Source organism: Sceloporus occidentalis, unplaced genomic scaffold, assembly GCF_023333645.1.
Source record: "Sceloporus occidentalis isolate IW3139 unplaced genomic scaffold, rSceOcc1.0.p SCAF_104, whole genome shotgun sequence".
In the NCBI taxonomy this organism is placed as follows: domain Eukaryota; kingdom Metazoa; phylum Chordata; class Lepidosauria; order Squamata; family Phrynosomatidae; genus Sceloporus; species Sceloporus occidentalis.
The window spans coordinates 3328673-3397805 of record NW_028317084.1 but is presented as its reverse complement, the minus strand read 5'-3'; the positions used below and the strand labels follow the sequence as shown (position 1 = coordinate 3397805).

At 42.2% G+C, this 69133-nt stretch overlaps 1 protein-coding gene across 2 annotated transcripts; it reads right to left on the bottom strand.

The window, feature by feature from the left end:
- Window positions 1-18008: 18008 nt before the first annotated feature.
- On the bottom strand, window positions 18009-48498 carry MCOLN2 (mucolipin TRP cation channel 2). 2 transcript variants are annotated; one of them, XM_089497524.1, is made up of 14 exons: window positions 48166-48498; window positions 40413-40575; window positions 35985-36158; window positions 34236-34389; window positions 33144-33231; window positions 32952-33048; window positions 30642-30741; window positions 28906-29018; window positions 27065-27214; window positions 25534-25635; window positions 25327-25449; window positions 22311-22517; window positions 20651-20766; window positions 18009-19528 (listed from the first exon to the last, which is right to left on the bottom strand). In XM_089497524.1, the coding sequence occupies exons 1-14, from the start codon at window positions 48414-48416 to the stop codon at window positions 19492-19494; spliced, it is 1875 nt and encodes a 624-aa protein (XP_089353650.1). In that variant the 5' UTR covers window positions 48417-48498; the 3' UTR covers window positions 18009-19491. The 2 variants fall into 2 exon arrangements, 1 of the variants encoding a protein (XP_089353650.1); XR_016277921.1 differs by lacking the exons at window positions 18009-19528; window positions 20651-20766 and adding an exon at window positions 23094-23225 and having other exon boundaries at window positions 22434-22517.
- Between the last annotated feature and the right edge of the window lie 20635 nt (window positions 48499-69133).

The following is a 69133-nucleotide window of genomic DNA, read 5'->3' as shown; positions in this document are numbered from 1 at the left end:
GTTTCCATCCTTCGCCTGCTTTGCACCCAAGCCAGATGCATTTCAACACCAGTCTTCACCAGTGGCAAGTTTGTCCTCAAATTCTCCAAATTCACCATTAACAGAAAATAGAACCGGATTATTTCTGCAGTGTGGATATTGCAACTAGACACATAGTTAAATCTGTAAACCACGAGTGCAGATTGGAAGATAAGAAATTAACAGGGCTAACTACCTGGATTTAATGTGTATTTATAACTCTGCATTTACTTTCTACATGCCTAAATATTTCTTCCTAATGTTTAGGTGGAATCTCTTGCCATTTGAATCTATTGGTTCATGTTTTAGTCTCTGGAGCAGCAAGAAACAAGCACCATCCATGATAGCCTTTTCATAGAATCATAGAATCATAGAGTTGGAAGAGACTGCAAGGGCCATCCAGTCCAACCCCCTGCCATGCAGGAAATCCAAATCAAAGCATCCCCAACAGATGGCCATCCAGCCTCTGTTTAAAGACCTCCAAGGAAGGAGACTCCACTACACTCCGAGGGAGTGTGTTCCACTGTCAAACAGCCCTTACTGTCAGGAAGTTCCTCCTAATGTTGAAGTGGAATCTCTTTTCCTGTAGCTTGCATCCATTGTTCCGGGTCCTGTTCTCTGGAGCAGCAGAAAACAAGCTTGCTCCCTCCTCAATATGACATCCTTTCACATATTTAAACAGGGCTATCATATCACCTCTTAACCTTCTCTTCTCCAGGCTAAACATCCCCAGCTCTCTGAGTCGTTCCTCATAGGGCAAGGTTTCCAGACCTTTCACCATTTTAGTCGCCCTCCTTTGGACACGCTCCAGTTTCTCAATGTCCTTTTTGAATTGTGGCGCCCAGAACTGGACACAATATTCCATGTGGGGCCTCCTGACCAGAGCAGAATATAGTGGCACTATTACTTCCCTTGATCTAGACACTATACTTCTATTGATGCAGCCTAAAATTGCATTGGCCTTAATCTATGCTGTAACCTGCCTTGAGGAGAGGCAGGTAAGGAATAAAATCATCATCATCATCATCATCATCATCATCATCATCATCATCATCATCATCATCATCAACATCATCATCTTCCTAACTATAATTATTCTAAGTATCATCTCTACAAAGTAATGAAGCTTAGAATCCCCCCCCCCCCGCACTGTTGAATCATGTTCAACTTGTGGTCTACTTGAACTCCCAGATCCCTTTCACATGTAGTCTCGTTTAGCCTGGTGTCCCCCATCCTATATCTGTGCATTTCATTTTTTCTACTTAAGAGCAGTACCTTACATTTCTCCGTGTTGAATTTCATTTTCTTAGCTTTGGCCCAGCTTTCTAGTCTATTCAGATCATTTTGAATGTTGATCCTGTCCTCTGGAGTATTAGCTATTCCTCCTAATTTGGTGTCATCTGCAAATTTGATAAGTATGCTCCCAATTCTGTCATCCAGGTCATTGATAAAGATGTTGAATAGCACTGGGCCCAGGACAGAGCCCTGTGGGACCCCACTGGTCACTTCTCTCCAGGATGAAAAAGAGCCATTGTTGAGCACCCTTTGGGTTCGGCCAGTCAACCAATTACTGATCCATTTAACAGTTACTTTGTCTAGCCCACATTTTACAAGCTTGTTTCCAAGAATGTCATGGGAAACCTTGTCAAAGGCCTTACTGAAATCAAGATATACTATATCCACAGCATTCCCTTCATCTACCAAGCTGGTAATTTTATCAAAGAAAGAGATCAGATTTGTCTGGCATGACTTGTTTCTCTGAAACCCGTGTTAACTTTTTGTGATTATGGCATTGCCTTCTAGATGTTCACAGACTCTCTGTTTAATTATCTGCTCCAGAATCTTTCCTGGGATTGATGTCAGACTAACTGGACGATAATTGTTGGGATCCTCTTTTTTCCCCTTTTTGAAGATGGGGACAACGTTTGCCCTCCGCCAGTCTGCTGGGATTTCTCCTGTTTTCCAGGAGTTTTCAAATATGATTGCCAATGGCTCCAATATTACATTTGCCAGTTCCTTTAGTACCCTTGGATGTAGTTCATCTGGTCCTGGAGACTTAAATTCATTTAGATTAATAAGGTGATCCTCTACTATCTCTTTACTTATTCTGTGCTGAAATTCCCCTATTCTGTCCTCTGCTCCATTATCCTCAGGTTGAGCACCCTTTGCCTTTTCTGAGAAGATTGAGGCAAAGAAGGTGTTGAGTAATTCTGCCTTTTCTCTGTCTTCTGTTAGCATTTTGCCATCTTCTCCACGCAGTGACCCTACCGTTTCCTTCTTCTTCCTTTTGCTGCGGACATATCCAAAAAGCCCTTTTTATTGTTCTTAACCTCTCTAGCAAGCCTGAGTTCATTCTGCGCTTTAGCTTTTCTGACTTTACCCCTACACATGCCTGCTATTTCTTTGAATTCCTTTTTTGTGATTTCACCCTTTTTCCATTTCTTATACATGTTCCGTTTCAAACTTAGCTCGGTTGAAAGTTCCTTAGTCATCCATCCTGGTTTCTTAAGACACCTCGCATTTTTCTTTCTCACTGGAACTGTTTGAAATTGTGCCTTCAGTATCTCTCTTTTGAGAAAGTCCCATCCGGCCTGAACTCCCTTCCCTTTTAGTATTTCTGATCACGGGATCACCCTCAATACTTCTCTAAGTTTACTGAAATCCGCTCTCCTAAAGTCTAGAATGTGTGTTTGACTATGCCTGGCTTCTCCTTTCCATTGTATAACAAACTCCAGGAGAACATGGTCGCTTCCACTTAAGGATCCCACCACTTGCACCCCATTAACCAAGTCATCCTTGTTGGTTAGGATCAGATCCAAAATAGCTGACCCCCTTGTTGCCTCTTCCACCTTTTAGACCATGAAATAGTCTTCCAGGCAAGTGAGGAATTTGCTAGACCTTGTGGATTTGGCTGAGTTTGACTTCCAGCAAATATCAGGGTAGTTGAAGTCGCCCATCACTACTACATCTCTCTTTTCTGACTGTGTGGTCATCTGTTCTAGAAAGATATCATCCAATTCCTCAGTCTGACTTGGGGGTCTGTAGTAGACTCCCACCGTAACATCCTTGTTGTTTCCCTCCCCTTTGATTCTTATCCAGATGCTCTCCACCTGGCTTCCATGATTGATGTCCTGGATCTCTTCACTGGTGTAAATATCTCTGACATATAGTGCTATTCCTCCTCCTTTCCTGTTTGGCCTATTTCTCTTAATAAGGTTATACCCCTCTATTTCCACATTCCAATCATGAGACTCATCCCACCAGGTTTCAGTGATGCCTATTATATCATATTTGCTTTGCTGTACTAGGAGTTCAAGTTCATCTTGCTTATTTCCCATACTCTGTGCATTAGTGTAGAGGCATCGCAGACCACGGGTCCCATTTACTTGTTGCTTGTGCAAGTTTATTTGCCTCTCACTGTTGTGTCCTCCTTTCTCCTCCTCCTCTCTGTAGCAGGAACTGCTCTGCAGAGGCTCTGGGAGAAGAAATAAAGAGCTAGCCTGCTAGCTCCGCCCCTAGTGACTCACAGGTGTGACTCACTGAAGATGTGACTACAAGCACACCCTTCCTAGAGTTTAAAAAACAATTAAACAGTCACCACTTACAATGGCTGCCCAGCTACCTTTCTCCTCCTCCTCTCTGTAGCAGGAACAGATATTTTAATGGCGATCGTGAGCTCAGGAACTCTGAGCAAGACAAATGCTTAAAAGGGTACTTTACTAGCAAAAACCACTTGACTGAATCTGCATTTAAATTATTCCTTTCATTTGTTCACTGCTGAAATTAAAGAGAAAAGAAACCTTTCAACATGTGCATTGTGTCCTCAAGCAGTCCAGTGCCCAACACTTTTTTGCTGTCCTTTTCCCCTCTGAGAAACAAATTTAGCCTGAGCTCTGGGGCCAAGTCCCGTCTAGGAAAAAAACCCAACTCTAGAAGGATCCATCCTGCCCTCCTATTTGCAGCATGGGCAGGCTGCCAAATAGAATTTCTTGAAGAGGAACAGCAAACATGGTTTTACTCAATGGACTTCACAGTCATGCTCAAAATGGAAGACTTTATGGAATTTTTCCTGGACAGGTTGAAATGTGGGACATGTCCTGAAAAAGGAGGACATCTGGCCACCCTGACTGGATAGAGTTGCACTCCCCATGAAATCTCAGACTGCTCCCACCCTCTGAAACTCCCTTCCACAGGAGGCTAGACTGCTTTCCTTTTCCTGGTAGCAAAGATGTTTTTTTTTTTTATTCAAGCAGGCTTTTAATATGTAATTATCGTCAAAGAGGCTTTTATGTGAGGTGTGTGTTCTATTTATGTTTTAAAACTTTTGTACTATTTAATTTAATTTAGTACTGTTTTAATAATATGATTTCAATTGTTTTAATATTTATTGTTACGTTTTTAACCAGTTTTATCTGTGATCTGCCTTGGGTCCCAGTCTGGGAGAAAGGCAGCATATAAGATAGATAGATGATAGATAAAAGGTCCTTTTCACATGTACTGCTTGCAAACCCGATATCACTCATTCTATAGTTGTGCATTTCGTTTTCCCTGCCTAAACATAGTATCTTATGAACAAAAACCCATCAGTGATAACTTTATTGGCCAACCGAAATGCACAATATACTTGTTGCAAGCTTTTGAAGCTCCATGGGCTTCTTTATCAGGCAAGATGTTACAAACCAACCAGGAGGAGAAAAAAACAATTGGAGATGTTAGTTAGATGCCTGCATATTGTTTCCAGTGTTGCCAATCACCCTTTAAGGGAATCCCCTGATTGGCTCTCCGGAATGCCTCCAAATTCCCCAGAATCAGGCAGGACCTCTGGATCAGGGGCAGGACTTCCGGGTCAGGGTTGCCACAAGGCACCACAGAAAGGCAAAAGGGAGGGGGACTTCCGGGATGGGAGGTATGTCAGCCATTTTTGGGGAAGGGAAAGGTATTTTTGGCCATTTTTAGGGGGAAGGGTTGATTCCCCGGAAATCCCCCCCCCCAAAAAAATTTGTACCCGGAAAATAAACGGAAAGGCTTTTTATTATCTGGAAACCGGGGAATTCCCCGGAAATTGACAACACTGGTTGTTTCAGTCCTTAGTAGAGATGTTATGATGGGGAGGATATCTTTTGCAAGTAGGCTCCCCCTCCTTCCGGCCATGAGGCAATAGGGAGATTTTCAAAGTCCAGAAAATTTTAAGTCCATTTGCATCTCAACAGGGACTCCTCTTTTGCAGTCCAATATGTCTCCATTCCAGTGGGGTCACAGGCCTCTCTGTAGGCAGAGAACAACTTATAGGCGTGGTAGAGATGTGCCTTTTGCGCCGTGCTGGCAGCCTAGTAGAGTTAAGGGACCACGCAGCAACCACATGGTCCCTAACCCTACTACACCACGGCGCCATAACAATGACGGCACCCCGTGTATACGGGTACCACCATTGTTACGTGACGGACGCATAGTGTCCGGATGTCACACCATCATTGTGACATCACGAGTGCGCCATTGGCGCACTCAAGCATCAGAACCGTGGCGCAAAAAGGTCCCGCTTTTCGCAGGTTCTTTTTGCTCTGCAGGGAAGCCGTGTGGTTTGGAGGCTGCGTCTTCCCTGCAGGACAAAACTTTTGGGACAGTCTGTACCGCGCCATAGTCATCCCTGTTGATATTCATCAACATGAAAGTATGCTAGCATTGGGGCCACTCTCCAATTTGTAAAGATCATTTCAAATTCTGGCCCTGTCTTCTGAAGTATTAACTACCCTAACCTACATTTGGTGTCATCTGCAAATCTGATAAGACTGCTTTCTATTCCATCATCTAAGTCATTTGTAAAGATATTGAATAGCACTGGGCCCAGGAAAGAACCCAGAGGCACCCCACTAGTCGTATCTCTCCAAGATAAAGATCAACCATTGGTGAGCATCCTGTGGGTTTGGTTGGTCAACCAATTACAAATCCACCTATAAGTGGTACTGTCTAGCCCCCAGTTCACCAGCTTGCCAGGGGACCAGGTACTAAATGATCTGAGAGCCATCTACCTGGTACTCAAAAGAGCTTTTGCTGTTTGGAAAGGATCATTACTGGGCTTGTCACTAGCATGATGCTCTCTGCCCTGCTTTAGAGTTTTGTTTTGTTTTGTTCCTGTATTCCTATAGAAACACTTCAGCTTTTAAGATGGCAGCTATGAAAATTAATTGTGTAGGGCTGGTGGTTGTCTCAATCAGCAGATTTTGAGTGTCAGGAGGAAAAAATACAACATCCAAAATCCACAGAACCACGATATCTTTATTGGACCAACACAGTAATACTTTTTGTTGTTCTGTGAATGTTGGATGTTGTTGTTGCATGGCCAACACAGCTACCCTTGAATATATGTCCTAGAAAAGGAAAGCAAATTGTTGGTTGTTTAGTGTTTTTAATTGTCCTTTTATAGTCAAATATAGGGAGAGATGCATGAAGAATCATCTACCTCATGTGCAGAAGCACTTTGCCTGGCTTTGGATCTCAGGCACCTTGATTTGAATGACATGCATAGGGCATTTGCTGTCACAGACAGGATGTCATGGATCTGAAATAAGGAAAGACTGGATGGCAGATGTTTAAAAAATACATGTGTTAACTTTAAAGCAACTTTTCTTATGTCTTGACAGAACTAGAGGTGGGATCTAATAATTTTCATTCCTGTCCTGCTTTTTGGTGTCTTTTCCTCATACTACCCATGCAATTAGCACTCTCTTTCTTTCTTGGCAATTCTGTTATACTTCCCACTCTTAAGCCATTTCTCTTTTCTAATTTCTTCTCCATTTCTTTCCTCTTGCAGACAAATAGGGTCCTGAGGTAAATAACACCATTATTTCCATAGAGGCTCAATAAAAAGGGGGAAATGAGCATTCCTTCTCAGAACACTTGGTAAGAAATTATATTGATGTCTTCTTCCTCCATTATGCACAGTATTCAGCATCAACTTATTAGGTGTCTTTCACTGGTTCTCGTCACAGACAGATATAATAGTTGCCAATAGTGCCAGACATCATCTAGATATTTTTTTTACCATCACAAAACTAAAGAGCTGACACTGTGACTTTTTTCTAGCATGCCTCTCTGTTTTCTTTTCTTTGCTAAGAGCCTAACGGCTTTTTCAGTAAAGCCTCCATTTCCAGCTCACACAGAATCTGGCTGGAGCATTAATCCTGCCAATAAGTAGCAAATACAATCAGATAGAGTGGAGGCTTTGCCATTCCTTCTCCAAAATTCATTTAGCAAGCACTGGAAGAAATGGTCACAATATCAAGCAGTTGGACTAAGATAATGGGTTTTAAAATAAGTATTTTGTTAGACCATCTGTAACAGGGCCCCAAATGGTCTCTTAATTATACTGTAGGGGCATGTCCTACCTCAGGTGTTTGTACAAACCCACTACCCAGTTGTCTAAAGGGTAAGAAAATAACTTCAGAAATGAGCATTGGCATTCTGTCCCCACCTCCGGTATGTGTGGCCAGCCAGTGGGTGAACACAGGGAAAAACCTCTTCCAAATTCAACTTTTCCAAGATTTTTTTTTGGAGGGGGGGGGAGGTTCAGGCTATGTGGCCATGTTCTAGAAGAGTTTATTCCTGATGTTTCGCCAGCATCTGTGGCTGGTATTCTCTGAAGTTGCCAACCACAGATGCTGGCGAAATGTCAGGAATAAACTCTTCTAGAACATGGCCATAAAGCCCGAAAAACCCACAAAAAACTATGGATGCCGGCCATGGAAGCCTTTGACTTCACATTTCCAGGATTGTTTTTATTTCACAGAGGTATCGCACCATAAACTTTTCCTGTATTTCTCTTGGGTCACTGTGCTACCAATCTCTTTCCAGCTCCCCCCCCCAAATGCTATTTGTTTCATAACTGCAGTCGATGGGTATGGATGTAAGAGCCCTGGTGGCGCAGTGGTTAAATGCCTGTACTGCAGCCACTCACTCAAAACCATAAGGTTGTGAGTTCAAGACCAGCAAAAGGGCTCAAGCTCAACTCAGGCTTGCATCCTTCCGAGGAGGTCGCTAAAATGAGTACCCAGACTGTTGGGGGCAAATTAGCTTACAGTTGTAAACTGCTTAGACACTGCTTAGGTGGTATGAAGTGGTATATAAATGAAGCTTGTTTGTTTGTTTATGTGTGTTTCTCTCCACTTTAGCTCTATGCCCCCCTTGTGCCCAATTAAAAATGCATTTGGCTTTGATTGACTGAACCCAGGAGACAGATTCCAATCCTGGCGTTTAGACAATCCATTGGAGACTGACAGTCCAGTTCCTCTCCTAGCTGACAGTAGCCTGGCTATAATATACCGGGGCAGACTGACCACGAGACAAACACTGCAGGCAGCAGTTCAGAGAGACAGCCATGGTAAGCCCTGATAATTCTTTCCAACACCTTTGGCCACTCTTCTCTGTTAGAGGGCTGAGCTAGATGAGCTCAGTGGCCTTTCCTGCACCGTCTCTAATTTAGCCAGCTGCTCTTGGTGAAGGACAACTGTCAACTGACTGCACTACTCATGAGTGACTATGCTACACAATATGCAATTAAACAAACATGGCTATTGTCCTCATATCTGGTTCATTCCAAAGAGCAGCAATTTGTGTAAGCCAAATCTATGACTAAGTCCATTAGTGCTGGGACTTGAAAACATAACATCACAGACAGGCTCTAACAGCGATCTTGTCCTATATTTGTTATTTTGTTGTTCTTGTTAGCTGTCCTCAAGTTGACCTCGATTCATGGCAACCCTGTGGATATCTCCAAGACCTCCATCCTATACCTCTCTGCTCAGGTCTTGCAGGCTCAGGCCCATGGCCTCCCTAATTGAGTCTAGCCATCTGGCTTGCAGTCTCCCTATCTTTCTGCTGCCTTCCACTTTTCTTAGCATCATTGTCTTTTCTAATGCGTCTTTCCTTCTCGTCGTGTGTCCAAAGTACAAGAACCTCAATTTAGTTATCCAGGTTTTCAGAGAGTGTTCAGGCTTCCTCTGTTCTAGGAGCCATTTCTTTGTTTTTTTTTATCATCCACAGTATCCTCAGCACTCTTCTCCAGCACCACATCTCAAATAAGTTGATTTTTTGTCTATCTGCTTTCTTTACTATCTGCTTTTCTCATGTCCATACACAGTAATGGGGGATACAATGGCCTGGATGATCCTAACTTTAGCATTCAGTGGGCCCATACAGACATGCCAAAATAAAGCTGCTCCGGGTCACTTTGGAGGCATGTTGTTGAAATCACACACACACACATCTTAAGAGGCCAGAAATTGCGCCAAAGCTGAGCTCCAGTCCTTAGGACCTCTATCCATAGTTCTTCTGGTTCTCAGTCCACTAAGCGTAATAGTGCAAATCTATTTCTCACAGTTTCTGTTGGGATCTTCTTCAGATTATATTTTGGTATAGTGGTTGTTTGGGTGTTCTTTTTCAGCTTAATTTTTATTTTGATATTAGTATATTAGTAGTTCATGATCAGTGCCACATTCTGTACCTGGTGTTTTTACCACAAGAATGGAGTTTCTCTACCTTCTGTTAGCTATTATGTAATCTATTTGGGTTTTGTTTTGTTTGTTATTAGACCTGTTTGTTATATGTTACCATACTTGTTTAAAAGGTTATCCCCCCTCCTCCTGAGTAGGAGAGGATACTCCTTGAGATCATCTAGCTGCTACCACCTATTTTTAATTCCCCTTAACCAGTAACTCACTGAGAAGTTACTAAGGAAGTCGACTTGTGCTTTTCCATCTCTGATTGCACAGAATCTTTCCTTTCTCGCTTCCCTCTGAAAGGTGAAAATCCTTTATGTATATGCACAAACACACACTGAGCAAAAAGCACATGAAAGCGTGTGGGAAGAAAGGAGGTCTTTGAAGGCAAACTTTATTCTAAGCAAGCCATCTACATAGTACAGTCAGCCCTTCTTATACACTGATTTTTAATACACGGATTCAAGCATCTACGGTTTGAAAATATTCAAAAAAAGTATAAATTTCAAACATCAAAGCTTGATTTTCCATTTTTATAAGGGACACCATTTTGCTATGTCATTATACTTAATGGGACTTGAGCATACATGGATTTTGTTATACATGGGGGATCTTGGAACCAAACCCCAGTGTATAACAAGGGTCCACTGTAAAAGTGTATCTCAACATGAAGGCATCTTCCTTCAGACAGTTACTAAAAAGTTAGAAAGCTACACACAGCTTAGGTAATATTCAGCTAAGGTTTAAAAGAAACATTGGCCCGGAACAGATGGGCCTTTCCAACGCCCTCATCACGTGCTAGAATTGCCTGGGGGGCGGAGCGCCCATACGCCCCGCAATACTTGCACGTGACAAGGGCGTAACAATGGTGGTGCCCTGTATACATGGGTGCTACCATTGTTGTAAGGGCCACACAGCATCCACACGGTGCTGCACAGCACTTACGTAACTTATTACGATAATGACGCGGCTTTAGGAAAACCCTTAACAAGATCTCTCACACTTTATTTTTAACGCTGCAAAACTGTTTACTCCAGTTTATGTACAGTTTCTTTTGCGGGTTCTTTTTTCCCTGGCAGGAAACCACATGGTTTAGCGGCTGTGGCTTCCCTTTGGCAGAAAAAAGACAGCAGCCAGCCTAGACCAGGAGAGAAGGTATGTACCAGGCCATAATTTCTCTAACATGATTATCTGGACATTTCCTACTGTACTCACGTCTTGAGTATGACTGTCCACAGGGAAGGCTGGGAGTCTAGATCCAGTTAGTCCATCCTAGGGCCTGATACTGTACGCAGTTTGTATGTATGATATTGAAGCTAAGCCTCTGCAATATGTACATTGGCTTGGCCAATCACCAGCCATTTCTCCCTCATCAGCATACTGCTCATTCCTCTGTCTCGCTTGAGTTGTTTTATATCTGAGAGCTGGAAGCTGTATAGCAAAGGTTATGTACAACAGATCTGGAGAACTTTGACGCCCTTCAGATACTTTGGACCTAAATGCCTAGAAGTCGCCACCATCATGGCCAAGTACAAGGGATTGTGGACAATGTAGTCTAAAACATAATAAAGTGTACCAAATAACCCAAGTTGACTTCCCAGTTTGTGATCTACTTGATTTTGCCAAACATATAAGACTGGTTATTAACAGAAACTATGCATGAATGCGTTTGTTTGCTTGCTTGCTTTTGTTTTTGATAAACACAGCAATTTTCCTGATAGGACCAGAGTAAAACACAATACTGCTTGATACTGCTGAGACTATCTGAAATTTTGACACTGACAAAAGCAGGGTAATCAGAGTAGCCAGGTGGCCTTGGGTATCTTGATGTCCTGGCAGTAAACATACTGCTACGCCTTAGGAGTAAGATAGCTCAGAGTAGTTTGAAACACAAAATTATTACAAGGTCAAATTCGTTCCAGCTACTCCCCATATGGCTGACATTCAGAAGAAGGCAGCAAACATGTAGTGGTGGGAAGAGACAGTACTCTCATTAATGTTGCTGAAATAAGGTGTAAATATGTCTTTTTTCTCTACAGCAGAGGTGAGAATCATTGGGTCCTACAAAAGTTATAGGATTGTTAACTCACAAGCATTCTTCAACTGTGGCTATGCTGGATAGCACTTCTGGCTGCCTTGAATCCCATTCCAGGGCAAAGGCAGGTTATACAATAAATAAATAGAGTAATAAATTTTGGCAGTAACAGTCCAACAACATCCGGATAACTGCATGATTCCCTTCTCACTCTATCCCGTTAACAAATTGTTTTTAGTAACAATTCCAGACATATACCAAAGGGGAATATTGAAGATATGAACATTCAGAATGTGCATTAAACTTCAAATCACTGTCCCACAAAAACTTTTTTTGGATGTACATAACAATACAAAACATTTCCAATTAATAACATGGAGAGTCTGAGAAGAAAGATCCATTGCCAAGGTTTGTTCAGCATTCCATATATAATAAAATATAAATTTTATAAAATTGCCCTGAGAGTTTAGTAATATTTGAAGAAAAAAAGAGACAAGCCACATGTAGGCCACTTAAACCATAGAGCAAGGGCTGGAAATGTTGCTTTCCAGATGGTGCTGGGCTTCAACTCCACTCATCACTGGCTACATTGCTAAGGGCTGCTAGGAGCGGCAGTCCTTCAACAACTGGAAGGCTTCATTTTACTCACCCCTGCTAGAGGGTCTCAGTAAAAAGGGGCTGGCAGCTTCACAGCCTAAAAATCTTGTACAATTTGTCAATGTTCATAATCAGAGCTGTCATTCTTTTCTACTACTACTAATACTACTACTACTAATAATAATATCAACCCATTTGTAACAAGCAGGGGAATAAGCAGCATGGTTTTCTCCTTCATCATCCTTGAGCTTATCAAATGTGCTTTCAATCACCACCATTTCAGCCACCAATAACAACAACAACAACAACACATGTGGAAACCACTTGTATTTCAGCAGAATCTGTATCTTGGGAGAAGCACTCTTCCCTATGGCAGATAGCTTTTTCAATATCTGTAAATCCATTCACTATACTTTACCGCACCAATAATGGACCTTCAGTTCTCTAGGTACTGGGAATTCAGTTCCCATCAGCTGCATGGTCAGTGATCAAGAATGGTGAGAATGGGAGTTTTTCCCCTCTAGTAAGTGAGGTTCCTGCTCTTGGTTTAGAGAACTTCCCATGTTATTATGAGACAGACAGACAAAAAACATTAATTATACTGAAATGACAGGGAACTTTTATATGGCCTAAATTTTTTTGCTCAACTCTGAGACCACAGCTTTCTTAGTTGCTTAAATTTATAGTATTCATAATTTCTACATTATGCTTGATAAAGGAGACAAAAATTATGAAAAACAAGGCCTAGGTAGAAGATAAAGTAATGGCAATTGGGGGAAAAACACCATATAGTTTCTACACTAGCAGGGTAACAAACCTGTTTTAGAAAGCACTGTTTCTTCAAGTATTGGCAGAGTAGTCAAGTATTTAAAAGCATTAATATAATATGCTACAGTTCCCAGTGTGGGTCTTTGTATTCTCAATGTGGCACCGTTATACAAAGGAGGAGGCAGGTGCTCATTGTTCCTGCTCAAGGCTCTTGCCTGCCAGCCATGACCTCTAGTGTAATACTCCATTCTGCTTCCCCTTCTACTGGGATTTTAATCCCATACTGTCAGCCATGCACTCAGATTTCCATGCCCATTAAGCATGCTCAGACTTCACTGAATGGTTTCAGAGTCACATCCATCTGCTGCCCCCCACTGCCTTATTTTTCTTTAAACTTCTGCAAACTCTAGAGTTTGAACTGATCACAACCTCCTTCTTTGCACGTGAATGGTGCCATTTTATCTACATAAAATCCATACTCAGAGAACATTATCACTGTGTTGGGCTGAAATTGTAAGTTCCATCAGCACCAGCCAGCAGAACCAATGACGAAGGATTATGGGAGCAGAAGTCTAGCAAGATCTGAAGTATCATAGTTTCTCACCACTAGTTTAGGGGGGTTCCCTCTTACTATATATAGAACAGTAAGGTGCTAACTAATCAATTGACCTTCCTAATTTCTATAATTAGCATTTATTGGGTGAAGAGTCTGTAGACCAAGGTTTGAATCCGAGCTTGGCCATGAAACCCACTGAGTGACCTTGGGCAAGCCACATGCTCTCAGACAATGGAAACCTCCTCTGAACAAATCTTGCCAAGAACACCCCATGATAGGATCGCCTTAGGGTCACCCAAAGCTGGAAACTACTTAAAGACACATAACACAGAGAGAGAGAATGAAATGGATGATTCTTTGGAAATCCTGCATTAATCAAAATATAACAATGCTGAGTGGACACTGCAGAAGCCAATAAATACTGTAGTCTGTAGCTATAACTTGACATGGTGTGGCAGTTTTTCAGAAGCAGTTATGGGGCTGCAGTTTTGCAGGCTATCATTCCTCTGCTAAAAAAACAGGGAAGGGAGGGCGCACAATTTTTGGTTCTCTGTTTCTTATCTTTGTCCAACCATTTCTCATCAAGTGAAGTGGCTGCTTCTCAGTAATGTGTCCACTGTATCAGGGAAAGGTAGGTCAAGAAATGGTTATGAAAGCTGTCATTGTTACATCCCCTCTTGACATCTTGAGGAACTGTCTGCCTCACCTTCTGCAGTTCAATGGAGTTTCATTTTTACTGACAATATGGACAGGAACACTCTTCATCCAAGGCTTTGGTAAAGCATGGATGCACACTTGAATATCCTGTTTCTACTGGTACCAGTTCATCCATAAAATGTTTTTTTCTTTGTTGCTTTGCCACGAAGCAGATTTTGTCCCTTATAGTTAGTTATTTCCTGTTCACACAGATGACAGTGACTTTCTGAACAGCCCACAGCCAATTCGGATCCTCAGAGGTGGCTATGATTTCCCTGTTGTAACCAAAGTACTGAGAGCCTGTATGGGTTGGCGGTTTGAGAGCTGGACCACCCACTCTGGAGACCAGGGTTTGATTCCTGCTTGAGCATGAAATCCACTAGATGATTTTAGGCAGGGTACATGTTTGCAGGCTCAGCGGAAAAGCAATGGCAAATCTCCTCTGATCAAATCTTGCCAAGAAACCCCCATGATAGATTCACCTTAGGGTTGCCAAAAGTCAGAAATGACTTGAAGGCACACAACACACATAGATTGCCAGAGTATTTAAATGCACCCAGGAATAGGAACTGACATATCAAGAGCCAATACAGCAATAATATGATTCAATAAAAGAACTGGAAGCATCAAAATAAGGGCAATCAGCTCAGAAGAAGAAATTTTTTTGAAAAAGAGGTGAGGAAACCCTAATTGAAAGGATCGGCTAAAAAATACACAAATTTTTTAACATTTTACAAAGTAAAGGCCAACACTGCAATTACAATTTAACTCAAAACAAAATCACAAATCAGATCTCAAGAAGGATGGGAAGAGAAAACATTGAAGATTACAACAATTTGGCAATATCATCTGGATTATCTGTAAAATGGGATGAATGAGTGTGATCCATTGTGGATGACATGGCTTTTCTGGAAACAATCCAATACAGTAAATCAAAGCCAGTACTACAGTTGGCCACAATTTTTACAGATATGAAAGATAAATAATCAGCTATATCTTGCATGATTCTTAAGTCTGAAGATTTAGGCAGTAAACGTCTTATGGTTAAAGTCTTGCACTTGAATATGGTCTTTCCTCTGTCATTAGGCTAACACAGATCATGTATCATTTCCTTTCTGCAGTTAATCCAGTAAAAAGCTTTCAGCAAAAATTGGGAGAAAAAACCAAGATAAAATCTGAGGGCAAGTGGTAAAACTGACTCCAGGATCTATTGCTATACCCTGAATTCTATGGCAAGTTACTCATTTATATGAAAGTAAAGCTGGCTTTAATTACCAGAACCACAACGTCACCAGGTGACAACAGTAGGCTGGCCTATGAATTTACTGCCTGTCTTGATGAAAAGCCATTTATTCTTATGTACCAAGGGAGAACAACACAGAAGCACAATCACTCGCTGGTATAAGAATTTCATGCACACTTAGTTAAAATGTTTGGGTATAGGCCATTAAAAAAAAAAAGACACATCTGGGTTATGCATCCCCAACCAGAGCCACTTAAGTGTCCATATCTAGAACAAGATCACAAGCAGAACTGCCATCCAAGAATATCCTCACATGTCCTGCTACTTCTGTTTTATAATCCCACACCTTTCTGAATGTGCTAGCAGCATAAGTCAGTCCAAGAGTATGCACACTTGTCTGCTTGCAATGAAAACTATCAAAGGAAAATATGTATCTATGAACCAGGATCCATGCACTAAACCTGCAATAGACGACAGCTACAGTACTTATATAGACTTGACGGTGTAATTCTTCCATTGTTCACTGAGGGAATAGGTCTGTGGACCCAACCATAACTCTTCTGAACAAGAGTAGGGAACATGGGGCTATTGGACTTCAACTCTCATTAGTCTGAACCATCATGGATCATGGGAGCATGTTCTCCATCCACTGCTCTAGAATAAGATCTTGCTTATAATTTGAGAGGCTGCTCTTCCTTTTCTAGAGGTGGTACAGATATATTCATCCAAATACAGAGCCCCTAGGTATTGGACCAATTTATTTTAATAGATTAGGCAGTAGTTAAGGTATCATTCCAGGTTTTAAGAACTGTACATTTAAATCTTCACAACACATTCACTGTAAGATGCATCCATTATCAGCCTTAAAGCCACAGTCCTACACACCTGGACGTATGTCCCAATAAACTCAGTAACATCCCTTCAAGTAAACAAAACAGAGGGACACCAGAAAGTAGTCACACATTTCAAGTCTTCTATTGGAGATACGAGAATAAAAATTCAGTTACATCTAACAGGCTAGTCCCTATGTTGCTCTCTTTATAGTGATACCAAACATCCCAAATTAAGCCACAGCAAACTGCAGTTAACTTTATACAGAATGAGAACTTGGTTTTTTCAAGAAGCCAAATAATGCCCAAAATATCTGATTTTACATTTGTGTGGTGCTGAAAATGCATAAGGTTCCTTTATTAATGGGAAGTTCATTAGGTTATGAAGCTTAATCAACTTAAAAATACAAAAATCAAGCATTTTTTTTCCACTCCACGTTTTAACATAGAAAAAAAATCAGTTTCCAAGGCACTTGGTGCTCACTTTTGCTTCAAACCTTAACTTTCATAAGTTTTGTGGCGAAAAGACCAATAGCTTATGGCCTTGTTTCCCACCTAGGTGGTTTTTTCTCTCTCCAGTTTTTAACCCACTTGCTTGCCATTTGCATTGTTGAAATGAACTAGTGAATCCAGTTACTTCAGGGGAAATTGTCTGTGGTGTGCAGAGCTATTTCACCTTCTCACTTTGGAAGATTCATTGTCTATTATGCCCCATTACAGCTAATGCTCTCTTTTTTCTGAGTGCTCAGTCATTTCCACCACATCAATTAGAATTAACTACTTACACTCCTATGGCCTTTTAAAATGATTCATAGCTGAATTACAACTCATTTCAGTAACTGGATGCCAACAGGGAGAAAACCTCTTCAGTGACAGAAATGATAGTATCTCCTTCCTACATTAGGAACAGCATACTAAAGTCCTTCTAGCTTCTAAAGGGCATTTTAATGTTGACAGTAAGTTTTTTAAAACGACTATCAGGGAGAAATACTATATTTGCTACCTAAAATCCCACTTACTTTTCCTTCCTCACACCCCCACACACCAATTTCATGATACAGAATTGCATGGACTAAGTTTTCAACAGTCTGTGAACAGGCACGATCCTGTAACACGCTCTACGAAATATTTACACTAGAGTACAGGATAAACATTTATAAGGTACCAAACCAAATCACCACCCAAACACAGAAAACGGACACTTTCCCATCTACTCCTTTATTGGACAGTAAATGTCAGACTAGAAGACGAGCTACAGATAAGCGACAGATATACATTCCAAAATCTAAAGCAGAATAAAAGAATTAATGGTTACTGGAAGAACTATGCATTGTGGTTTTTGAATACACTAAGAATTTCTGGCAGAGGGCTCTGGCTGCTTTACAAGGCTGCGGTGCCTAGAATTCCTTGGCTAGGGGAGGCAGGCAGTAGGTATATCACAAGAGATCTCACTGAGCTTGGGGAAAGGAACAGTACAAGTTCATGAGACCTGCCTGAAAAGCCCAGCTAGAAAACAATCCTCCTGATTTCTTTTTCTTCCATTCACTGAGCCTCTTCCCAGATACAAAGCTTTCAACATCCCAATCCCTCCTCCCTGATGATGTAGAATGTTTAGAACACAAAGGGAAGAAATCAAAGCACGGGAGACAGCTACTGCCCAGGACTAACTTGTTCCAACAGTTTCTGAGGGAGTTTTGCCCCACTGCACACCAATGACTTGGGATTTGCAGGCAAGTTTTCTCTCCTAGACATGTTGAACTGTCCTCCAGGCATAAGTGACTTATCTGCAGTATAGAAACCAAGAAGTGATACCACTTTAACTGCCATGGCACAATGCTATGGAATTCTGGGATTTGTAGTTCTGAGAGATATTCAGTCTTCTCTGTTAGAGAACTTTGGTGCCCCCACCAAACTACAAATCTCAAATTCCATAGCATTGAGCCATGGCAGTTAAAGTGATGTCAAACTGCATTATTTCTGCCATGCAGATGCAGCCTAGAAGGGTTCAAATTGGCTCAAAAATGAGATGAACTACTCCCACATTATTGTTATTTTTCAAGAAGTGATATACAGCATGGCTCAGCAGTGGTTGGTGGCTTCCACGTCTGTGGCATGGTTGAGAATCCACTTCAAGTTTGTGTCTTTAACTTTATGCAAGCCAACCACAGCATTTCTACATTTCTACAAAACAGGTCTAGCACCTTGGATAGCTCCTTTAAAATTTAGACTAAAACCTAGCGTAGATTCACAATCCTACTGTCAGAGAAACTACCAACTGCCACAACTGTGGATGGTTAGGTTGTTCCATATAGTGGGACTGTTATTTATTTATTTAAAATGAATGAAATGTGTACTACATTGCCATATTGCAAAGAGCAAGTCAGATACTCTGTCCTTCCCAAGATAAAATCATGTGAATTTACCAGAATATGTTGCAGTTGATATAGTGACATTTGCCAGTCCTATTCATGATTATTGAAGAGTAAAGCCCATCTACAGTCTAAGTGCCATGGAATTATAAGGTATGCATAGGACTTCAGCCTTCACTGGGATTAAGGGGATAACAGGAGCAAACCTGTGTTCAAGTCACACAAAGAAAACCTCCCAAGCCCGTTGAAATCTAGTTTGTTTTTAGAAAAACATGCATATACAACCAAGTGAATCTTAAATATCTGGACAGCTTTAAGTCACCTTAGTAAACCAAAAAGTAAACTATAAGAAAAAGAAGAAAAGCAAAAGTTATGTATAGTGCTAGATTTGCATACATTTAACAAATAAGTCATGTTTGAAGGGAATACCTTGAAACCAAATGCAAACTTAAAACAAAAAGCTACAGTTACCACCAATTGCATTATTTTGTGTTTAAGAAGTGCATTTCGTTTCATTTTTTTATTTAAATATTTAAATATAAAAATATCTAGAGAGCAGGTTACAACTGAGTAGTGACCAAGAGATACTTAACACTTTGGCATTCATTTAAAGTGCCTCTTGAGATCAGGTCTTGCAACAAGGTCATCAGCTGTTCATTCAAGGCCTGCTCAATGTAGTTTGTGAGCCTCCCGCTGTGGATGGCAGGAAGGCATTGCTGCTTCTCTTTCCTCGACATAAGTTAAGGTCACTAGTTCATAGAAAAGACATGTGCACATGCCATGCTCCACTGCAATTCAAGAGGGTCCGCTTTCAAGAGTAGCTTTGCCCAACTGGTTTTTTTTCTTGACCATTTTTTTTGCAATAATGTAAGCCAGCACCACCTGTCTTCAGTTAATAAGTATCATGTCGTCATCACTTTTCTGTCTGCAGAAGAGAGAACAACAATGCATTTTCACAGCAGCAATACAATATAAATATGCTGGTAAGTGGTATAAAGATTAGCTAAATATTTAAACTTGCAATACCTTTTGTCCAAGCCTCCCCATAACACTCATGTAGATTACAGTCAGAGCTCCTGCTCTGTTATCCTCAGTCCCCCACAATACCCTTATATCACTGTTATTCTGTTCCCTAATTTGCATGACAACTGTCCCATTCCTCTAAAGGTAATTCAAGGAAAAAACCTCATGTCATATTCCATTGTGCTTCCAGAATATATTTATACTGGAATATATACTGAATGATGATTTTTGATGTGCTTGCCAGCAAGAGATAATTAAAGTTATAACATGAAAACTCAGGTGGTTTAAAGTACACAAGTTTTCTTAGTGCCTTTCCCCTAGTTGCCAGAAACACACACACACACACACACAGGTTTTACAGATAAACACACAATGCTTTCCAACTCCACCTGTTCTCAAAACTGTCAGGAAGTCAGGGCCAATTGGGTTTCTCCACTTTCACATCTCCCTCAGAAGCCTGAAAGAAGCTCAGTTTGCATGTCAATGTAATTTCTCCTATAGGCCTGTTTTCATTCTCCAAAAGGATATTTTAGAAACAGGGAGTGTTGTGTTTTTTTTTTGGGGGGGGGGTAGAATAGAGGAGTTGGAGGAGAGCTAAATTGTTGCCCATAACCTTTAGTTTGCCCATCTTTGATATGGATTGATATAAAAATGTAAGCAGCTTAACAATATAATCATATTCTTGAAGTCTAACGAAGATGGGGGAGAAATTACCATTATTATTTGCTTTTATTGTCTGAAAACATATATCAAGAACCTCACCCAATTTCTAGCAGTGAAAGCAATCTGTTCCACAGAATACTTAGATCAATTGGCTTTACTAGCACACTTGTCACACATACAAAAACTTACAACTCCTCCTCTGTTTATAGAAATCGTTTCATATTGATAAATAAAAAAGCAGGCATATGCTTGAAGTCTCATACAGATTTGTGATTCTGCCCTATTAGAGATCCCATAAAGAGCCAACATCAAAAAGGTATACAGGAAAATTGCAGAACTGATGAAAGGAGAGCACACCAACCTCCTACAGCAACAGAAGCTCATAGATGTCTGTGGTCTTGTGCTGTATTCTTCACTGCTGCATTGTTTTAGAAATTCATGAAGATCTGTAGATGGAGCACCCATTTGTTGGTATTTCTAAAAGAGAGAGTTGTGGAATAATCCATTTAGGAAGCTGTTAGGCTCAGATTAAGCCACTAATGTTCTCCTAAACCCTTCTATCTCAGAAGGACAAAAAAGATAAATAAAGACATCCTACTGCCAGAGGTTTCTAAGCTTAAAATATATTGAAATAAAGTTGGGATCATGTTTTACCCTATACCAGCTGCAGAGAGATAAAAAAAAATCTTTTTTATTCTTATGCATCTTTTATTTTACTCTGACACAAATAGTTGGAATGGTATGTTAATACAGAATGTCCTCCACTTGCTTGACAAATATCACAGGAGCTAGTTTGTACATTCCGGGAGTTGTACTACTACAGTAGGCTACTTCAGCTATAAGCATGGCTTTCCGGTATTTCTACTAAAACCAATGATGTCAGGGAAGGGACCAGCATCTCCCAGCTTTAGATGAACAAAAAAGGTCTGCCATTGTCCCCACTCTACCCTACTCTAACCTTAGAGCAGACTGTGATGCTCCCAGATCATCATATTATCACCAGCTCAGCTATGGATGGCTGCAAGCTGTCATTATACTCATTATATTCTGAAAAAGAGACTTTCAAAAATACCTTTCAGATGTTAGCATGCTACAACAAACGAAAGAGTTCACATATAAATTCTACACAGGAGAAAAGTATCAGAGATCAAACAGCTTGTTGAAATTCAGCAAGCATGAGCCCTGCTGGGAAAAATAAATAGAGGGGTGTAGCAGCCACTGTTTAAAAGCAAAAACACACACTAAAACAAAACATAGGTTGCATCCACACAGCAGATATAATCTAGTTTGACAGCACTATGGAATCCTGGGATTTATAGTTTGTTGTGGCACCAGAGCTCTATGACAGAGAAAGGTAAATACCTCACATAACTACAAATCCCATAATTCCATAGCATTGAGACATGGTAGTTCAAGTGGCATCAAACTGGATTATTTCTACAGTGTGGATCCATCCCTGGAATAAGTTACAGAGAGTGAAACTCCTAATTACCACCTATAGAAAGAGGGCAAGTCTAAACTAGTAATATCCTGACTAATGAAATCAAACAAATTAAATGGAAGCAAGTTTTCAAGCCTTTACCAATCTGAGCCATTTTAACCTTCCTCCACCTAAAGCATTTTTATAATTTAAACCACAGTGGGATTTGTGCAGCCATCCAGATGTTACTGAACTGCAACTTCCATCATCTAGCACAGTGTTTCTCAGGCAATCTGATGTGGAAGACCAGCAATTCCCACCTTCCCAATATTCAAGGGACTGGCATAATGCTAGCATTACTAGCATTGTACTTTTTTGCCCATTGGGTACAGTTGTTTCTTTCTTATCTGGAAACATTATCAGGATCTGGTAGCTAATGGCTCAGGGACAACCACCACTCTGAGTACCACCGACCTAGAGGGCTTGATAATTCTCATTCCTGATCTAAAATAACTCCTACCCACCATCATGGGTTTTCTTAAGGATTAACAATTGGTTCAGCACTCTTAATGAAGACAAGCACTTAACACAATGGCTTTACCTTAATGGTGTCGTAAGCATCTGTAATAAGAGCAATAAAAAGGCTAAGGATCATATATATGAAGAGGCTAATGAAGGAGTACAGGTAGAGTCGACTGAAGAGCCAAACTAAAGTACTTTTCTGCTGGATTTGAGCAAATGTCGCAAACATGTCATCACCATTGACGAGAGAAAACAGACACTCCGCTACTGTGTTAAGATCTTCAAACTAGAAAGCAATGAAAAACAATTCTCATCAGCACCAATAGCTACAGCTCTTGAAATAAACTAAAAGGCACGTATTATCCCACCCCACCCATTTATAAAAAAAAATCCAAGCTGGCTAACAATAAATCAACAAGACCCATGGAAAACACAGGTATACAGTTGTTGTGTGCTTTTAAGTCATTTCTGACTTATGGCAACCCTAAAGTGAGCCTATTATGGAGTTTTCTTGGCATTATTTGTTGAGAAGGCTTTGCTCTTGCCTTCCTGAGGCTATGAGTATGTCTTACCCTATGTTATCTAGTAGATTTCCATGGCTGAGCAAGATTTGAACCCTGGTCACCAGAGTCATAGTTAAAACCACCACACTATTCTGGCTCCTAAACTGTATAGTATCAGGATTAAACATTACACCAATCACATTTTCAGAACCAGAGTTTAGGGTAGAGGAAGGAAATGGTCTATAACTCCTAAAATCCCTTAGCCAGTATGGCCCTTGCAGAAAAGCAGAATGCAGTGCATTCTAGGTGAGCACATGGAAGTGGAATATATATGATGGTAACGTAGCATGATACTATACTTTTGTTATTATAGCCTGGATGCAGAGGAAGAGAGCTCTATATCAAAAACAAAGTTATGGATATTCTCCTTCTGAAAGATTTCTTTATTCATCAGTCTTCCATCTCTCCCTCATGAAGGAGACTCAAGGCAACTTAATGGTAAAATGGAAGAAGTGCAGTTAAAAAATTAAAATTCATAAAAGCATTTTTAAAAACTTAATACAGTGTACACTTCACATTCGCTGGGGTTAGGAGGACCCTTGTGAAAGTGGGAAAACTGCAAACAAACAAACAAAAAACATTGGGTTTTTTAACACAAGAGAACACTTCTCTAGGAATCTCTAGGTCCTCCAAGGCAATTCTGTGGAGGACCTAGAGAAATTGCATTGGAGGACCTACAAATGCCTAGAGAAGTGTTCTCTCTAGGAATCCTCCAGCAAGATTTTGGTAGAAGTTGACAACAGAGTCACACTGGAGGACATTGAGATTCCTAGAGAGAACATACTAATCAAACGAATAATCAAAGCTGCGAAAGTCAAAGCCATGAATGTGGAGAAACAAGTGTACACAACTTTAAAACACAGCAAGAAAGAAAATACAGCACCCCCTCCCTTGTAGGTGAAAGCCAATTCCACAGTGAGTGAAGTCAATAACCAAAAGCCCACCTGAATTAAAAAGTCTTTGCCTGCCAGCAGAGAGATAACAAGGAGGGAACCAGTCTAGCCTTCTTTGGAAGAGATAATCAGAGCCCATGAGCAGCCACAGAGAAAGCCCTTCATTCAGGGATGGGCAACTGTGTGAGGGCAGGGGCCAAGTTTTTAAAAAAAACAAAACCTTGTGAGCTACACACACACACACACACACACACACACAGCACACAATATCTCCCCCCTCCTTTTTTGTTTTACTTTCAAAACATCACCATTTTGTAGGCAAAACAGAGGGGCAAGAAGCTACTTGAGAGGGAGTGTAGGTTCTGAGGAATTATGGTGGGATGAAATTGTTTTTTGTTTTGTTTTTACATGTTTGCATGCATTAGGGAGAGCTCCAGCTGTGGTTTTCCATTTCTACCTGAAGACTGGACCTTTAAAAATGGTGTGACAGAATTCAAGCCACTTTGAAAGACTGGTGGGGGACTTCAGGGGCCACAAAAGTAGGGTGCAAGGGCCACATGCAGCCCACAGGCCACACTTTACCTGCCCTTGTCTTTACTGGTCATGATACACGGCGAAATTTTGGAAGCAGCTTGTTACAGCAAGAAGAAGCTTCAATCATAAACCTTGACAATGCATTCAGGTGTACATGATTACACATATATACACACACCATGCAGACACAGTGCACACACAATGAGAAGAGAGAGAGAAATTATTTAGGTTCCTGTTTATTCCTAGAGCATTTTGATGTACGTGCCACTTTCAAAACTTCACCTCTCATTGTTCAGGGCCAGCTTGTTGCGTTCGATACAATATTAGGATATGACACTGTTTTACACAGAAGTATGTACAGTGGACCCTTGTTATACGCTGGGGTTTGGTTCCAAGATCCACCATGTATAACAAAATCCGTGTATGCTCAAGTCCCATTAACTATAATGACATAGCAAAATGGTGTCCCTAATAAAAAATGGAACATCAAGGTAAATTTATACTTTTTTGGAACATTTTCAAACCGTGTATGCTTGAATCCGTGTATAAAAAATCCGTGTATAAGAAGGGCCGACTGTACCTATTCTGTCAGCCGTTTCAGGAATGTCATATTAAGACCATGATATGAGGTATTTTGAACAAAAGAAGAGGGTGAGAACTGAAAGCTCAAGGTTGACAGTAAGCTATCAGGATCTTTGATGCCTTATTTCATGTAGAGAGGTTGTATCCAAGTCGCACTGATGTGGTGCAATGCTGCCCTCTTGTGAAAAACTAAGGAATGGACTAACACCAAGAAACAAATGAACCTTTCACTGTGTCTTGCGCCAGTATCTTGATTGCTTTTGGTCAGGTCAGTAAAAGGAGTTGCTTTACAAAGCTAAGCATCACAGTTTATTCTTCTCCAGATATACACACTAGAATCAAAATGCAATATCCTGAGTTCATGAAAGTATTTTGAAAATAGAAAAGACCAGGTGATGTACGATAGATTATATACTTACCTATTTGTCTAATTCAAAATTACTGTTTACATGCTACAACCCTTTTTGTCTTATATTCTAGCTACATAAAAAATTAGGTTTTAAAAACCCAACTGCCTGCTTACCTTTTCATGATATGGTCCTAGAACAATCCAGCCACAGAAAGTATAGCCAAGATATATCATTCCAGCACAACAACAGAACCTAAGAACTTTGGGCAAGGAGGCTTGCATTGTTAATATCAGCACCTAAGAACAGAAGAGAAGATGTTGTCAGATATTCACATTAAAATAAAATTAAAAAGATTATGAATATTTCACTTTGGTGCTTACATTGTAAGTCTGGAAGTAACCCAAGTACCGAATGACTCCAACCCAAACAAGTAGAGTAGATGTACCAAGCAAAATACTGCAAACATCATAGCTTGTAAGATTCTGAAAAGAGAAGAGCAAAAATAAAAAACAAATTAATTCATTGCTTCATTTTTCTCCCATAGCTCGGATCCAAGACATTAAAAGAAAACAACTGCCAACAAATACAAGGTAAGTTATACATATTAAAATACAAATTGAACTGGTCATGCTATTAAAGAATAAGTTGAAACAATTTAACACTCCTCAATAATAAATTAAAGTCTTATTCTAATGAGATAATGTAGAAGTTTATCACATGGAGGCACGCGGAGGCAAATCCTGTGCAGAAACGGGATTTTAAAATCCGCTAAACACCCAAAAATGCAGATTGTTGTTCAGATGCATTGGCAAAAAGAGAAATAACATGAAAATAACCCAAACGGAAAGCAGAGAAAAACCCCTCCTTTCTACTTTAGAAATTTCCCAAAAGTAAAAAGGAGCAGGTTTTGTCAGCTTTCCATTTGGGTTATTTTCATGTTATGTTTCTTTCACGCAAACGTTGTCTGAAAAACAACCCCCATTTACAGGTTTTCTCTACTTTCTGTGCAGGTTAACCCCAAATGTCATGTTTACTTTAAATCTAGTTTCTGTAAAGGATTCATCCCATGTGAAAAACTGCCTAAGAGGAATTTGATAGTATTCAAAGATGCTGAGAGGTCCATCAAAATCAAGAGGAACATAATTATATTATTAATTGCTGGTGTAGGTTATCCATCAAGGCAACCAATGATATCTCTGTCCCACAGCCAGGCCTAAAGCCAAAGTGAAACTGATCTATATCAGTGTGGGCAACTGCTAGGGGTTGGGAAGCCGCCATCCCTTAGTGTCATACACACACACACACACACGGCCAATACAGCCCCATTTCATAGGGGGTGTTCTTACTATTCTGCTACATTTTCAAATGTTTTCAGCTCCCTTCACCTCTTCTTTGGCCTGTAGAGATCTCCACCACCAGCACCAGCACCCCAAGAAAAAACCCCAGAATGTAACAGGGAGTGCTGAAAACAGGCTGATACAGAACATGAAAAATGTGAGGAAGGGACAAAATGCCCCCAAATATGGCAGGTTCAGCAGCCTGTTCTAGTGCTATGGAGGAGCGACTTGCCCTCTAGGGGCAAAATAATTTGTTCAGCCCTTCTTCTCCCACTACCCTCACATGATTTCATGAAGGAAATGAAGAACCTTCGGAGACAAACATGGATTGGGCCCCACATGCAGCCTGCTTTTTGCCCAGTCTTTACCTACATAATCTATATCCCCAGAGCTGAGCAGCTACCAAATATCCCAGGATCTTCTCCAACAATAGATTGTTAGAGACTGGCCAGTATTAAGGAAGGCACACAGGTTTTGAGTTAATGGATTTTTTTAAATGACCTCAAAGGAGTCATGAGAGTTTAGGATTTTCAAAGCCTCCATGTCAAAACAGAGCCAAAAAGTTGTGACTCACCTTGGCTTTTATTTCCATTTTCATTATAGAGCCAATGATAGTCATCATATCACTAATAATCACCAGGACATACCATCCATTTATGAATTCTAGGCGATCTGCACTGCATACATGGCGTTTATATTTCTCCAAGAAGAAATTCACAAATCTCTGTTTTCAGCATCAGAATAAAGAGGATGATTAGGAAGCTTCTCTGGTTCATTGCTACACAGGACTAAAGTCAGCATCAGATGGGCATCTCTGGTACTGCACTGGAGTGTGCATATACCACACATAAGCAACCAGAGGATTGCAATTAAAGATGGGAAAGAATTTGGCCTGAAATTGACTTTTTAAACAATGCCTCTAAAATTTTTGGTCAGCGATACTATTAAGGAAACTACATACTATCTTTAGCCTGTTATCAAGAGAAGAATCAGTGTTGTTGCTTTTTCAAATTGCATATAGGTAGATATATACAACTAAAATGTGTTCAATTCATTAAAAAACTGTTTCACAAACAGCACTTTAGTTGATGAGGGAAACTGTGTTAAAACGTGTGTTGGGGGGAGGAAATCTGTACTAGAGGCTGACATCCAACATAAGGCCAGTAAAGCGTGTTACTGGAGGGATTGTTTTTCCTCAGTTGTTCAAGCAGTGGTGAGCATATTCTCATAGTTACTAGGCATGCAACAGTTTGTTCAACCAGACTCACTGTATAACTGAGAATATGTTGGTCCCCCAACTTTTATACAACCTAGATGTAAGGGCCTGTGAGAGGACTTTTAGCAGAATGATGTTATTGAATACTGCAAATACAGAAACAAATTTCTATGCAAGAAGAAAAAAAAACTAATCCTGAAACCCAAAACAGAACAAGAACAAGGAGGTACAACTGTGATTTAGAGAAACCCAAAGAAATCAAGAATGGGAGCTTTTCCTGTCCCTAGTTACAACAGAGGGCTACCTTTTGCATTTGCCAGCACTTCAGTCAATTAACACCCTTGCAAGAAAAGTAATTGAATTTGGCACATTTGAGAGGGTAAGAATAAGTGGTCCTCTGGATGCTACTGAACAGCAGTTCCCAGCATTCCTTATAATTGGGTATGCTGACTAAAGCTGATGGGAGCTGGAATCCAGTATCTGGAAGGCAACAGAATTCCCACCCTGCGTTAGGCACCAAGTAACATCCAGTGGAGAACACGTGTCTTATAAATGTAAATGAGTGTTTGCTAACAGCTTCAATAAGTGATGGTGGGGAAGAAAGTACTCTTTCCTCAGTTTCCTCTGTTCTTTAGGTGAAGGGTGATCTGTTGATCTTAACATCCTAGATGGTGTTGTTAAATTATTGGTAGTATTCTATCAAAAACCAAGCAACATTCTAACACATTCTGTAACTGATGTCAGGACCAACTGATGCTTATGGTCAATTAAACTAGCAGAAAGTCATAGATAAACAAGGCACACACCTGACTTGGGTTTGCAATTCAGCAGTACCCTTTAAAGAGCTGAGCCAATTTCTTGTAATTGCTTATTGCAAAATAAATAAATAAATAAATAAATAAATAAATAAATAACAAGAATATTTACAGCCTTCAGAAACAGATCCAAAGATACTAGCAGTGCAGCCAACATGATTTAAGTCTTAACAGTAAACTCTTCAGGAGAACCCAGAGAAGTTACTTTACTGAATTACAACTTTCAGAATCCCTCAGCCATTATGGTCAAGCTACAGGTTAAATAAAATACAAACAATTCTTTCTTGAATATTTCTGCAGACTCATCAGACTCCACATATACCATCTATTTCAGGAAACTGAAAACCAAATGTATATCTATCAGAAAGACAAAGACATACTTACCTTTTGTAGTTTTAGAGCAAGAATAATAGACCGTGTACAAAGAATAAGGGAAGCGATGCAGCTCACAATGACGAACCCATCAAAAACCAAGGTGTATTGTGTATTTTTTTGAACTAATATAGGAAAACATGCAAGTTGAAGAATAAATATTTTGTTAATGCAGGCATCTTCAAGCAAATTGCAATAGGAAAGAGAGAGAAAATACACAAAAGGCCAAATCACAAAAGAACAAGCCCCACTCATTTTAATAGGTCTCACAACAGTAGAAGCTAGTGAAGGCATAAAATGCCGGAGAGGGTGGAATACAACACATTTATACAAAGGCTGTCTCTTTCAAAAGCCAGTTCTCTAACCAGCATAACTAGAAGCTGGATGTGAAGAGGTATGCAAAACAAAGTAAGTAGCATCTCATATGAAAACCAGGAATTTTGCCCACTCTTTGAACTGCTATTATAGAGCAGGTTTTACAAACACAAGTCATCTACTTCCATCTCATAGGTTCTTCATTTCAGAACATTAGTATAAAGTAAAGTGCAGAGTTTTTTTTTAAGGTACTCTGCAGGACACACTGGCTTTAAAACCTTGGCATATTTTGTCAAGCTGACATTGCAGTACAATGCTTCAATTAGCTAGGTGACAGATTTCTTAAAGCAGCATGTATATAAGAGATATCAGTAACTAAAAGGTTAAGATAACCCATGATAAAAAGTATTTTCCCAAAGCAGAGCTTAACAAAAGTTGCAGAAACAAACAGTAATAATTTCATGTGGTGCTTACAGTTTTGACATCTTTTGCTCTAGCCTTTTATCTCAGAGATTTGGGTTGAATAAGACTTAATAGCTTCAAATTTTACAGATTTTTAAAAAGATTTTATTATTTTATTTTACAGATTTTTAAATCTTCTTTTAATTTTTAAAAATATTCCCAATGTTATCATAAAAAGCATAAAATTTTAAAAGTGAAGATCAGTTCTCCAGTTGGCCTGTGTCTTTATAAAGCACATCTATCACCTTCCCTTACATTGATTTGCAATTTTTCCGCAGGCAAATATTTCTCTAGCTCACGCACAACTTTTTTCTAGGTATTCAAATAGTTTCTTCCATTTCCACTGTCCAAACGTGAGTATGGTAGTTTATACAGTGAAAACAACAATGCATTTGTTGTCATGTACATTCAAGTAAACCCTGACTTACAGCAAGGATATTACAAGGTTTTCATGGAAAGATTTATTCAGAGGAGGTTTTGTCATTGCCTTCCTCTGAGGCTAAAATTCTTCAGTGGGTTTCCATAACCGAGTGAGGGTTTAAATCCTGGTCTCCCAGAATCCTAATCTAACACTCAGACTACTATAGCACGCTTGCTCTCCAACAATACATGTAGAGAGAAAATATTAGTAAGTTTGGGTTACTCACAACACACAAATACAAAGTACAAAAAATATTGTAGAAAAGAAATCCTGAGAAGATAAAATGTAGAACACCCAGGGAGAAGAAAGTATGCCTTCATAATGGGGAGAAAATAAAGCATTTCTGAAGACAGCATGATTCATCATCTTATAACATGAGCATTTCACACTTCAACATTTTGCTACAGGTCCCCTTTGAATCTTTTGTTTAGGTACGAAAGCCAATGTATATGAAGGCAAAACACCTTCAGACATGAAGAACCCATAGATACGATTCTCAACTTTGAACATACATATAGTTCTACCACATATTAACATACACAATACTTACTTGAGCCAGAGATATTCCAGTCTTTACATTCTTCAATGTCAGCATCAGTATCAAAAAATATTTTCATTTTACCACTATGGGCTCTATTGTTAAAAGTAATCTGTTGACATAAAAGGTGTATTTTTAATCACTTGCATAAAACAATAAAAATTTTGTAGATTTAAAACAGTGTTTCTCTGACTATCTAATATAGGGATCACCAGTTCCTCTTCTCTTCCCCAGTGTTTCAGGGACAAGCATCACATTTGTGCTTGTTGCCTACAACAATTTCTTTCTTTCCTGGAAATTCACTTTGGACCAGTAGATTATGGTACTAGTGGCTTGTGGACTGGAGTTAGTCCACTGTCCACTACTGTGAGTAGCACTGCTTTAGATCACACATAGTAATCTATACATGCTAAAACAAAAAGAAAAAATAGATAGCACATATAGTTCAAATAGTTAAACAGGCTTTTAAAATATATGGCTTTAAGCATGCACTTACTGTAAGATTTTATTTTTAAAAAAAACACACAGAGAATCCCCCAGAATCTTTAAAAAGTTACTTTTTTGTACTATAGGTCAGGCTGGGGGATTCTAGGACCTGCAGTCCAAAAAGGTACATTACTTCATATAAACTGTTAGCCTAAACTTAGCACCAGGGTCATCAAACCTCTTAAAATAACCCCATGCTGAGGAACTACCACTTGAAAGCTTCCATATTAGAAAGGCAGATGAAGTAAATAGTGGGCAGATACCATGGCAAGCACCCTTGATCCTGCCAATCCATCTGACTTGGGTACTAATATGTATCGCCCTTGCCAACAATCACTAACAGCCAGAAAACTTCATATATCATGTAGAGGCAGGAAAGCTGTTTACCTGCATAGCACTATAGGCAGAGAAGCTGCTTCAGTTATGATTGTCAATGGCTTATACTGGCTTGGCTGTCTCAAGCAGAAGATATCTGTAAAAGATCTGATACTGGGCTAACGTGGTAGGAAAAAACACTAGAAATTATTTCCATCACTCTACTGCAATTACAGTCCAACTACACTGGACTGAAGACAAATCATAAGAAACTGCCTAAAAGAAGAAGAAAAAACTTATGACTAAGGGCCCACATCGCTGACTTCATAATGAGATATCATTTCCTGGCCTGATTCCCCAAGCCAAACTTTACAGCCAGCATTTCCTCAAAGTGATGGAAGTCTGGTGACTGGGATACTGCAAGATGATGCTTTCCAGCCCTCCTCCCAGCGATCTGCTGTGGGATAAGCAGTTATGATGGGGCCTTGCTTTTGATTGTCACAATTTCATTCGCTGGTGGGATGTGGTTGGAAATGTCATCCTGATGAACCCCAACCACCAGGAGAACAGACTTCCATCACTCAGACTAGCTCCCTGGAGTTCAAGGTGAGATTCAAGGGGCATTTACAATTGTGGTAATAGTGATAAAATATGTAGTGTAACTAAATACATATCCCAGAAGCACAGCCATGTTAGTCTGGAATATCAGTAAGCAAAGAGATATTGTAGCACCTTTGAGACTAACTGTGCAAAAGAAGTTGTAGCAAAGTAGACCAATGGTTTTATCACATGAGGCCTGTTCTCAACGTGATCACACAATTCAATGAAAATGTAAACATACCAGTTTTGTAAGCAGAAACTATTGCATATCTTTGTATTTGCATGACTGGGGCTGCTGCTGCTACTATGCTGTCTTCTGCACTTCCCCTTAACCCTGACTCCCTGCCCTATGCCCAAACATGCCTTACATTTCATTTCATTCCATTCCATTTTTTTAATTTTATTTACCTTTTTAAAAGCAATTTCTCAGTTCAAGGAATGTGATTTTAAGGTTTTCAAAAAAGAAAAGAACTTTAAAAAAGTGAATCAGGTTGCTTGGAAATAGTGAGCAGGGGAACAGGGGAGAGGATGAGGACTGTGACACCATGTGACTGTTAATATTAACTGCTGCGGCAGCACCATTTTGCACAGGAGGATTACCTGGACTGCTGCGCAATTGGGAGCTCTTGACAGGTTTCCCTTGTCAATGAAAAAGGATGCCCTAACCACACAGCAGCAACAGGTCAGAGGTGATATTGAGTGATAAGTATCACCAAAGGTGTTAATACTATAATCATGGTTTTAAAACCATGTGTAGTAGATGTCATAATCTACGAAAACATCTGTTACAACTTTTTGCACACAGTTAGTCCCAACGGTGCTACAAGATTCCTTTGCATACTGAATACTGATCTGTAGGCTACAAACTTGTGACTGCAAGATAGGATGTCTGCTATGTGTGGAATACAGGACAGCACTTACAGTATTCTCAAATTCATAACAGTCGGGCAGTTCACGATCGTGAATGGTTTGCAGGTCAATGCCTTTTAGTTTAAAAGAGATGTCAACCTGTATGAGCCTACAAAAGGAGAGAAAAAAGATATTGCCACATTTTTTTCTTCTCCTTCTTAAAAAGAACGCATAAAAGCTTTTCTTCTACAAATCTCACTTTACCTATAAAACTCAAGGCGGAAAAACGGTGAGTTTTTCAAGTCACTTGTTTCTTTAGCAGCCAGTTCCTTAGGGTCTAGGTGGATGCATTCTGCAGTGGTGGTGGCAGGAGGAATAAAAACAGAGACACAATAGCTTTTATCCCACTTGAACTTGAGAAATCTATGACTGCAATCCTATGGAATAAAGTGTTACTGGAATTTGATTCCAAATATGCATAAATAGGACTATGCTACAGGCCAATCATTTAAAACATGTTTAAACCACAGTATAGATTGCTTTGTAACACCACCAAGCAGTGCATCCCAAAGTCAGAGCCTCAATTTCTGTAAACAGAATTCTGTTCATAATTAGTACTCTACAGCTAAATCCGTGAATTTTATGCAAGCAACTCTTCTGTGTATGTGTCCTAGAATATTTCTCCACACACCATCTCTTCTGAACTAGGAGACTGAGACCTAGATGGAGTATCAGTCTCTTACTAGGTTATATTCAAACCAACGTAAACTGAAGGTTGCATGAAGCCAAATGCAGTCCCTTCCCTTCCCTGATAACTGTGCATCAGTTTTCTCTGTACTATAGTTACCAGCATTGAAACAAGCTGGGATCTTAAACCAACTTCAGAGTATAATGTTAAGAAGCTGGCTTCTCCCAATGCTGGTAACCATAGATTCCCAGTTCTTGAAACAGGAAGAAAAAGTTAAGTTAACTCGTCTGCATTTCACTAAGGCCTGCTGGATCAGGAGGAAAGAATGGATGGCCCATGCAAGCAAACATTGTACAGCAGAAGTGATAAAACAAGCTATAACCATCTGCACACAACTTGCATTTGCATGTGGAAGAAATTCAATCCTGGGAGAAAATTTATGTCTTTTGTTACTGATACAGTGCTCACACAGACAGCCAAGATTGCCCAGAATGAGGAGTCTGTCTCATTTGGTTACAAACACACAAGGACAGAGAATATTTTACTCAGTATTAGGCAAAAGATGGTCATCTATATGTTCACACAGGCACACTACATGCTAAGTGGTGTCTTCACAAAGGTACAAATACAAAACTGACTCTTACAACAGACTTTTCTTTCACGCCTACCTGTTTCAATAGTGCTGTCTATGTGCAGGGTATCATTGGATGGAAGCATTGTGCCTTTCCTGTATTGCTGTTTGCATATCTGTAAGCCTGTCAAGTCATCTTCATCTTGTTCATAACCAAGTGTACCAAGAGATATATTCTTCAGCTGGCGATACTAGTTGTAAAGCGAACACACAAAATATAAGAACTTTAAGGGGGAGGGGACCTGCCACCCACAGAATGGCAGAACCACAATTTGTCACTTACATGTTTAAAAGTATCATTGTTTAGAACAGTGGTTCTCAACCTTCCTAATGCTGTGACCCTTTAATACAATTCCTCATGTTGTGGTGACCCCCAACCATGAAATTATTTCCATTGCTACATGCAAATATGTGTTTTCCAATGGTCTTAGGTGACCCCTGTAAAAGGGTTGTTCGACCCCCAAAGGGGTCCCGACCCCCAAGTTGGGAACCACTGGTTTAGAACCACATCTACAGTATCACAAGAGGGGCAGGAATAGCAAAGAGGGAGAGGCCTTTCAATTATTATCTTCTACTATCACAATGGTGAAAATACTGCTGGAATCTAGGAAAAGCTTGCATATATGAATGACTGAAGCCTCAGACAGCCCAGAGTTTAGAAACATTATCTAAAATAGCCACTATGCTGACATTAGCTACTAATTTAACATTTTTACAACATTAATGTCAGTACAGGTCGAATTTCCCTTATCCAAAATGCTTAGGATCAGAAGTATTTTGGACTTCTTTGCCCCCTCCCTCCAGATTTTGGAATATTTCCATATACATAATGAGATATCTCAGATATGGGACCCAAGTCTAAACACGAAATTCATTTATATTTCACATATAACTTATACACATGACCTAAAGGTAATTTTATACATATTTTAATAACTTTGTACATGAAACAAATTTGATGTACACTGAACCATCATAAAACAAAGATGTTACTATCTCAACCATCAACATTGACAATTTTAGATTTTGGAGTATGGTATTTCAGAATTCCAAATAAGGGATACACAACCTGTAATGCACTAATTTTTATTTTTATTCTTTTAAAAATCCTTAAATAGAAACAAAGTAAATAAGGCCCCTAAACAAAGGAACCTCTTCACTGCCTCCCAAACACTGTTTTATCATTAACGGTAAATCATTGAAAAACAATTGTTATCCTCCTCGATTTCTCAGAAAACAAGTCTATATAAGTATCATTGGCCTAAAACAGACGGTCAAAAGCACTGCATTAGGGCTGATCTGGGGACATGGCCTTCATATAAAACACACACTTAGATCAGGTCAAAGCCACCCCACAGACACCTAAAGCGGCCCAAACCCAGAGCAAAAAGGACTGCAAAAAAGCACTCCTTGCTGGTGGTCAGTTACAGGCTGCACCAAACAAGGAGCGATTAGGGCAGGAGAGGCCTCTGGCCACTCCTGCCCCATCCGCTCAACACATTACAACTGAGCTCTGAGTCTGCTTAACTGTAAAACGCAGATTTCAGAAGACACTTATTATTTGTGAAAATCAGGAGACACAAAATTAGTAGAGAATGCAAGGTGTGCTTCCAGCAGCCCGACCCCAAATATCTGTCTATACAGACATCCTGTGCCATCAGCTCTCACTAAAAGAAGCAGCCCACACTGGGATACCTGTACAGGTTTTCCAACATTCATTATAAAGTATTTGCGACATTTATTACAAAGTGTTTACAATGTGTGTAAGGATACCATGAACACTTGCCTGACTGATTGCAAAAAAGATACTGTCATAAACATCTTGCTGTGTGTACACACTGCAGCTGTAGTCATCTTCATCGACACCAGAGTAGTTTTTCAGGAACAAGTGCTTGAAAGCCACAGTGTTCTCTTCTTTAAAAGAAACCACCAACTGATTACTCAGACCAAACAGGATGAGCTTTTAAATAAAGAAAGAAAACTGAATGAGAAAAAGTGGGTCTCACAATACATTCTTTTGAGCTATAAGGATCTCATCAAGTTAAGAATGAGTATCAGGTCTGCATGTTCCTCCCTTCCTCTTCAAACGCTGATACTGGAACTTCAATTTTGATCTGCTCAATTTGTCTACTATCTCAGATCTTCAACCACAGCTTGGTATCAAGCTAAGATCCTAGTTAGTAAACTGAGAGTAAATCAGGATTTCTGGTATGAGATATAATAAAGTACTCTGATTTAAACATGGTGTAACAATTAAACACCACACTGTTATATCACTTTGATACCACTTTAGTGTCATCGGCTGCATATGATAAAATTCCAGGATTTTGTAGATAGCTCTGTTTAAATATTTGAAGGGATGTCATATTGAGGATTGAGCAAGCTTGTTTTCTGCTGCTCCAGAGACTAGGACCTGGGGCAATGGATGCAAGCTACAGGAAAAGAGATTCCACCTCAACATTAGGAGGAACTTCCTGACAGTAAGGGCTGTTCGACAGTGGAACACACTCCTTCCTCAGAGTGTAGTGGAGTCTCCCTCTTTGGAGGTCTTTAAGCAGAGGCTGGATGGTTTGATTGAGATTTCCTGCATGGCAGGGGGTTGGACTGGATGGCCCTTGTGGCCTCTTCCAACTTTATGATTCTACTTAAAAGTAGTCTGCTAGACTGTCCTTATGCAATTATGAGCTCTTTATCAGACAACTATATTATCTGTTGACAATTCACATAAACATCAGTAATCAGCTATAGAACTTGGGTTCTTCTAGTACCATCTACTAATTTGCAGCAGTTCTTCAAGATCTCAAGAAAAAAAATCCCCTCAAGTACAGCTTTCAGAGATATAAGTATGAAAGTGACTGAACTTATGCTCTTATGCACATGTTTGCCTACTGAATTATAGCTCCTTCCTACCCAATTAATTTGAATAGAAAACAAATGAGTGAACACACACATTAGAGTAAATATTTAGAACAGGCCATTTTCTCTTTCTCTTCAAGCACTGAAATCACAGCCCCCTTTCAAGGTCTCATTGGGATTGGGGATGAGATTGATTTCCTTAGTATCAGTCTTGTGGTAAATAAAAGTGTAGAGCTTGGCAAGAACAAAGTTTACAATCTCCGGCAATTTTATCTGCTGGGAGGTATCACCAATGACTGGAACTGCTTCTCCAGAGTTTAATGATTAAAAGCAAAGTGCTCCAGAGACAACAATGCATCTTCAATATTATTTGTATACAGGGTAAATATAAACTAATGAAAGAAAGCATCTATATCACTGTATGAAGCTGAAATAGGGATCATCCAACCCCTGTGCCAGATTCCAGCTGAGGGGATTCTCCATTCCATATGATAGCTCCCAGCAATGATTGGAAATAAAAGGCTAAATAAGATATATTCAGTCAACCAAGTTCCCTATCCTACTGTAGACAGGAACTATGGAGGGTGGTTCTGCTCTCTTTCTCTGTTTATAGCAACAGAGAATAGCTAGCTAGGGCTAGTGGTGGACAGCCTGGGGCCCTGCAAACAGTGTTAGACTGCAGTTCCTATCATCCTCCATCATTCAGTCATGCTGGCCAGTGTTGAATGGATATGTAGTCCAAGACCTGGAGAGCAACACATTCTCCACCCCTGAGCAGGATAAATTATAGCTAGGGGCAGAAGACAGAATTTGTTCAGTAGTTGATTCCCAAACCAATATACCAACAAGATGCAGTTATACATCCAATATTTCCACTTCACTGAATTGTGTGAGGTCTTCTGATTTGGAAATAGGGCTACACAATCTTAAGGCTAGAAAAACTAGAAAATGAATGAAACAAATCTGCAGTTTTGCTGATCCCAATGTACTCATCATCACCACAAGCCTCTTGACCTATTCCCCATCTAAGTGTCTCCCACCAATCTTGGGGCAGCCACAAATGGTACTGTACAAGAAACCAAAACAGACAGCTCTAGTAAAATAGTTTAGCATAGTGTAGCACTGTTTCAAGATTATTGCAACAGATTTTATACCTTTCCTTCCTGCACTCAAAAAGTAATCAACTAGTTGTATTATTTTTAAGACTGGGCTGCAGAATGTTGTCCTGAATTTTATGGCATTAGAAAAACATCCAAACAGAAAATGCCATCTTGTGCTAAAATAGACATCAATTCACTCCACCAGCAAATATTTGTATTATACAGTATAAAGCCAAACTGGAGGGAATGGGCTGGGGAGGAGGTGGAAAAGAGATTCCAGAGGGAATATAATAATTTCAAGTAAAGAAACACAAAGTGCCACATGAAGTCCATCTGACATACTTACATAGAAATCTTCCGACATCCAGCATGGAGACAAAGAAGAAGTATCTTACATTACTACTGTAACAATTAGTATGGTACAGAAAGCTATTAACCGTTGGTGTAATTTGAGAATAAAATACAATGCATTCTTAAAATAGATTTCTGTTGACTTATTTATTTCAAAATGAGTGCACTTCTACGTTCACATGCCCATTTTGTACAAACATCTGAAATATAGGGAGGTTATAGGGATATTTTTTCCTAGACAGCATGATGTTTCCAGAAAACCCCCAACTAATTAATTAGTACAACTTCTTGATATCCATCTGTTGTATTAAATCACTGAGCTATACTCTGTGTATAGATTTCCCTTCATTGGAAGTGGAATTATATTGCTTCTAGTCACCGTGTTCTGTCAGTTTTCATCCGAAAAAAAGGGATCAAGTGTTATAGAGGTGGGAAGGCAAAACTGTCATGTTTGTAATGCGTTTTCTTGCATTCGGGATAGTTTTCACATTTTAAAAAAAATTGTTCCAAATTGCATTCTTTACTTTTAAAAAACCAGACTTTGGAGAACTGTTGTGGGACTTTGTGGCTAGAAAAGTCATGTCTGAGGACTTGAATGGACTGTCTGCATTTCCTCATCTGTGACATGGACAGTGACAAGCATGGATAGATGGGGCTTTCAGCTTTCTTTATTACAAAGCAGCTAATCTATGACCCCCAAGCACTTTAAGATAACAGATTTTATAAGAGGCACACCATGCAGGCATAACTCAACATGAACTAGAGCCAAAATAATACAAAAGTACTTCTTCTTGCAGCACACAGTTAAAGCATGTTAACGCCTACGTTTGCTGCTGCACTATGTAATAATGGCTACCATCTTAAATGGCTTTGAAAAGCTATCAGACAAAACCCCTGGATCATAAGGCTATTGACAGTCACTAGTCATTATGGCCAGTTTAGGAGGCAGTACATCTCTCAGCACCAGTTGCTAGGCTATTATCACATTCATGTCTTGGGCAGAGGGGATTCCATGGTCTTACAGCTGGTTACTGTAGTAAAGTACTTTTGGACTGGAAAGACCTTTGATGTGATCCAGAGTAATGACTCCTAGCACAGGCAAGAGGAACCAATAACCTACAGGCTAGATTAAGTCGTTGCTTATTTTCATAAGTCTGGTGCCCAGATAACTCCATATTGCGCCAGATTCAGTGCATACTTCCTCTACCTACTCAGTCTTTCCCTTTGTCCAATGTATCCTTTAGCCAATGGATCAGAAGTAAGCAAATTTATTTGTGTAGTAAAGCCATTACAAATAAAAAAGAAACCAAGTAAAATGCAGATACATTACAAAAATACTACAAATGGATCAGAAAAGTATACATTCCTTCTGCCCATTCTTTCTTTTGTGAAAGGCAGTGGGGAGGGAGAGGGAGAGAGAGAGATACTGCATCAGTATGATTGTGAAAACACAGGTCAAAGCAGCTGACAGCCAGTCTGACCTGCACCTTCCAAGGTCTTCCCAGCTTTCATATCTAAAGGGGAAAGGAGAAAGATAGAGGGATAAGGTAGTGGGAAGGGCATACATTGATAAACTCAAGGAGAGTTTTAGCCTTTGAAGGTGTTATAATCCATGCCCTCAAGCCACAGACCCACAGGGATATAAAGAAATCAGTCCCAAAAAGATAGTGGCTAATCCTGTAATATTTGTAGAGGCAAGTTAAAGTCACACAGAGAGGGAGAGAGATAACAAACAGATCCAGTGGTGAAATGCCATAAAACAAGTTTACAGCAAATAGCTAAGAATCTGAGGAAGACGTAAGTAGTAGCCAGAAGTTACTGTGAACCTCTTTACTTCTTAATCCACATGCATGAAGCACTAACATATAATCCAAATCAGTATTTTTTTTATTTTTTTCAAAACTTACCTGTGTAGTAACCATAACTATCTTCAAAATCTGAAGCCCCAGTTTCCATGGGATTTGACGTCTAGCTCGGTATTTTTCACATGGATTCATGAAGTAGAACTTTAAATCCTCCTTTAAGGATTTCTCTTCCTTAGAATCTTCATCCAGCTGATTCATCATACTTCTGCCATACAAAATAGGTTGATGGTTCAAATGTAATGCATTTTGGTACATTTTGCAAGCATACAGACACATCATTCTTACCCTCAGAACAAGACCTTCAATTAAAGAGCATGAAGTTACATCATTGTCATTTTATAACAATAGGAACATATATTTCTCCATACCACAGCAACCTGTTTACGTACCTTGCCTGACATTTTTTTAATGGTTTTGCTCAAAATAAGCTAGTAACATTAATATGAAATAAGCCAAATCAGCATAAGGTAAACAAAGGTTTTTAGTAACTTCCATCTGTTCAGAAGAAAACTGTAGTACTCTTGAAGCACATTCAGGCTTCTTTGCAGCTGCCTCAGTATCTGATAAAAGGCAACCATCCAACATAAATATTACAAACAAGCTCCTAAACGTTTTTCTATCCACAGCAGTACTTTCTACAAGCCTGTCCCTTGCACAAGACGAGATCCTAAATCTATATCTGGGAGGTTACATACACACCAGGGCAGTGAAAGAAAAGTCAAATACAGGGAATGGACTAGGCAACTCCCTTCCCCTGCTTTTACTTCACTGAAAGTTGTATAAGTTGTTCACTCCCAAAATTCAGCAAAGAAGTGAATCTTATACTTACAGTTCTGTAACATGAAGCTTGGACCTAACAAACTGGTAGGAAGGGTTCTCACAGCAATCTTCCAACATTCTGGCATCCGATCTTACCAAATGAAGCCCAGCAGACACGATGATCCCTCTTACTTCCCTCAACTTTTCTTTTGCTTTTTTTGTTTTGTTCTATATTTGGCCTTGTTATACTGTGCAAACAGTACGGCCATAAAACATTCCTCTACAGGAGGAGTGATTGAAGCCAAAGGTCTCTGTGGTTGTGTATTAGCCAAACGTATCCTGAAGTTGCCACCTATCTCATGAGTAAAAATACTGCACTGAAAGACCCACTGTACTCTAAAATGCTAGAGCAAACAGCACCTTCCAGGAAGCCCTAAATAACTACTTAACTACTTTGCCCTGAGCTGCAAAGGAGAGCTCTGAGCCATGTGTCACAGCAATGCACTTTTGGATGATAATCTGAGCTGGAGTTAAGCATGAATAGCATCCAAGCACAATTTACATTTCACAAAGTAGTAGCAAAATTGCAGAAGAGTTGGAGCATTTTCAGATTCCTGTGAATTCCTCATCTTGCTGCATCCATATCCCTAGGCTTCAGAAACACCACTATCCAAACATTGCAGAATGATCAGAATGTACCTGAGAGTTCGAAGTGGTGGCCCCTGGTCTGGATCTACAGTGATGCTTCTCTAATCTCTCCCACTGGTAAATGTGAAACCTTCCCCTGTAGCATATGAATGCTATAAGTGTGACGATTCACAATCTGGCTCTCTTACACCTTGGGCGTTTATAACCCGCCTACTTTACTCAGGACATTCTTTATGCACAGATTGGTAGTCTAATGGGGCAACCAAATGCCAGCTACAGAAACAAGACAATCTTGCATATCTCCCCTCCAGCCACAGTGACTCCTTTAGGCTCAACTGGTCAGATGCAGTATCACCAGCCTGATTAGATATGTTTTCACTAATTCATCAACTTTTAGGTCTATCAGGGTCTCTGAAGTAATTTGCTTAACTTTGCTCCCTATATATTCAGTTTGCTTTCTAATATCCAATAGTATTGAGAACTATAACTTATTCAGTATTTTTCAAATGCCAAAGCAGAGAGTAAAAGATAAAAAAGGAATCTCATATAGTGAAACAGCTGGCTCTATCATTGCGCAGTGAGGTGACTCTGTCAAGCATCAGATTCTGGAAGGTGGGAAGCAGCAGTAAAGCTCTGGAGTGAAGTCGAAAGCTTTCATGGCCAGCATCCATAGTTTTTTGTGGGATTTTGGGCTATGTGGCCATGTTCTAGAAGAGTTTATTCCTGACATTTCACCAGAATCTGTAGCTGTCATCTTCACAGAATGCATTCTCCATAAGGAATAAACTCTTTTAGAACATGGCCACATAGCCCAAAAAAACCCACAAAAAACTAAAGCTCTGGAGTTTCATATGTCACATATCTTGTTGTTGTTTGTTGTTGTGGTGGTGGTGGTGATGGTGGTGTGTCTCCAAGGCTTATGGTGACCCTAAGGAAACCGTATCATAGGGCTTTCTGGGCATGTTTTTTCAGAGGGAGGTTGCAATTGCTGCCCTTGGAGGTTAAGAGTGTCTGATCTGCCCAAGGTCACTCTTGTGGGTTTTTATACTCAAGTGGAAATTAAACCCTGATCTCCAAAGTTGTAGTCCAGCACTCAAACTACTACATCCCACTGGTTCTAACAGGACTTGAATCCCATATGCAAGACCTATTGCTCTCAGGTGGATGAAATTGCCCAGTGTTGAAGTTAGAATTGGCTGCCAGTCTCATCAGTTTCAATATGTGGAACAGGAGTAGGATGGAGATGCCATTTTGTCTTTGCCTCAGGCAACAAGAGATCTCAGGTCTGCTGCACAAGAGATCTCAGGTCTTCTAACACATTCACAACATTATGGATCTGACCATGGATATCTTTAATAGCAGTCACTTTAATTTAATTCATCTACATACTTGCCTGTCTCCCAGGGTTGAGATGCAAAATATTTTTTTAATTCCAATAAAACCACAATTAATTATACATAATAAAATATCAATTAAATATAATGTTAAAGCACAAATTGAAACAGTTTAAAACAGCATAGTAACATAAAGACTGTGGTGTTTTTAAAGTGTTTCAATTGGTGCTTTAATAGCATATTTAACTGATATTTTAATATTTATAATTAAGTGTTTTTATTGGAACCTTTTAAATTAAAAAAAAAACTCCGCAGTAACCAAGATTTATAGGTGGATTGATTCACTCAAGGAAACCAGAGGCCTGAGTTTGCAAGACCTGGACAGGTGGCAAGTGATGATCAATGATTTGGAGGTCTCTCATTCTAAGTCAAAGTTGACAAGATGGCAAGCAGCAGCAGCAGCAGCACCCCAGCATATCCATTTTAAAGCCTCTAAACATCATACACAGTTGGTTGATCACGGTTTGCCCTTCTGGTGGAAGGACAACAGGGAAGGGGCTAGCTAATCTTTTTGAAAGGCAGTTCCAGGTTCTGAGAGTAATCAAGGAGAAATACCTTTCTCAGGTCCACTACAAAATATCAATAATGTCAACTGCTGACATCAGATACTGGTTTAGAACACCTCAGTTTTGAATAGAAAGGAGAAACAGAGTTGGAGATCATCATCACAGTGGTGGCACTAATAAATAAATAAATAATAACATTTTCATTTATATTGCCCTGCCTCTCCCTACGGATCGAGGTGAGGTTACAACCTGATAAAAACATACAGTGCAATCATAAAATCCAACAGTTCCAATAAATACATCCAGTTCAAATAAATACATCAGTGGTTATATACAAACAGTCTTCTTCAGCACCTTCTGAGCATGTGCCCCCAGAAAGGACCAGACAGAGAGGAAGCTCAGAATCACATGCATTAGAAGATACCAATAACTACCATGGAGTTTATCAGACAAGGGAAACTGGAAGTATAATCCAATGGCAATCCAAACGCAATCATGGGGTTTCACGTTATTGTGTGATATACTACCACATGCAATTTTGGGCAATGGGAAGTCAGTCTGAACGCAATCATGGGGTTTCATGTTACTGCGTGAGAGCTGATCACATGCAATTTCAGACAATGGCAAGCTATTTTCATGCAATGGGAAGTCAGTTTGAACGCAATTCAAATTCACGTAAATTGGCTGCACTAGCAAATTCACGTGAATGCGTTCTGGCCACACTTTCTTTTCATTCGAAATTAAGAGAAATTCCTCCTGTGTGATAAACCATAAGCAAGACATTGAAATTTTGCCAAGAGGTTAATATTGACAACCTATATGTGTACTTGAGAATAAGCTCCACTGAACCCTATGTCCAAATAAAAATCACACTCAAGAATCCTGGGGAGTGGTTCCAAGAACAATACTATTTCTGTTTGCACTGCTACTCCTTAATATAGCGCACTTATACACATCATCAAAACAGGCATGGATTGTGATGTTTTTGGCAGCTTTAATTGCACAAAATATCATTTCATGTTCCTATAATGTATACATTTCACGCAACTGCAAATCCCATTGCAGATCATGGGACTTCTAAGTAAACACTGGATCAGACAGCACATCCATTGAGATTCCTGTACATTATGTCAGAACGGAGATTATTTAGGGTCAAGCGGCAGGTTGGTTGACTTTATTTCTAAATTTAAGTCAGCTTAGAGTCAAATGTAAAAGCAAAGCACATAAACAAAAGAAAGCAGGAGATAACATCAGCTAATGAAGTGCCAAAATTTGGTACACTTGATCTAAAGAACAGTGAACAGCAGGACTTTGATTTTTATTTATAGAACACCATGACCTATACTTACTGTGATCTTAAACAACATATTTTAGCACCATATTTAAATTGGAATCAACTATGAAAGGCATTGGATTAATTCTGCTTAGGTACGTTAAAGAAAAATTGACCAACAGAGCTCTGTGCAAATCTTGCTGAAGTGTTTATGGAAGTAAAGAATAAGTTGTTGTTGTGTGCCTTTGGCCCAAAACACACTGCAGAAATTACCCAGTTTGAGACTGCTTTAACTGCCCTGGCTCAATGCAAAGGAATTCTGGGAAATGTAGTTTTGTGAGACATTTAGCCTTCTCTGTCAGAGAACTCTGGGGCCACAGTAAACTACAATCCCCAGTATTCCCTAGCACTGAGCCAGGGCAATTAAAGCAGTCTCAAACTGGGTTATTTCTGCAGTGTGTTTTGGACCTTTAATCCTTGCCGATTTATGGCGACCCTAAGGCAAACTTCTCCTAGGGTTTTCATGGTAGGATTTGTTCAGAGAGGTCTTTCCCTTGCCTTCTTCTGAGGCTGAGAGAGTGTGACTTGCCCAAAGTCACCCAGTGGGTTTTGTGGCCAAGAAGGGAATTGAACCCTGGTCTCCAGAGTCACAGTCCAACACTCAAACATCCCCTCTGGTAAAGGGGCATAAAATGTGAGGCAGTGTGTTAAACCATCCAGCTTACTTTGTTTTGATCACTCTTATATTAGTTCTTTTAAAGGTTTATACAAACCGGGTGAACATGGGAAGTCAAATGGTAAATATGTATATATTTGGACATTATGTTTTGTGATTATTGTGAACGGTATCATTTAGTATATCGTTCTGCTTACTTTGCTGCTGTTTACTTTGCCTTTATGGGATACTATTTAGTATTATTTTAGAGACATTTTAATCACGTTACATGGTTATTTTATATGTATTATCCTATTATTTCCTAGATTGTATGCCATAGGCAGGTTTACTCTTATCTATTTATTGTTTGTATGTACAGCGCTGTGCAAATCTACAGCACTATATAAATAATAATAATAATAATAATAATAATAATTTTAGACGGTACGCTGCTTGGCAGGTTTTTATTCTTTTTTTCCTTATTTTATTTGACCCTATTTACTATGCGAAGTGCTGCACAAACTTTACAGCACTCTATGAATAAACGTTAATAAGAATAATATATTTTGTATTTAAAAAAATAAAATATAAGGTAATTAACTTTATAAGAGAGCAATAGGAAGATATAGCAACTACAAGCTTAGTACAATGAATAAGTAAAAATAATTTAGTTAGATAAGAAGTATATGCAAGAATGAGCTAGAGAAAAATATATTTTGAGAAATACTGTATATACTTATGTAAAAGTTTAGAAATTTTAGTCAAAATATTGACCCCAAAAACCCGAGTCGACTTATCCACGCATCAGTGTAAATACGGTGCTTTTATAAATAAAGGAACTGGTGAAAGGCAAGAGCATAATCTGTCCTGGAAGCAATGACCTCCCTCTACTTTCTCTTCTATCCAGCCTTTACAAACTGTTATACCTGTGCTGGAATTTTGTAACTTTTTTGACATCATTTTCCTTTGCTTCGTCTTTTAGATCCTTTGTTACACACCTCCTAGGTTTCACCTTCGACTTATCCACGGGTCGTATCAAAATCAATAATTGTGGCCCCAAAACCTGCCCTCGACTTATATGTGAGATCAATTTATAGTTGAGCATATACTGTAGTTATAACATTACAAGCATATGCTCTTATATCGTCACAGCTGCCAGAATCTGTTTTTGTGAAAAAGTGGAGAAGTACCAAATTTCTGACAATAGACGACTGCCTAAATAAAACTTAAGACATGATTGAAATCGGCAAACTTACTATTTTATTAAAGGATAAAACAATCAATGAAAAGAATGAAGACTGGAACAAAATAATGAAATACTGCAAAGAAAGATGGTCCAAAGTTTAAGAAGAGGAAAAAAACTGTTAATAGTATCAGAAGGAAATAAATCAGTATTAATTATTTAGAAAAGCTATGATATAATAATAATTATGTTTAGCAATCACTTCAAAGTGTTTAGACGTAAAATAATCAAGTGTAATCAAGAGTCCCTAGCATTGAGCCAGGGAAATTAAAGTGGTCTCAAGCTGGATTATTTCTGCAGTGTGTTTAGGAACTAAATCTTTTTTTGAAGGGGGGGTATATAAGAGAATAGATCTGAATTGAGTGCAATTGGTGCGAAAAGGCCTAACAGAAAATAACTGAAAAGCAACTGCCTTCTAAGTTTTAAATTGTGGGTTTTTTTAAAATCATTTATAATTTGTTAATTTAATTGTATTTTATCATTGTTGTGGGTTAGTTGATATGAGAGTTTAAGGGTATCGTGTGGTTTTCTCTTATATATACACGTATTTTGTACTGATACTGTTACTAATGTATTTTGTGATCGTAACCCGCCTCGATCCTTTGGGAGAGGTGGGCTATAAATAATAATAATAATTATTATTATTATTATTATTATGAATGGCAGACACAACAGGTTTATTGTTGAGTGTTTGAATGTGGTGTGTGTGTGTTTTTAAAAAAGTTGGCTCAAAATTTTTGTTCTTTTAAAGACGAAAAATGATAAAAAATTATTATAAAACTGATTATAATTTTATTATAAAAATTATTATAAATAAATAAATTAAAAATATAAATAAAAAGGAGGCATAAAATGTGGTGTTTGGTTTTTAAAAGTTTGCTTGATGTTTTTGTTCTTTTAAAGGTGAAAAATGATTTTAAAATTATTATAAAATTTATTATAAATTATTATTATTATTATTATTATTATTAAACTTTATTTCTAAAGTGCTGTAATTATACACAGCTCTGTACAATGTCGGTAAATGAATAAATATAAATAAATAAATTGGAGGCAAAAAATGGTTGGCTCCTAGGAGTTATATGGCTCTGGAGACTAGGGTTGAGAATCCTTGCTTCTGCCATGGGTATCCTTGGGCAAGTCACACTCTCTCAGCCTCAGAGGAGGCCAAGGCAAGGAGGGAACTTGCACTAAGTTGGAAATGCCTTGAAGGCACACAGCAAGAGCAATAACAACAATAACCAAGGGGCCAAAGCCATTGGAGCCTGCTAGGAGCAAGGAGGAGGAGGAGGAGGGAAAGGCTCCCTGGCCACTCACCTGGTGACAAGGGCCCTGCCCTGGCCCAGTTCCCAGAGGGCCATGCTGCAGGGGCGCCTCAGCCTGCCGCCCCCTCCTCCTCCCCTGCCGCCTGAGGCCGGGGGCATCATTGGGGGGAAGGAGTGCCTAGCCAGGGGCTCCACCCGGGCCACCCTGGTCTCCCCTGCTGCCTGGCCTGGCCTGGCCTTCTTCGCAGGCATGGGAGGCAGGAGCTGCAGAGACAGGCCCTGGAGGCTGGACTGGAACCGCATCCGCACTCCAGACACAACCCGGGTCCATACCGCTTTAAGTACTGCGCCTCCATGGCATTCTGGGCGTGGTGTTTTGCTACTGGGGAATCTCTTCTCCAGATGCTGCTAAACTGCAGCTCCCAGCAGTCTTCACTGTGGGCTTTGAGCCAAGGCTTATGGGAGTTATAGGTCTCAAATAAACTGTAGGAATAATCCACTTTTGGAGACCGCTTTGAACTGCCTTGGCTCAGTGCTGTGGAATCCTGGGAATGGTAGTTTGTTGGGGGACCAGAGCTACTTCAGGGATAGCAGATAAAATGGCAAACTTGTTCTCCAGATGTTCTCCCAGCATTCTTCACTATTGAGTTTGGTGTCAAGGCTTCTGGGAGTTATAGGTCCAAAATACAAACACTGCAGGAATAATCCACTGGCTCAGTGCTATGGAATCCTGGGAGTGGTAGTTTTTGTCGTGGCCCCAGAGCTCTTTCTGACAGAGAAGGCAAAATGGCTCACAATTCGCCTTTGCACACAATTCCCAGGATTCCAAAGCAGTTAAAGCGGTCTCAGACTGGGTTATTTCTCCTGTGTGTTTTGGACCTTCAGTTCAACAGGATCTGGAGGGTTGCCCAGTTCTTGGCTCTGCTGTAGTTTTGCTAGAAAAAAACCAAGGGCTGCGTCCACACTGCAGGAATAATCCAGGTTGACATTCCCTGGCTCAATGCTATGGAATTCTGGGGTTGTAGTTTTGTGAAACATTTAGCCTTCTCTGTCAGAGAGCTCTGATGCCGCAGCAAACTACCATTCCCAGAATTCCATATCGTTGAGCCGCAGCACTTAAAGCGGTGTCAAATCAGATTCTTTCTGCAGTGTGGATGCAGCTGAGTGGTCTGGTTGCACTGACCATAGAACTGCACTGGAGGAGCAGCTACAATGCCTGGTAGAGTATTCTCTCTAAGGATCTCTAGGTCTTTCAGTGCAACTTTTAGTTAAAGTTGAGCATAGAGTTGCACTGGAGCACCTAGATATTCCTAGAGAGAATACATTAATCAAATCCGCAAAGCTCAAAATCGCAAATTTGGAAGGATGAGTGTATATATTCCTTCAGTGGCAAGAAATTAACATGAATTTGGCTTATTGCCCCTTTGAAAAGCTTTCACAGGCATATGGTAACACAATGGTTCTTTGCAGCTAGGTCTGCATGGGCATTACGCTTGGTACATCCACAATGTTTTGATATTGTTGGGGACAGAGTAGAATGGCCATGGGCCCCCAAACCCACTTCTGATGTGATCTACAGATTTCTAAAGGCTACCGACCTGCACGGTTACTATTTAAAGCACTGCTAAGAACAGGACAAGCTTATGCCTTGCCCTAAAAGTGTTGACGGTTCCCTGGGATGTGGAGCCTAAAGGGCAAGAGGGACTTCCGGCCACAAGGAAAATCATGGAAGATTTGTTTGTTTAAGGAAATGCCTTAATAACTTTCCTTTATTGTAAAGAGTTTTGCCTACAATTGTTCCATGCTCTTAGGGGTAGAGTAGGGGAGCTTAGATATCTCTGTCCCTGAATAAACAATGGCAAAAGCCGAAGAAAGTATTTGGAACTTATCACCTCCCTGTGAGTTAAGAGGTTCTCCAATATTATGATGCCTTAGGTCATGTCATTGCCACTGTTCCTTGTTTTGCCCTATGTCCCTGGCAACCTCTGGTCTTCATAAATAGTAGGGCCATTCAAGGATACGGGCTTTTCTAGTACGAAAACAGTATTTTTGAGCACTTTGAGAGGTGTCTTGCTTCTTCTGTGAAGCTCCAGGATAAGGCATTACAGGAGAGATCTGTGCAGCAGGAATCCCTAAAATAAGGCACACAACTCTCTGAATATTCAAAATGAGTTAGTTTAATATTTATTTAATTCATTAATTAATTTCTATCCCACCTTTCTCCCCAAAGGGACCCAAGGGGGCTCACAATAACAATTTTGAAAACCTATTGCAATAAAGTAGTTTAAAGAAGGACGAAAGAGAAACGAGGACAAACGATAAGATTTAACTCAGGATTTAAAGGCTGGATACTATCTATACTATCTATCTATAGGTAGCAATTAATCATTTAACAAAGTAATATGATAAAAGGAAGAAACGGTCAATATAAATAATAGGAGTATGGACTGAAAGATTCAAAAGGAACCTCTCCAGAAAACTATAGATTGGAAGTCATTTACAATTATTTATGTATTTAGTTATAAGAAGATGTAAATCCAAATTTACATTATGATTCAAATTATCTACGTTAGGTTATATATGTTGTACAAAAAATGAGAAGATGATATAGTTTCAGTATATATAACTGTAACGGGAATGAATGTATACGGAAGTAATGAAACTTCCAAATCTCTCATGACAAATCTATTTTTGCCATCCACGGATGGCAAACCTGGAAGTTGTTCCCAATGGCGAGGCGCGTGCACACGCGTCCCCATCGGTAACAAAAGTCCCTGGCCTCCCTGGCTTCCCTCCTCCCTTCCCTCCCTCTTCCTTACCTTTCGGGCCGAGTGCCTGTACATACATACATACATAAAATAGTTATATATTTATATGTATCGAAATAAATAAATATTCAAGGTACAATTCTTGATTTTTCTCTTCCAAGATCAGATGATTAAACCCTTCTTTTATGATTCTTTTATTGGTTTGATTGCATTTATAATCCCGCACTTCAGCCGCCCGCAAAGGCTCTCAGAGAGGTTTGCAGAGGGCTAATTTGACCGTTCCCTCAGGTTTACATTCAAACTGCCTCTTTTATCATAAGAACGACCAAAAAATGTCGCAGGGTTATAACAAGGAGTGTGTCCCAAAACAGAAAGAAAACAAGACAGAGGAGCAGCAGCTATTTTTTCACGTGTGGCTTATCTGTGATCATAGGTCCAAAATAAAGAGCAAAAATAATCCAGTTTGAGACCGCCTACCCCCAAAATGGGGGCTGCAGGCCTTCTCCCTCCATTTCAAAAAAGAAAAGGGCAAGAAATTTCCCTCCAATTTCCCGAAGGTGCCCCAAAGGTCACATAGCCCACCCTCAGAAAACAACAGCCCTGCAAGGCTGGCCACCCAAAGCTTTACACAGTTCTTTACAAAACAAAACAACAACCCGAAATACAAATGGAAGCCAGCCTACGTCATACAGCCTAAAAACAAAAACAAGAAATTGTAACATGACCAATATATCATCATCATAATAAATTTAAAACAATATGTTATGAAATCGTGCACATTAATACAAGCCATCAATCATAAAATCGTCCTATCAAGATGTAAGTCAGAAGGCTTCCCTTACTTTTAAAATGTAAGTTTTTAAAATTTGAAATGTAATATAAACTTTAAAATTAATTAAAAATTTTATTATGTTATTATCATGTATTTTAATTTAAATTATTTTAAAATTAAAATTGGAAATTGGATATAAATTTTAAAATTATTCTTTTAAACTTTAAAATTATTTTAAAATTTGAAATTTAATATACATTTGAAAATTATTTTAAATTTGAATCACGGTCTCAAAATTCAGTACAAATCCTAGAAGTCCCCCTGAGAAAATATTAAATGAATGCATAAATTGAAGGCTGTGGAGGCCTCAAGGAGGCTTATTCATATGGGATCCCCCACGATTTATATTTGGAGGGAAAACCTCTGGAAGCATGAGCTTCCTGTCTGGAGCATGTGCAAGCCGCCTGCCCTTAGCGGCAGAACAGCAAGGCCCAGGAACGGACATGACAACGCTCTAGGCTTGTTTTCCTTCCCAAAGGTTCCGTCTCTGCTCTGGAACCTTTACTCCATTCTGAAACCAACTGTTGGCTCTGGGCTGCCGCTGGCCAGGCGTCTGTATTCCTGGCAGGCTCCTGGGCTTGGCCCTCAGGTCTCAGGCCCTCTGGTGACCGTTTCCAAAGCCAGGGGCTTCCTCACAGTGAACGAGGAAAGAGGAGAGGTCAAGCGGCACGCCATAAAGCCGACTCGCCGCTTCCCTCCCCGTCCCGCCCCCAACAGAGGCCAGTGGACATTCTTGTTGCTGTTGCTGCACCTCCAGGGCCTTGGTTTGTGTTGTCGACCCTGCGCAGTTGCGCAGCCTGGAGGAAGCCTGCTCGGACCATCTGCAACGCCACAGGAGCCCAGAAAGAGCTAGGGGAAGGGCAAGGAGGGGCGTGACCAGGGGAGAGCGGCACGCCATAAAGCCGGCTCCCCTGTTCCCTCCACGTCCTGCCCCCAACAGAGGACAGCGGGCGTTGTTGCTGTTGCTGCACCTCCAGGGCCTTGGTTTGTGTCGTCGACCCTGCGCACTTGGGCAGCCTGGAGGAAGCCTTCCCGGACCACCTGCAACACCGCGGGAGCCCAGGAACATCTGGGGAAAGGGCCAGGAGGGGTGTGACCAGGGTAGAGCGGCATGCCATAAAGCCGGCTCTCCGCTTCCCTCACCATCCCGCCCCCAACAGAGGCCAGCAGACATTGTTGTTGCTGTTAATGCACCTCCAGGGCCTTGGTTTGTGTCGTCAACACTGCGCAGTTGCGCAGCCTGAAGGACGCCTTCCCGGACCACCTGCAACACCGCGGGAGCCCAGGAACAGCTAGGGAAGGGGCCAGGAGAGGCGTGACCAGGGGAGAGCGGCACGCCATAAAGCCGGATCGCTGCTTCCCTCCACTTCCCACCCCCAACAGAGGACAGCGAACATTGTTGTTGCTGTTGCTGCATCTCCAGGGCCTTGGTTTGTGTCGTCGACCCTGTGCAGTTGCGCAGCCTGGACAATGCCTGCTTGCATCATCTGCAACGCCGCAGGAGCCCAGAAACAACTGGGAGAAGGGCAAGGAGGGGCGTGACCAGGGGAGAGCGACACGCCATAAAGCATGCTCGCAGCGTCCTGCACGTCCCGCCCCCAACAGAGAACAGCGGACATTGTTGTTGCTGTTGCTGTTGCTGCACCTCCAGGGCCTTGGTTTGTGTCATCGACCCTGCGCAGTTGCACAGCCTGGAGGATGCCTGCTTGGACCATCTGCAATGCCGCGGGAGCCCAGAAACAGCTGGAGGAAGGGCGAGGAGGGGCGTGACCAGTGGAGAGCGGCACGCCATAAAGCCGGCTTGCCGCTGCCCTCCATATCACGCCCCCAACAGAGGACAGCGGACATTGTTGCTTTTTCTGCACCTCCAGGGCCTTGGTTTCTGTCATCGACCCTGCGCAGTTGCGCAGCCTGGACAATGCCTGCTTGGACCATCTGCAACGCCGCAGGAGCCAAGAAACATCTGGGGGAAGGGCAAGGAGGGGCGTGACCAGGGGAGAGCGGCACGCCATAAAGCCGGCTCGCCGCTTCCCTCCCCGTTCCTCCTCCAACAGAGGCCAGCGGACATTGTTGTTGCTATTGCTGCACCTCCAGGGCCTTGGTTTCTGTTGTCGACCCTGCACAGTAGCGCAGCCTGGAGGAAGCCTGCTCGGACCATCTGCAACGCCGCAGGAGCCCAGAAACAGCTGGAGGAAGGGCGATAAGGGGTATGACAAGGGGAGAGCGGCACGCCATGAAGCCGGGTCCCCGCTTACCTCCACGTCCCGCCCCCAACAGAGGACAGCGGACATTGTTGCTGCTGTTGCTGCACCTCCAGGGCCTTGGTTTGTGTCGTCGACCCTGCGCAGTTGCGCAGCCTGGACAATGCCTGCTTGGACCATCTGCAATGCCGCAGGAGCCCAGAAACAGCTGGGGGAAGGGCAAGGAGGGGCGTGACCAGGGCAGAGCGGCACACCATAAAGCCAGCTCGCTGCTTCCCTGCACGTCCCGCCCCCAACAGAAGACAGCGGGCATTGTTGTTGCTGTTGCTGCACCTCCAGGGCCTTGGTTTGTGTCATCGACCTTGCGCAGTTGCGCAGCCTGGAGGAAGCCTGCTCGGACCATCTGCAACGCCGCTGGGGAAGGGGCCAGGAGGGGCGTGACCATGGGAGAGCGGCACGCGTTATAGCCGGCTCGCTGCTTCCCTCCACGTCTCGCCCGCAACAGAGGACAGCGGACATTGTTGTTGCTATTACTGCACCTCCAGGGCCTTGGTTTGTGTCGTCGACCCTGCACAGTTGCGCAGCCTGGAGGAAGCCTGCTCGGACCATCTGCAACGCCGTGGGAGCACAGGAACAGCTGGGGAAAGGGCCAGGAGGGGCGTGATCAGGGGAGATCGACACGCCATAAAGCCGGCTCGCCACTTCCCTCCCCATCCCGCCACCAACAGAGGCCAGCAGACATTGTTGTTGCTGTTGATGCACCTCCAGGGCCTTGGTTTGTGTCGTCGACCCTTCGCACTTGCGCAGCCTGGAGGACGCCTTCCCTGATCATCTGCAACACCGCGGGAGCCCAGGAACAGCTGGAGAAGGGGCCAGGAAGGGCGTGACCAGGGGAGAGCGGAACGCCATAAAGCCGGCTCACCGCTTCCCTCCACATCCCGCACGCAACAGAGGACAGCGGACAATGTTGTTGCTGAGCTGCACCTCCAGGGCCTTGGTTTGTGTCATCGACCCTGCACAGTTGCGCAGCCTGGAGGAAGCCTGCTCGGACCATCTGCAACGCCGTGGGAGCACAGGAACAGCTGGGGAAAGGGCCAGGAGGGTCGTGATCAGGGGAGATCGACACGCCATAAAGCCGGCTCGCCACTTCCCTCCCCATCCCGCCACCAACAGAGGCCAGCAGACATTGTTGTTGCTGTTGATGCACCTCCAGGGCCTTGGTTTGTGTCGTCGACCCTTCGCACTTGCGCAGCCTGGAGGACACCTTCCCTGACCATCTGCAACACCGTGGGAGCCCAGGAACAGCTGGAGAAGGGGCCAGGAAGGGCGTGACCAGGGGAGAGCGGAACGCCATAAAGCCGGCTCGCCGCTTCCCTCCACGTCCCGCCCGCAACAGAGGACAGCGGACATTGTTGTTGCTGAGCTGCACCTCCAGGGCCTTGGTTTGTGTCGTCGACCCTGCACAGTTGCGCAGCCTGGAGGAAGCCTGCTCGGACCATCTGCAACGCCGCGGGAGCCCAGGAACCGCTGGGGAAAGGGCCAGGAGGGGCGTGACCATGGGAGAGCAGCACACCATAAAGCCGGCTCGCCACTTCCCTCCCCGTCCCGCCCCCATCAGAGGCCAGTGGACATTCTTGTTGCTGTTGCTGCATCTCCAGGGCCTTGGTTTGTGTCGTCGACCCTGCGCAGTTGCGCAGCCTGGAGGATGCCTGCTTGGACCATCTGCAACGCCGCAGGAGCCCAGAAGCAGCTGGGGGAAGGGCGAGGAGGGGCGTGACCAGGGGAGAGCGGCACACCATAAAGCCGGCTCACCGCTTTCCTCCACTTCCCGCCCCCAACAGAGGACAGCGGACGTTGTTGCTTTTGCTGCACCTCCAGGGCCTTGGCTTGTGTCATCGACCCTGCGCAGTTGCGCAGCCTGGAGAATGCCTGCTTGGACCATCTGCAACGCCACAGGAGCCCAGAAGCAGCTCGGGAAAGGGCCAGGAGTGGCGTGACCATGGGAGAGCCGCTCAGCCAAGGAAGGCAAAGGGAGGAAGGAAGAGAGAACTACATGTCCCAGCAGCCCCTGCCCACCACGCCCTTCCTGACACAACTGGCTGGGCTCCACTAAGTGCCTTCTTCCTCCCCTTCCTCCTCTTTCCTTAATCTCCTTCTTTCCTTCCTCTCCTTCCTCCTCTTCCTTTCCTTTCCTTTCCCTCTTTCCTTCCCTTCCTTTACTTTTCCTCCTCCCTCTCCTTCTTTTCCTTTCCCTCTTTCCTCCCCTTTCTTTCCCTCCCTCCCTCCCTCCCTCCCTCCCTCCCTCCCTTATCCCTTCCTTCCTTCCTTCCTTCCTTCCTTCCTTCCTTCCTTATCTCTTCCTTCCTTTTCCTTCCTTCCTCTCCTTCCTACCCTCCCTCCTTCCTTCCTTCCTTCCTTCTCCCTTCCTTCCTTCCTTCCTTCCTTCGTTTTTTCCTTCTTCCTTCCTTCCTTCCTTCCTTCCCTCCCTCCCTCCTTCCTTCCTTCCTTCCTTCCTTCCTTCCTTCCTTCCTTATCTCTTCTTTCCTTCCTCTCCTTCCTGCCCTCCTTCTTTCCTTCCTTCCTTCCTTCCTTCCTTCCTTCCTTCCATCCTTCCTTCCTTCTTTTCCTCCCTCCCTCCTTTTATTTATCCCTCCCTCCCTCCCTCTTTCTTTCCTTCTGTCCTTCCTTCCTTCGTGAAGGTAATTTTCTGTCTTCTTTTCTCAGTGTTTTTTCAATAATTTTTTTCTATATCTCCTCAAAGTCATTTCTTTTCCATAGTCCTTTTTTCACTTTCAGTTTACAAACTAATTTGTCATTAATAGCTAATTTCCATATTTCTTTATACCAATCCTCCATTTCTACATTCATTTTCATTTTCCAATGTCTTGCTATAATTCAGTGATGGCGAACCTTTTACATGCTGGGGGCGGGGGGCGGGGCTTCCACCCCCTTTTCAGAGGAAGGGAACCTCTGGCTCCTCCCCCGGCATTTGCTAGCCTCTGAGGGTCCCTTTTGGGGCCGCCAGAGGCCGGCAAATGAGCCGTGGAGGAGGGTGCGCTCTCCTCCGCAGTTTGCCGGCCTCTAAGGGTCCCTTTTGGGGTCTCCAGAGGCCGGCAAACTGGCCGCAGACGATGGGGCGCTGTCCTCCGCAGTTTGCCGACCTCTGAGGGTCCCTTTTGGGGTTGCCAGAAGCCGGCAAGCGGGCTGCGGAGGATGGGGCGCTGTCTTCCGCAGTTTGCCGGCCTCTGAGGGTCCCTTTTCGGGTCGCCAGCGGCCGGCAAATGGGCCACTGAAGACGGCGCGATGTCCTCTGCAGTTTGCCGGCCTCTGAAGGTCCCTTTGGGGCCGTCAGAGGCTGCCAAACAAGCCTTTCCTGCCCCAGATCTCTCTCTCCGGAGGGAGGTCTGGGGCTGGAAGGGCCGCAACTGAGCCCAGGACCCGGCACGCCGCCGTCCTGGGCTCCTCCACGGCCTTTCCTGCCCCAGATCTCTCTCTCTCTTTCTCAGGAGGTCTGGGGCTGGAAAGGCCATGACACAGCCCAGGACCCGGCACGCTGCCATCCTGGGCTCCCCACAGCCTTTCCTGCCCCAGATCTCTCTCTTGGCAGGGAGGTCTGGGGCTGGAAGGGCTGCAACGGAGCCCAGGACCCGGCACACCGCCGTCCTAGGCTCCCCATTGCCTTTCCTGCCCCAGATCTTTCTCTCGGGAGGCAAGTCTGGGGCTGGAAGGGCTGCGACGGAGCCCAGGACCCGGCACGCTGCCATCCTGGGCTCCCTACAGCCTTTCCTGCCCCAGATATCTCTCTTGGCAGGGAGGTCTTTGGCTGGAAGGGCCGCGACGGAGCCCAGGACCCAGCACGCCGCCGTCCTGGCCTCCTCCACGGCCTTTCCTGCCCCAGATCTCTCTATCTCTCTCGAGAGGGAGGTCTGGGGCTGGAAGGGCCGCGACGGAGCCCAGGACCCGCCATGCCGCCACTGCTCCTCCTCAGGTGCCTTTCCTGCCTCCCGCTGTCTTTCTGGATACAGTTGGAGTCTGGGAAAGGTCTCTGGGGAGGAGCAACTGGCATGCACCGGTCGCTCTGCCTCCCCCACATTTTTCTCAGCCTCCAGTTGTCTCCAATAGGCAGCTGAAGGCCAGGAAAAAGACTGGGAGGAGGAGCCAGCCGCGTACCCCTCTGGCTCCTTTTGCCCAGCGCCATTTTCTTGCTTCCCACTGAGAGACAGCGGGAGGCCTGAAAATGCCAGGGAGCATGATGAACCTCTTCTCTCCTCTCCCCTCCCCTTAAGTCTCCTCCTTCCCTCTTTCTTTCCCTTTGTCTTCCATCTTTCCCTCCTTCCTTCCTTCCTTCTCTCTCTCTCTCTCTCTTTCTCTCTCTCTCTCTCTCTCTTTCTTTCTTTCTTTCTTTCTTTCTTTCTTTCCTTCTTCCTTCTTTCCTTTCCCTCTCCCTCTTTTCCATTATCTCTCCTTCCCTCCCCTTTCCTCTCCTCCTTCCTTCTTTCTTTCCCTTTGTCTTCCATCTTTCCCTCCCTCCCTCATTTCTTTTTTCTTTCACTCCTTCCTTCCTTCCTTCCTTCCTTCCTTCCTTCCTTGCCTCTTTCTTTCTTTCTTTCTTTCTTTCTTTCTTTCAATCCATCCATCCATCCATCCATCCATCCATCCTTCCTTCTCTCCTACTCTCTTTCCTGCCTTTGTCTCTTCCTCCCTCCTTCCCTTTCTTCCTTTCGTTTATTCCCTCTTCCTTCCTTCCTTCCTTCCTTCCTTCCTTCCTTCCTTCCTTCCTTTCCATCCCTCCCTCCCTCCCTCCCTCCCTCCTTCCTTCCTTTTGTTCAATCTTTCCTTACTGATTTCTTTCTTCCTTCCCTCTTCCTTCTTTCCTTCCTTCCTTCCTTCCTTCCTTCCTTCCTTCCTTCCCTCTTTCTTCCTTTCTTTCTTTCTTCTTCTTTCCTTCTTTCCTTTCTCTCTTCTTCTCCTTCTCTTCTTTCCTCCCTTCTTCTCCTTCCCTCCTTCCCCTTTCATTCCCCTTCCTCCCCCTCTTCCTTTCCCCTCCTTCCTTCTCCTCTTCCCTTCCCCTCTTCCCTTGCCCTCTTCCCTTCCCCTCCTTCCTTCCCCTCTTCCCCTCCCTCCTTCCCCCTTCCTTCCCCTCTATCCTCCCCTTCCCCCTTTCCTTCCTTCCTTCTCTTCTTCCCCTTTTCCCTCCCTCCCTCCCTCCCTCCCTCCCTCCCTCCCCATGAAAGCCAATACCATGAAATGGCCTTTCCCTCCCCCCTCCCTCCCCTCCCCTCCCCTCCCCTCCCTTCCTTCCTTCCTTCCTTCCTTCCTTCCTTCCGGCCGGACATCTGAAGAGAATGGCAGGAGCCACCTCCCACAAAACGACCCGAAAGTAAAAGGCCGCTAGTTTTCTCCACTTTAACCGTGGTTTAGCGTTATTTTGTTTTGAAAGCAATTCAATGTGGTAACCTCCCCAAATTTCCAAGTTTTGTTTAAATTAAAATTTAATTTAAATGACGTTGAACTCCTGTTTGCCCACGGGATCTCGCTTTTTTTACTTATTTATTTACTGGTTGCATTTATATCCCTGTCTTTTCTGTAATAAGCCAAAAGCAACATATATGGATCTCCTCCTCCTCCTCTTCCTCCATTTATCCTCACAACAATGCAGTCAGATAGAACAGCCTGAAGGAGAATGACTATTCCAACATTGCCAGTTAGTTTCCTGGAAGGATTTCGGTGTGCACTGTGTCTCATTTTCCAGCAGGTGTCAGAATTAATGAAATCAACGGGCTTTCCGCACACCATGCGCAAGGATCCCTCTCTCTCTCTCGCCTTCTTTAGCTCAGGGAATAAGAGGAGAGGACTGCCTTCTCTCCTGTCTCTACAGTCTTCGGTGACTGAAGGATGCTTACAACACGCTCCAGATACTGTTGGATTGCAACTGTCATCAGCACCAGCCAACATAGACAACCGCAAGGGATGATGGGAGTTGCAGTCAAGCAAAATCCTGGATAGCCACATTTCCCCCACCCCAGATTGAGATAAGGAAGCATGCCTATTATTTTGCTGATGTCAGAGCTGCTCCGAAAAGCTTCTGTTTTCTTTTTGACCTTTTCACGAATGAAAAAGAAAAGAAATTGTTATTAAAAAAATCATCAAGAGAGGAAAACCTTTGGGGAATTTCTTGTCCTTTTTTAAAAAATGATGAGGGATTTTGGTGCGCACTGTGCCTCATTGCCCAGCAAGCATAGAAATTAATGGAATAAACGTTCATCCAGATAGGATTCTCACCTTTACCTTCCTTTAAAAGCTCAGCGGTGCAAGCAGGAAACCTTGGGCCCAAACACACAGGCCAAAATAATGCCGCTTCAGGTCACTTTGGAGATATGTTGTGTAAATGACACACACGTCTTAAGAGGCCAGAAGTTGTGCCAAAGCTATGCTCCAGTCCTTAAGACAGGAGTATGGCTTTGGCGCAGCTTCCGGCCTCTTAGGGCGCATGCGGCATTTAAACACATATCTCCAAAGTGACCCAAAGCAGCTATATTTTGTCTGTCTGTTCGGGCCCTTTGTTAAGTCTACAGAAAAGTCTTTATCTCCTTCCCCTGCCATACAGTTCTCCAAGTGAAGGAAAAAAGGAAGAACAGAAGGTCCCTCCCTTGACTGATCTGGTTTTATTATTGCAGTTGCAGTTACCACGGTCTGATCGGAGTGCTGTCCGTACATTGTCTTCCAAATGTATGTATTCCTTTACTTCAGCGCAATGGAAAGAAGGTTTCCGGAAGGAAAAACAAAGAGGATAGTATAAGAGGAATTTTCTCACACAGTCTAGTAGTAAAACAAAACAGGAAAACAGTAGGGACAAGCTGAAAGAATGCAAAGGAAAGGCAAAATGACAGAGGGATGACTTTTTAATTGATGACACAACTTTCACCACTAGAGGAAGCACTCTTTCTAAATAAGAATAACCCAATATGGCAGGACTCCTAGGAAAATGGGGATCTCTTCTGGTCAACACAGAATTTGTAATAGAACAGATAAAACACTGGCACCGGTAATGAAACATTTTTGTTACTTCAACGTGGAAAGAAGGATGTCAAATTTTGGTGTAGTGGAAAAGTTTCAGTTAAGGGAAAAGAAAAAGAAAATGATAATGATGGAGTTACATTAGACCCACCAACTTAGTACTTTTGTACTTAGTACAAAGTTAGTACACCTCCTGGCCTTGAGAAGATACAAACAGGATAGAGACACTTTTATTGGTATGTCTTTTTGATCTGTTGTTCTTCTCTAACAAATTCCTTCCTGCTCTAACATAATAATATGTTAGGCAATACCTACATGTTTTGTACTTTTTGCATTAGATGACTTACTGGATATTAAAGTACTGTAGCTGGTTGTTGTGTTTACGTTATCTATGGATTTTAGGTCTATAGTGCTTACTGGCTTCTACCCTATGAATGCGCTTTCATTGAGGAAATGGAGATCAGGTGGTTTAGAAATCTCCAAACCTTAGCTTCAGTTTCAGCTGTGCCTTTTGATCATATAGAGCAGAGGTAGGACTCCAGATACTGCTTGCAAAACCCAGCAGCCCCAAGCTAAGAGAATGAATGAAGAAGAGTGCTGGGAGCTGCAGTTGAACATTGAGAGAATATTGATTCCCATCCCTGGCATGGAAGCTTCAGCTGTTGGTGAATCTATAATATGCTTACTGTAAAAGCTATTTTAGATATTTGCTGTGGTCTTAAAAGAGAGCAAAATTCTTTTTGGTGGTAGAATCTGTGCAAACTCTTTGGAGTTTAACAAAAAATTAAAATAAATTAGTCGTTAAGGATGTCTGTGGTTAAAGTTTCATATAGAACCACAGTTTTAACTCACCTTCTAAACCTCTTCTGAATGGGAAACGAGAAGACTTGGTTTGGTGAAATCCTTTTTAATTCTGTGATTAATCTTTATCTATTAGCAACTGAAGACGACTAATTGTCTCAAAACACATTCGATTTAGAACAGAACATCTGTCTTTAAAAAAGCCCTCACCGAACCCTGTCTCAACGTATCAATATGTGTTTCTGTCTCTTTTGCTGACCTGAGCGTATGACACAAGACATTTACATTAGGCAACCAATTGAGTTCGAATTTGCAAACGATTAGCTGCTCTTAAGAACTGAAATTTGCTTTGGATTTATATCGACTAATGCACAGTTATTTTTTCCTTTTACCAATAAACAAACTCTTTTTCGTACTACATATTTGTTGTTGGGTATGCTAAGATGTACCTGTGATGGGATTTTCATGGCAAGACTTGTTCAGGTTTGCCGTCCCTTGAGGCCGACAGTATGTGACTTGCCCACTTTTTTCCTTATTCTGTAGGTCTAAAAATGCAAATCAACAGCAAGAGCAAGTACATTTCCATACCGCTTATCAGTGCGGTATCAATCAATAATCTCCTTGTAGAGCACACAGTGAACTGTTGAATGCCCAGCTGGGTAACTGTTACATATTGAAAACCTTCTCACCTGCATTGTCACCACCCATGTTCTCCCACCTCCAAATGTTTTGGGAGCCAAACATGACTGCATTTCGCCCCAGCAGTACCCCAAAGCCTTTGAGGGGCCCTTGTTTAGTCCTCTAGAGGCATGTCCTCATCCTATACAAGACTCCCTTCAAAACAGGACGTCTTCAGAGCAGAAGGTGTGGTCGCTCCCTGGTTTGATAAAAAGCCAATGGGAGATCTCTACAGGCCAGAAAGGATGTGGGTGGACAAAAGATCCCCAAACATGGCAATATGGCCCTCAGAGGCTTTTTACCCCACTTTGGGGAGGGATTCGGTGTGTGCGGAAGCCCTCGAGAAGTGACAAAATGGCCTTAGGGGCCAGGGGCATCAATTGGGGGCGCGTGGGTGACATCCTAAAGAGGGGTGACACCACTGGTCCCCAAAGATCTACCTTTTGGCAGAAATGGGCTGTAGTGTTTGCCTGCGTCCCTTTAAAAGGCTGAAGCTGAGTGGAAGAGGTGGTGTGAGTGGGGCAGGGCTCAATGGGAAGAGAAAAGAGAGGCCTCAAGCTTTTGAAAAAGACATTTAAATTTCAATCTTTTTCCTTTTAACATTTTCTTTTAAAAATCGCATCTTGTCAAAATGTCACTTTAACCACATGAAACTGCGTACGTATAAATGCATTTAGGCTGTGCGTATGATATTTTAATTTAAAGGTATAATATTTTAATTTAAAGGTATCATTCATATTTGGGGTGTGTCACTAGGTGGCACCAGAAGACAAGATTGGTACACTTTTCCAGCTCTGGTTTCTACTGTTGTGAGGTGTCATTTCCCCCCCTCGCCTCAGAAATGAGTATATTTACATAAGATGTACATTCAGAACATTTCCCCACATCACTGTAGGCACATCTGTGCTTCACCTACCTGGGAAGCATCATCTCCACAGATGCCAAGATTGATAAAGAGATCGATCACAAACTGGCAAAGGCATATAGTGCATTCGGAAGGCTTCACAAAAGAGTCTGGAGTAACAAACACTTGAGGCGAAGCACAAAAATCAGTGTGTATAGAGCCATTGTACTGTCTATTCTCCTCTATGGGTCTGAAACATGGGTCACCTATCGCCAACACCTACCACGCCTCGAACGCTTTGATCAGCGCTGTTTACGCACAATTCTAAATATATACTGGACTGACTATGTGACAAATGTTGCTGTCCTTGAGCAAGCAGGGACCACCAGCATTGAGGCCATGCTACTGAGGACGCAGCTGCGCTGGGCAGGACACGTTTCTAGGATGAAGGACCATCTCCTCCCAAAAATAGTATTCTATGGTGTCAGCGTAAGAGGGGCGCCCCAAAGAAGAGATACAAGGACTCCCTGAAACAACATCTCAGGCTTGGCCAAATTGATCATCAACAATGGTCTGCCCTGGCCTCGCATCAGGAGGCATGGAGACGCACTATCCACGATGCTGCAGCCTTTTTCGAAAACTCACGCCAAATGAATCTTGAAGAGAAACGACAACGCAGAAAGAACTGCAACCCAGAAACATCACCCAAGGAGACTTTCCGCTGTGCTTTCTGCAACCGGACCTGTTTGTCCCGGATTGGCCTTTTTAGTCACCAACGCGTTTGTACAAAGCACAGGATGAGTCCTTCCTGAATCTTCATTCGCAAAGCAAAGCCAGAGAGAGAGACATTCAGAACTGCTGTTTTGGACTACAGCTCCCATGTTGTTTTAGAGTAAAAGTGCGAACTGTGAGGCCCTTGAGTTGTTGTCAGACTGCAGCTCCCAACAGCCCTGTCCAGCATAGCCAACGGTGAGCCAACATTTGAAGGTACTCCTTCATACATCTGAAGGAGCAGGGTCATAATAGTATAAAGCAGGGGTGAGTATCTGCAGACTTCTAGGTAGTGTTGAAATATCAGTGCTCATCAAACTCAGCTAGTATAGTCTATGGTCAGGGATAATGGGACCTGCAATCAAATAGTGACTACAGCTTTGCAAGGCTACCAGATTCCCATACCTTTCATACAGAAATACTCCCAGACAGCTCCTAGGATGGTGAATAACATTGCTTTATGTCCTGGGGATAACTGAATTACTTCTCTCTATCAAAGAATACCTATACAGTGGAGTCTTGTTATCTGCTGGGGTTTGGTTCCAAGATCCCCTGTGGATAGGCTTGCCATATCCCGCCTGGAGGCGGGACTTTCACGGTTTGGGGCGGGTCCGCATGGTCCCGCCCCTGTTTGGCCCCGCCCCCGGGATTCCCCCCCCCCCCCAGCGAGGCCCTAGAGGTGGCTCTGCAATTGCATAGCCCTCCAAGGCCTCTCCGGGACTTGGGAGACACTGTCTCCCAGGCCCCAGAGAGGCCTTGGAAGTGGTTCCGTGGCCGCGGAGCCCTGCAAGTCTTCCCTGGGGCTTGGGAGACGCTGTCTCCCAGGCCCCAGAGAAGCCTTGGAAGCGGCTCCGCGGCCGCAGAGCCCTGCAAGGCTTCTCTGGGGCTTTGGGAGACGCTGTCTCCCAGGCCCCAGAGAGGCCTTGGAAGACTCCGCGGCCGGAGCTCCACGAGGCCAGGGAGGAGGAGGAGGCCGCTTGCCATCGCGGTGAACGCCGCGATGAGGAGTGGCCCCCACGCTCCTTCCCGGCCTGGGAGCAGGCCGAGGCTTCCTCCTAAGCTGGGGAGGAGAAGTAGGCCGCTTGCCACCGCAGCGATTGCTGCGATGACAGGTGGCCCCCACACTCCTTCCCGGCCTGGGAGCAGTCCGAGGATTCCTCCCAAGCCAGGAAATTTTTTTTAAAAAGGGCCTACATTTTAAAATCTTGTCCTACATTTGTCCCGGTTTGGAGGTCCTCAGCTATGGCAACCCTACCTGTGGATAACAAAATCCATGGATGCTCAGTACCCATTAAATATAATGACATAGCAAAATGGTGTCCCTTATAAAAATGGAAAATCAAGGTTTGATATTTGAAATGTATACTTTTTTGTAACATTTTCATACTGTGCATACCTGAATGCATGTATAAAAAAATCCGTGTATAAGAAGGGCCGAATATACTGTAGATGTTGCTATAGCTCATGGTGCAGGATTTTAGCTCAGGGGCATGTTTTCTGCACAAAATGCAGAAATATTCCTCCATATTCGCTAGGGTTAGGGACACAAGACCCCCGTGAATATGGAAAAAACGCAAATAACAAACACACCATGTTTTACCTGAGAGGACACCTCTCTAGGGATCTCTAGGTCCTCCTGTGCCATTCCATGGTTAACATCTGCCAGTCACACACCGAGGCCTTCCCTGGGGTGCTTCTGAGGCTAGGAAGCCTTCCTCTCTTCCTTCCCTGTAAGAGAGCCATTCAGGCAGACCTAAACTAAGCCCTTCTCCCTACTTTTATTTTTTACTTACTATTGTTGTTGTGTGCCTTCAAGTTGTTTCAGTTTGAGTGTTGGATTGTGACTCTGGAGACCAGGTTCGATTCCCAGCTAGGTCATGAAACCCACTGGGTGACCTCTGGCAAGTCACACTCTCTCAGCCTCAGGGAAAGGCAATGGCAAACCTCCTCTGAACAAATCTGGCCAAGAAAACCCCATGATTGGTCCACCTTGCCATGAGTTGAAAATGACCTGAAGGCAGGCGACAACCCATGGGGTTTTCTTGGCAAGATTTGTTCAGAGGGGGCTTGCCATTGCTATCTTCTGAGAGGCTGAGAGAGTGTGACTTGCCATAGGTCACCCTGTGGATTTCCATGGCTGAGCTGGGATTTGAAACTTGGGAGGATATCACACGGGATGGGAGGCTCTCAATTTCAAAAGAGAAGATAGTGAGGTCAATTTGAAAATTCATGCAATTACGTGATTACTTGTCACACCTTAAATTCGCTGTAATGGCCTCCCCGAATGCAACCCAGATTCTGTGCAAAGTAAGCCATTACACCGGTGGGTTCTTAATTGCACATTGGCATCTTTGCGCATGCTCAGTGAGACTCCAGATGACTGGAGCATAGCATATTTAGATGAGTGAGAGAGAGGAACCCCACAATTTACAAAAGAGGTTGGGGGGGCGAAAAGAATGGTTGAAAGAACATGCTCTATTCATGTTAAAATGAGCATATATTCACTCTTGTCACGTTAAAACGTGAATATAATGGTTATCCAATAGCTCCCGGTCTGTGCCTCTTAATTAGCAGGCAGCAGCCCCCCTCAGCAATGTTGAAGGACAAGTGGAAGCAAAATTGAAGCGGAATTAGGGTGGCTTCATGGGAACCCCCCTTCCAGATGGCGGGGGGGGGGGGAACCAGGACCAAAGGAGACATGTACATCACAGCAAACAACAGTGCACTGAGTGCGAAGTTGCCTAAGAACAGGGTTTGTGACTTTGCTAGTTCACCGAATTTACTTAATATGGATTAACGTGTAATAGTGCATGGAGTGCGTTTGGACTGCCAGCGATGGCGTGTGGTAACCTTTCGTGCAATAACGTGAATACACATGATTGCATTCAGGATGACACAGGATTATACTTCCAATTTCAGTCGTGTGATATCCTCCCAGGTTTCCAGAGTTCTAGCCCAACACTCAAACCATATTACACCATACCGGCTTAGTGAATTATTTGTAACTTTTATTGTTTTTCTTCTTTTTGTTGATATCACTGATAAGTTTATTTATTAAGTGAGCATCACACTCTCTGAACCTCTCAAGATGACAATGGCAAAGCTCCTCTGAACAAATCTGGCCAAGAAAACTCTGTGATAGGTTTGCCTTAGGCTCGCCGTAAGTCAGAAACTAACTGAAGACACACAGCAACAATCCAAAGGCACCATGAGGCACCTTTGAGACTTAACTGTGAGAAAGAAGTTGTAGCATAAGCTTTTGTAGACTTGGTCTACTTCCTACTTCTTTCCCAGAGCTACTCTCCAAACTGCTACAAAATCCCTTTGCAGAACAGGACCAGAATTCAAAATGACCTTTATACATCAGAAAGCTGGGTCAGACTATCAAAATGAATGTCAAGGGAGAAATGTAAGGATCTGCATTTAGCAAGAAAAAATGAAATACACAAATATAGGATGGGGGACACCTGGCTTGACAACAGTACATGTGAATGGGATCTAGGGATCGTAATAGACCACAAGTTGTAACAGTGTGATGCAGCAGCTAAAAAGGCCAATATGATCCTAGGTTGTATCAGGACAGGGGTAGGCAATCTTTTTGAGCCAGGGGCTGGGTTGCTGTCCCTCAGACAACTGGGGGGCCGAAGCAAAAAAATAAATAATTAAATAATTTTTTTAAAAAAAATAAATATATAAATAAACCAGGACAAATGTAGGACAACATTTTCAAATGGTGGACACTTTTTTAAAAAAAATGGAGGACACGCGAAAAAATTTGCTGATTTTTTAAAAAATGTTAATATAAATGCATGTTTCTGAGGCTTCTATAGACAATTGCCCCCCAAAGGCTCCGGCGGCAATCGGCAGCAGGACTGGGCTGGGGCCGGTCCCAAGGCCTCGCCGGGCCGCATCCAGCCCATGGGCCACAGGTTGCCTACCCCTGTATCAGGAGAAGTATAGTGTCTTGATCAAGGCAGGTAATAGTGCAATTCTATTCTGCTTTCATCAGATCTCACCTGGAATATTGCTACTGTGACACTCTGGATACTCTACTCATATTTTTGGGACTATTATTTATATTCAAAAAGATTCAGAAGAGTTATTTCCTACAGCTGGATTCATGTTGAATGTTGTTTCAAGACTTGTATACCACTGTTGGATTCAATATTTATTTCACAGATATATATATTTTGCAAGTAACAATATGTCTTTGGTGTAGTCATTATAATTAGTATTACAGTTTACCTAGTGTTTCCCTCCCCTCTTGTTAGTTATACTGTAAACCTTCTGCTCGTTTTGGTTTTCCAACCCTTATATACAATCAAGGTTTGCCTTTTGGAAATTATATATTTTTTGAATATTTTCAAGTCATGGATGCTTGAATCCATGGATAAAAAAATCTGTGGATATAGAAGGCTGACTGTATGCACACTAAATGAGCAAAATATTTTTGTTCATATCCTGTGTGGAGTGGGGGGCACGATGCCTGCATGCAGGCGTAAAGGGGGGCCTCAAGGGTACTAATCAGGGTACCTTATGTAACCTGATTAGTATTGTCAGCTCCTCAGCCCTCTGTATGGAGGTAACCAAGAGGCTCATTTCTTTACCTCTTTTAAAAACCGAGGATTTAAGTCAAATATATCCACAACTGCCACCAGAACAGTGGTAGACATACACAAACAGGACTTTCAAAGTTGTAACCAGGTCTTCTGGCAGAAGGTTCTCCCTATCTTAACAGTCTTTCCTGGCATCCCAACAGGTTAAAAGAATGGCGTCACTTTCTCTGTACTTTACTTTCAGGCAAACAAATTTTCCCTACAGCTGAAAAAAGGCAAGATAACTACAAGAGCGGAATCTTATTAGAAGTCAATGGATGTCGCATGCAATGTATTATGCTTGCTTCAGTCGAATCTGAAAATGTAAGAGACAGCTTTGTTTTTCTCAGGAGGATATCAGAGGTCCATCTAGCACGCTGTATAGCTATAGCTGACTGTGGGTTTTTCAAAGCCACTTTACATGCTCTACGAGATTCTTTGGGTGGATTTGACTAGAGCAGAAGTATACAACTTACAAAGACTGGAAAGCCGCACTGGGCTCCTGGAACCTAT

Bases quoted from the DNA above. Each gene is read 5' to 3' on its own strand.
- MCOLN2 (XM_089497524.1), bottom strand. From the start codon at position 48,416: ATGCGGTTCCAGTCCAGCCTCCAGGGCCTGTCTCTGCAGCTCCTGCCT. The intron at 22,518-25,326 runs GTAAGCAGGCAG...ATTGCTTTCTAG, and splicing joins TAGGACCATATCATGAAAAG to TTTGAAGATCTTAACACAGT. The intron at 19,529-20,650 runs GTTGGTGTGCTC...TCTCTTCTGCAG, and splicing joins AGCTTCTGTTGCTGTAGGAG to ACAGAAAAGTGATGACGACA.